This window comes from Pseudophryne corroboree, chromosome 6 (assembly GCF_028390025.1).
Source record: "Pseudophryne corroboree isolate aPseCor3 chromosome 6, aPseCor3.hap2, whole genome shotgun sequence".
Lineage (NCBI taxonomy): Eukaryota > Metazoa > Chordata > Amphibia > Anura > Myobatrachidae > Pseudophryne > Pseudophryne corroboree.
In genome coordinates this window covers 489766627-489838715 of record NC_086449.1, presented here as the reverse complement: position 1 = coordinate 489838715, position 72089 = coordinate 489766627, and positions in this window count along the sequence as shown.

Genomic DNA, 72089 nt, shown 5'->3' with positions numbered 1-72089 from the left:
ATTTCCTTGTATAAGTTGTTACCACATATTTTTCCCTTGAAAAAGTAAAGGGCTAGACACCACTCTACGAATGAACTTTTATTGAAATATCAACAGATAACATATGTCAAAGTCAAAAAATATTGTAACGCATACATCATGTACTAACCACACACACATGCCCGCTGCGCGTGCACTTATTCCGCCGTGCGTGCACATATCCGCAATTTGCGTATGACCGCTCACGCGATCCTGCGCGTGGTATGGGTATTTACGGCGGGGTTTGTGAGCGCATAGAGGGTTATCAGAACATTACATATTTAACCCAAATAGTGCACTTTGTACACATAGCTCCCCTACACCACATCAGCAAGTATCAACAGTTTAAATGATTCCAGGACTAAGGGATTCACCTTTGCATGATAGGAAGGGACAGACAAGGGTTATAAGGTGATGTCTAGTATCCAGCTGTAGGGTATTTTAAGGGTAACATTCCGGTGTTGGTTAAAGAAAGATTGCATGTTCCTGCGTATAGTTATGTGCAGAAGTAGAATATAGATATAAACTGTATTTACTGTATATTATGTATGCGGCGGGAATCCAGAGGATACCACCCACAAGAGCAGTTGAGAAAGACATCGCCCACCTTTTCAAATCAACCTATGACCTCTCCTGTAATGTAAAGATGCATCTCTGTGTCCAATAGACAAAGGGATTACAGTGACCATTGTATTGTATATGAAAGTTGTGTATAAAAAGCCTGTTGCTGCCTGGCTGGTCAGAAGACTCTGAACGCTATCTACCTGATGAGCGGAGGACTGGTCCAGGTTGCGCAAGCGAATATTCTCACGTATGTACATTGACTGTAGCCATTTACTCTGTTGTAGATTTATCTTGTTAGCTCTGTAGTGTATAACTTGTACTGTTATCCCCTTTCAAATAATCCACTGTGGCCTTAGAACCCAGCGGTTTACTACAAATTGGTGTTGTGTCCTCATTTCCCTGGTAGGGTTTAAAGTGTATTTAACTGTATAAGGTTTTAAAGTGTATTGATAAGGGGTGTACGCATAGCAGGTACTTTATACCTTCAGTGCTGCGTAAGGTTTAAGGTGTATCATCATTACAGTGCTTTGCGGCACAAGGTTTAGAGTGTAAGAATAACATTGCATTGCATTACGTATAAGGTTTAAAGTTCATAAGGAGTGTGCGCGCACTGTGCGTACTCTGTACACCCAGCACGGCGTGTATACGCTAAGTACGTATGACGTACGGGACTCTGTACGCAAATAGCGTACAAAGTGCGTAGCGTATATATTAAGTCTAGCAGCCGTAGCGGCTCCATGGTAAAAGTGTGTTTAAAGGTATAGCTTTATGGTTTAAGATAATATCGACATTATCACATACAATATATTGTCACAATATAAACTGATAGATCGTGATGGACTGCTATTACTTGTTACAATGGGAACCCCAGCCCTGAGCCGCAGTCTCCATGTTATCATGCTAGTGAGAGATCCCTTTAAACACTAGAGATGTGCGGTGAGCACTTCTCGTGTTTTGGTTTTGGATCTGGATCCCCGCTCGTGTTTTGGATCTGGATAGGTTTTGCCAAAACCACCCTTTCAGGGTTTGGTTTTGGATCTGGATGATTTTTGGAAAAAAAAACATAAAAATAGCTAAAATCACTGAATTTTGGGGTAATTTTGATCCTATGGTATTATTAACCTCAATAACATTAATTTCCACTCATTTCCAGTCTATTCTGACACCTCACACCTCACAATATTGTTTTTAGACCAAAAGGTTGCACCGAGGTGGCTGTATGACTAAGCTAAGCGACACAAGTGTGCGGCACAAACACCTTGCCCATCTAGGAGTGGCACTGCAGTGTCAGACAGGATGGCAGATTTAAAAAACAGTACCCAAACAGCACATGATGCAAAGAAGAAAAAGAGGTATACTGAGGTTTCTATGTGACTAAGCTAAGCAACACAACCACCTGGCCCATCTAGTAGTGGCATGCAGTGGCTGAATGTCGAATGTGGCCCACAATTTTTCAGTCCACTGACAGCATTTCCTGCACGCTCCTGTCATTTTTCAAAAATTCTGCAATTGGTGGACTTATACGGCAGTATCCCTGGACTAATGCAGCAGTACCCCTGGATTTATACGGCAGTGTCAGACAGGATGGCACTTTAAAAAACCATGCCCCAAACAGCACATGATGCAAAGAGGAAAAAGAGGTGCACCAAGGTTGCTCTATGACTAAGCTAAGCGACACAAGTGTGCTGCACAAACACCTGTCCCATCTAGGAGTGGCACTGCAGTGTCAGACAGGAGGGCAGATATAAAAAAGGCCCCAAACAGCACATCATGCAAAGAAGTTAAAGAGGTGCAATGAGGTAACTGTATGACTAAGCTAAGCGACACAAACAATTGGCCCATCTAGGAGTGGCACTGCAGTGTCAGACATTAGGGCCCCATTTAAAAAAAAATAGTACCCAAACAGCACATCATGCCAAGAAGTAAAAGAGGGCAATGAGGTAGCTGTATGACTAAGCTAAGCGACACAAGTGTGCGGCATAAACACCTGACTTATCTAGGGTTGGCACTGCAGTCCCACTGCACTAATGGCGGATACTGGATGCATGTCTAACACCAGCATAGTTGTTATGGCCTCAGTAATCTGCTTTGCAACAGGGTATATATATATATATATATATATATATATATACGGCAGTATCACTGGACTGGACTTGTATGGCAGGATCACTGGATTTATATGGCAGGATCACTGGAATTATACGGCAGTACCGCTGGACATATACGGTAGTATCAATGGACATATACGGCAGTATCACTGGACATATATGGCAGTATCAATGGACATATATGCCAGTATCACTGAACATATACAGCAAAATCACTGGACTGTACTTATACGCCAGTACCCCTGTAATTATACGGCAGGATCACTGGAATTATACGGCAGGATCACTGGAATTATACGGCAGTACCGCTGGACATATATGGCAGTATCAATGGACATATACGGCAGTATCACTGGACATATACGGCAGTATAACTGGACTGTACTTATACGCCAGTACCACTGGAATTATACAGCAGGATCACTGGAGTTATACGGCAGGATCACTGGAATTATACGCCGGTATCACAGGAATTATACGGCAATATCACTAGAATTAAACGGCAGTATCATGGGAATTATACGCCAGTATCACGGGAATTATACAGCAAAATAACTGGAATTATACGGCAATATCACTGTATCACTGGAATGGAATTATACTCCAGTATCACAGGAATTATACGCCGGTATCACAGGAATTATATACCAGTATCACAGGAATTATACACAAGTATCACAGGAATTATACAGCAATATCACGGGAATTATACGGCAGTATCACGGGAATTATACGCCTGTATCACGGGAATTATACGACAATATCACTGGAATTATATGGCAAAATAACTGGAATTATACGGCAATATCACTGTATCACTGGAATTTTACGGCAATATCACTGGAATTATACGCCAGTATCACAGGAATTATACGCCAGTATCACAGGAATTATATGGCAATATCACTGGAATTTTCTGCCAGTATCACAGGAATTATACGTTAGTATCACAGGAATTATACGGCAGCATCACAGGAATTATACAGCAATATCACTGGAATTATATGCCAGTATCACGGGAATTATATGCCAGTATCATGGGAATTATACGCCAGTATCACAGGAATTATACGGCAATATCAATGGAATTATACGCCAGTATCACAGGAATTATACAGCAATATCACTGGAATTATACGCCAGTATCACTGGAATTATACGCCAGTATCATGGGAATTATACGACAGTAACACTGGATATATGGCAGCAGAGGACACCACCACTGTGACTGGTCACTGGACTGATGCTGCACAAGACACTTCCCCTGGTCTGATGCAGAACAGCACAGCACCACTGAAAGGGACTTATACAGCTACACTGGATATATGGCAGCAGAGGACACCACCACTGTGACTGGTCACTGGACTGATGATGCACCACAAGCTACTATCCCTGGTCTGATTCAAGACAACACAGCAAAAGTGCAAGGCATTTATACAGCAGCACTGGGGACATATAGCAGCAGAAGACACCACCACTGTGACTGGCTGGATTGATGCAGCATAAGACCCTACGCTGGACTGAGCAGCACAAGACAGCACTGGAATCGCCACCCCACTTTCCTATCCACACAGACACTGAGGACGGAGACACGTCCTCTCACTACACTCTCCGAGACTGGAGTGAAAATGGCGGCGACGCATGGGTCCTTATATGGAATCCAAACCCAGTGAGAATACGACTGCAGGATGATGACGTTTTGCCTCGTTCTGGTTTCCGAGTCAGACGGGAAAACCCGAGACTGACTCGGATCTGGACTCGGGTAGGGAGGTTCGGTAGGGTTCCGCTCATCTCTAGTCTTAGTACCTGATTAGAAATGTGCACCGGACATTTTTTGGGTTTTGGGTTTTGGTTTTGGATTCGGTTCCGTGGCCGTGTTTTGGATTCGGACGCGTTTTGGCAAAACCTCCCAGAAATTTTTTTGTCGGATTCGGGTGTTTTTTTTTCAAAAACAGCTTAAATCATAGAATTTGGGGGTAATTTTGATCCCATAGTATTATTAACCTCAATAACCATAATTTCCACTCATTTCCAGTCTATTCTGTACACCTCACACCTCACAATATTATTTTTAGTCCTAAAATTTGCACCGAGGTCGCTGGATGGCTAAGCTAAGCGACCCAAGTGGGCGACACAAACACCTGGCCCATCTAGGAGTGGCACTGCAGTGTCAGACAGGATTGCACTTAAAAAAATACTCCCCAAACAGCACATGATGCAAAGAAAAAAAGAGGTGCACCAAGGTAGCTGGATGGCTAAGCTAAGCAACCCAATTGGCCGGCACAAACACCTGGCCCATCTAGGAGTAGCACTGCAGTGTCAGACAGGATGGCACTTAAAAAACAGTCCCCAAACAGCACATGATGCAAAGAAAAAAAGAGGTGCACCAAGGTCGCTGGATGGCTAAGCTAAGCAACCCAAGTGGCCGAAACAAACACCTGGCCCATCTTGGAGTGGCACTGCAGTGTCAGACAGGATGGCACTTAAAAAAATTAGCCCCAAACATCACATGATGTAGAGCTAAATAAATAAAAAAAGAGGTGCAAGATGGAATTGTCCTTGGGCCCTCCCACCCACCCTTATGTTGTATAAACAGGACATGCACACTTTAACAAACCCATCATTTCAGTGACAGGGTCTGCCACACGACTGTGGCTAAAATTACTGGTTGGTATGGGCCCCCACCAAAAAAGAAGCAATCAATCTCTCCTTGCACAAATTGGCTCTACAGAGGCAAGATGTCCCCCTCCTCCTCATCGTCCGATTCCTCACGCTTTTCACTGTGTACAATCCCCTCCTCACAGATTATTAATTTGTCCCCACTGGAATCCACTATCTCAGGTCCCTGTGTACTTTCTGGAGGCAATTGCTGGTAAATGTCTCCATGGAGGAATTGATTATAATTAATTTTGATGAACATCATCTTCTCCACATTTTCTGGAATTAACCTCGTACGCCGATTGCTGACAAGGTGAGCAGCTGCACTAAAAACTCTTTTGGAGTACACACTGGAGGGGGGGCAATTTAGGTAAAATAAAGCCAGTTTGTGCAAGGGCCTCCAACTTGCCTCTTTTTCCTGACAGTATACGTACGGACTGTCTGACGTGCCTACTTGGATGCGGTCACTCATATAATCCTCCACCATTCTTTCAATGGTGACAGAATCATACGCAGTGACATTAGACGACATGTCAGTAATCGTTGGCAGGTCCTTCAGTCCAGACCACATGTCAGCACTCGCTCCAGACTGCCCTGCATCACCGCCAGTGGGTGGGCTCGGAATTCTTAGCCTTTTCCTCGCAGCCCCAGTTGCGGGAGAATGTGAAGGAGGAGCTGTTGGCGGATCGCGTTCCGCTTGACTTGACAAGTGTCTCACCAGCAGGTCTTTGCACCTCTGCAGACTTGTGTCTGCCAGAAAGAGAGATACAACATAGGCTTTAAACCTAGGGTCGAGCACGGTGGACAAAATGTAGTGCTCTGATTTCAACAGATTGACCACCCGTGAATCCTGGTTAAGCAAATTAAGGGCTCCATCCACAAGTCCCACATGCCTAGCGGAATCGCTCCGTTTTAGCTCCTCCTTCAATCTCTCCAGCTTCTTCTGCAAAAGCCTGATGAGGGGAATGACCGGACTAAGGCTGGCAGTGTCTGAACTGACTTCACGTGTGGCAAGTTCAAAGGGTTGCAGAACCTTGAACAACGTTGAAATCATTCTCCACTGCACTTGAGTCAGGTGCATTCCCCCTCCTTTGCCTATATCGTAGGCAGATATATAGGCTTGAATGGCCTTTTGCTGCTCTTCCATCCTCTGAAGCATATAGAGGGTTGAATTCCACCTCGTTACCACCTCTTGCTTCAGATGATGGCGGGGCAGGTTCAGGAGTGTTTGCTGGTGCTCTAGTCTTCGGCACGCGGTGGCCGAATGCCGAAAGTGGCCCGCAATTCTTCAGGCCACCGACAACATCTCTTGCACGCCCCTGTCGTTTTTAAAAAAATTCTGCACCACCAAATTCAATGTATTTGCAAAACATGGGACGTGCTGGAATTTGCCCACATGTAATGCACGCACAATATTAGTGGCATTGTCCGATGTCACAAATCCCCAGGAGAGTCCAATTGGGGTAAGCTATTCTGCGATGATGTTCCTCAGTTTCCGTAAGAGGTTGTCAGCTGTGTGCCTCTTATGAAAAGCGGTGATACAAAGCGTAGCCTGCCTAGGAATGAGTTGGCATTTGCGAGATGCTGCTACTGGTGCCGCCGCTGCTGTTCTTGCTGCGGGAGGCAATACATCTACCCAGTGGGCTGTCACAGTCATATAGTCCTGAGTCTGCCCTGCTCCACTTGTCCACATGTCCGTGGTTAAGTGGACATTGGGTACAACTGAATTTTTTAGGACACTGGTGACTCTTTTTCTGACCTCTGTGTACATTCTCGGTATCGCCTGCCTAGAGAAATGGAACCTAGATGGTATTTGGTACTGGGGACACAGTACCTCAAGCAATTCTCTAATTCCCTGTGAATTAACGGCGGATACCGGACACACGTTTAACACCACCGCAGCTGCCAAGACCTGAGTTATCCGCTTTGCAGCAGGATGACTGCTGTGATATTTCATCTTCCACGCAAAGGACTGTTGGACAGTCAATTGCTTACTGGAAGTAGCACAAGTGGTCTTCCGACTTCCCCTCTGAGATGACGATTGACTCCAGCAGCAACAACAGCAGCGCCAGCAGCAGTAGGCATTACACTCAAGGATGCATCGGAGGAATCCCAGGCAGGAGAGGACTCATCAGACTTGCCAGTGACATGGCCTGCAGGACTATTAGCTTTCCCGTCTAAGGAGGAAATTGACACTGAGGGAGTTGGTGGTGTGGTTTGCAGGAGCTTGGTTACCAGAGGAACGGATTTAGTTGTCAGTGGACTGCTTCCGCTGTCACCCAAAGTTTTTGAACTTGTCAATTACTTCTGATGAATGCGCTCCAGGTGACGTATAAGGGAGGATGTTCCTAGGTGGTTAACGTCCTTACCCCTACTTATTACAGCTTGACAAAGGCAACACACGGCTTGACACCTGTTGTCCGCATTTCTGTTAAAATAATTCCACACCGAAGAGGTGATTTTTTTTTGTCATTTGATCAGGCATGTTAATGGCCATATTCGTCCCACGGACAACAGGTGTCTCCCCGGGTGCCTGACTTAAACAAACCACCTCACCATCAGAATCCACCTTGTCAATTTCCTCCTCAGCGCCAGCAACACCCATATCCTCATCCTGGTGTACTTCAACAGTGACATCTTCAATTTGACTATCAGGAACTGGACTGCGGGTGCTCCTTCCAGCACTTGCAGGGGGCGTGCAAATGATGGAAGGCGCCGCCTTTTCCAGTCCAGTGTTGGGAAGGTCAGGCATCGCAACTGACACAATTGGACTATCCTTGGGGATTTGTGATTTAGAAGAACGTACATTTCTTTGCTGTGCTTTTGCCAGCTTAAGTCTTTTCATTTTTCTAGCGGGAACATGAGTGCTTCCATCCTCATGTGAAGCTGAACCACTAGCCATGAAATTAGGCCAGGACCTCAGCCGTTTCTTGCCACTGCGTGTCGTAAATGGCATATTGGCAAGTTTACGCTTCTCATCAGACTCTTTTTATTTTGATTTTTGGGTCATTTTACTGAACTTATGTTTTTTGGATTTTACATTCTCTCTACTATGACATTGGGCATCGGCCTTGGCAGACAACGTTGATGGCATTTCATCGTCTCGGCCATGGCTAATGGCAGCAGCTTCAGAACAAGGTGGAAGTGGATCTTGATCTTTCCAAATTTTACCCTCCACATTTTTGTTCTCCATTTTTTAATGTGTGGAATTATATGCCAGTAATATATCAATAGCAATGGCCCACTGTACTGTACTGCTATATCTATATCTATCTATATATATATATATATCTATATATATATATATATATATATATATATATATACTGGTGGTCAGCAAAATTCTGCACTGTCCTCCTACTATATACTGCGCACAACTACAATGCAGCACAGATATAGATAGTATACTTGACGACACAGAGGTAGAGCAATGGACTACTTTACTGTACTGCTATATATATATATATATATATATATATATATATACTGGTGGTCAGCAAAATTCTGCACTGTCCTCCTACTATATGCTGCACACAACTACAATGCAGCACAGATATGGATAGTATACTTAACGTCACAGAGGTAGAGCAATGGACTACTGTAACGTACTGCTATATATATACTGGTGGTCAGCAAAATTCTGCACTGTCCTACTATATACTGCGCACAACTACAATGCAGCACAGATTTGGATAGTATACTTGATGACACAGAGGTAGAGCAATGGACTACTGTACCGTACTGCCATATATATATATATATATATACTGGTGGTCAGCAAAATTCTGCACTGTCCTCCTACTATATACTGCGCACAACTACAATGCAGCACAGATATGGATAGTATACTTGACGACACAGAGGTAGAGCAATGGACTACTGTACCGTACTGCTATATATATATAGGGTGCTATGATACATACCCTCTCAAAAAGCTAAGAACCTTATTTATATACTTTTTATGCTGATCTTATGTCCAATTTTTTACTTTTAAGACTTTTTTCCTCTTGTCTTATTTAAGTTCGTATTACTAATTTTATACTAACTTATGTCTTATATACAGTTTTAGTAACTTTTCTGGCTCCTTGTAATAGGGCTACTATTTTATTTGCTTTTATTGGTGCATATTAGATTTATTAAAAATATTTTCTTTTAAATTTGAGTCTCCTATTAGTATTAGACACCACTTGTTCGCTTAAAACCACCTTATCCTATTTTTCATTTTATATATATATATATATATATATATATATATATACTGGTGGTCAGCAAAATTCTGCACTGTCCTCCTACTATATACTGCACACAACTACAATGCAGCACAGATATGGATAGTATACTTGACGACACAGAGGCAGAGCAATGGACTACTGTACCGTACTGCTATATATATATTTATATACTGGTGGTCAGCAAAATTCTGTACTGTCCTCCTACCATATACTGAGCACAACTACAATGCAGCACAGATATGGAGCGTTTTCAGGCAGAGAATGTAGATATTTGCAGCACACTGAGCACAGATATTTGCAGCACACTTGTCACAGATATTTGCAGCACACTGAACACAGAAACTGGGAGAACGCAGCCACATCCTCTCGCTATCATCTCCAATGCACGAATGAAAATGGCGGCGATGCGCGGCTCTTTATATGCAATACGAATCTCGCGAGAATACAACAGCGGGATGATGACGTGCGGGCACGCTCGGGTTAACCGAGCAAGGCGGAAAGATCCGAGGCTGCCTCGGAACCGTGTAAAATGGGTGAATTTGGGGGGGGGGGTTCGGATCTCGAGGAACCGAACCCGCTCGTCTCTAATAGAAATACAAGTAAAGTTCGCCAAGAAGGAGTCTTGGACAGAACAAACCCTGTAGAGGATGCTATGGAAATCCCAACTGGGTCCATAGTCACCATATATACAACAGGGAAAAGAACTGGCGAGTTCAGGGGGGGAAAAAGTGAGTTGTGACATCTAAACGTCCCCTAATAAAAATTGATCTCAAAATAACACTTGTAAGGTATATCAGGCACTCCGAATATCAGTAACACTTATGTTAGAAAAATTTAGAAACTGTCGAGAAACTGGACGGCGGTCCAAACTATTAACATAAAAAAATAGAAAAAATATGCAGAGATAGCAAGGAGAAGAAGAGAACAATAAGAAGAAAGATACAAATCTATCACCATACAAAATGCAGTGCAATGGTATGAAGTAAACTAGAATTAGATACATTCAAAAGGATTTGCAGTGAGCACAAGGGTGACATCTACAATAGACGTCAGTGTGAGAACTTGTAAACCTTCCATTAATAGGAAGAACCAAGTACACAAACATAATAAGGATACAAAGCAAAGTAGGGTAAGACTGTCTCAGGGGACGTCAGCATTTTCCGTAACCACAGAACTGCGCCTCCTTCTCCTGGAGGTACGAGATATTTGCCATCTCTCCCATCGAGGTTGAGGCAATGCGGTTGAAAGAGGGAGGTCTAAGCAATTTGGCAAGGCAACTGAAGGGAGACCCAAGGCTTCACAAAATGGCGGGACTTCCACAGGCATCTGAACTGTGTGGGTAATACTTAAGGGGTACCCCCACCGGAATTTGAGATTCTTCTTGTGGAGCTCCTCAACAAGGGGGTGAAGTATTCAACGTTGTTGCAAGGTATGCTAAGAGAGGTCCTGAAATATTTGGATAGAGTCCCCATTGAAGTCAATATCCTTGACTCGGTGTGCTTGTTGAATGACTTGTGCTTTGACAGTGAAGAAGTGCAAGCGACAAATAATGTCCCTAGGATGTTCCGAGGGTAAACCCTTTTGACGCCCTGTGAGCATGGGCAAACTTAATCTCCTCGTTAGGGTCTGACGCCAGTATCTCATTAAAAATCTTCGTAAGTGCATCGACAATGCCTTCTTGTGAAACGTCTTCAGGCATGCCCCTGACCCGCAAGTTATTGCGACACCCCTTATTGTCCAGTACATCAAGCCTCATTTTCATATCAATCAGTAGGCGGTTCTGACAGGCAATCATGGCATCAACATCAGACAATTTAGAGTCGACTGTGTCCTTGTGCTCTTCAAGCGAGACCACGTGGTGTCCCACCTGAGTTAAGTCTGCTTGGAGAGAGTCCATCCGAATCTTGACCGCTTCCTGTATTCTCTGTTCAAGAGATTGCAAGTCATGTTGTAAGTCCTGCCTAGTAGGAAGGGTACGGAGGTGGTTCAATATTTCTGTAAGCTCCGGACTCACCAATTGAGACTGTGATTGAATGGAGTGAGAATGGTTCTCCGGGGTACGGGCACCCTCCGAGCCATCAGAAGCCATTATAGGTGACGTACATGTCAAAGGAGTATTTGCAGCAGGTGACAGGGCTCCAAATAGGTTGTGGAAGGCTGCCATAGGTGTAGATTTATACTTGATTGGGGAGGCCGCAGCAGATTTATTAGCACATTGACTCGGCATAGTGCTAATAGAATGAAATTCTCACATATCACAAGGCGAAGAAAAAAGAAAAGGCTAATATATGAGGAAGAGGATGTCACTCGTTATGCTCCCCCCATTAAAACGTGGACGTAGTCATGAATCAGCAGACATCTTAAGGCTTACTGGAAACAAGGTGGAGAACATACTCATACAAGACAGGGGTATCAGATCAATATGAAAGGTATTCCAGAAAATTATAAGATGATTCCTCTGAGGTAGCATAGGATCTGAACACTCCTTGTGTTAACACCATGCAATAGAAGTCATAGGGAGGGCCAATGTGGTTGGGGAGAAACGTATAGTAAGAATCCCCAGGAGTATTCCAAGAACCTGTGAAGTCACCCCAATGGACAATATATGGGATAGCAGGGGAAGTCACTGGGGAGCAATAGAAAAGCAGCAGAAGGGCAGCAGCTGTATACATTCCTCTGCTTACCCCTGCTCTAGTGCTGACAAACAAAACATACTTATAACATTCATAAACAAACATTAAAAACATAGATCTGCAGCAACCCTTAAATGTGGATGTATAATGGCTCAATGCTCCCTGTCAGTCTACACAGAAAAAACATAGTGGATTAGCAGCATCTGACTGACAATCGGTACACTAAACTTTATGTTTTAAGGATTAATTCCTAATACACATCAACAATCCAGTGTAGCCCCGGACATCTGAGGCCCATTATCGTAAGCTATTCCAATTGATTTTTATCATTCAATCCGTCGGGTACCATCGTACCCAGACGGATAATCCATCTTGATTCCAGCACACACAGTGCTTTGATCCGATCACCCCCGCGGGGAGACTCCCGCACATGATCAATCATGAAGTACTTCAGATCAGACAGTGTGTGGCCCGTCATCTTAAAGTGACGGGCCACAGGCTGATCGACGACTCTACCCTCAGTCGACAAATGTATAGCCGACCTGTGTAAGGCCATACGCTCCCGAAACTTACGGGAAGTCTGGCCAACGTAATATAGCCCACATGGGCACGTGATCACGTACACCACAAATGATGAGGTGCACGTGAGCACATGTCGAATGTCATATTTGATTTGAAGATGCGGGTGTTGAAAGGATTTGCAGGCTGTCATAAATCTGCATGTGGTACAGCCATGACAGCTGTAACAGCCTGCAGGTTTAACATATACATTTGGCAATTTAGGGATACCTCTGCCTTAGGGACAGACTGATGATTACAGACATCACAGGCAGAGGTATCCCTAAATTGCCAAACTGTCTGATCTGAAGTACTTCATGATTGATCATGTACGGGAGTCTCCCCGCGGGGGTGATCGGATCAAAGCACTGTGTGTGCTGGAATCAAGATGGATTATCCGTCTGGGTACGATGGTACCCGACGGATTGAATGATAAAATCAATTGGAATAGCTTACGATAATGGGCCTCAGATGTCCGGGGCTACACTGGATTGTTGATGTGTATTAGGAATTAATCCTTAAAACATAAAGTTTAGTGTACCGATTGTCAGTCAGATGCTGCTAATCCACTATGTTTTTTCTGTGTAGACTGACAGGGAGCATTGAGCCATTATACATCCACATTTAAGGGTTGCTGCAGATCTATGTTTTTAATGTTTGTTTATGAATGTTATAAGTATGTTTTGTTTGTCCCCAGCAGTCCCCCACAGATGACGCTGTCTGAGAACACTTGGTCCGGGCTTGCTGTACTGGAACGCAGGCCGGCGGTTGCTTGGCAACCGCGCCCTGCATGAATCCGGAAGTGAGGCTCCGGTGGTGCATCAGCGGCTGCAGCTGGGGACGCGGACGCCGGCGGGAGACAGGACTCGGTAACAGGTATTTAAGTGTTTTGTGTGTGTCTGTCTGTTGTATATTGGTGTATCCTGACGAAAGGGCTGACGCCCTGAAACATGTTGATGTAACACACCGCCAATAAAGGCGACTGCATAAGAGTCCTTGGAGTGCCGTGCTTTTTGTATGGATATATATATTTTATTTATTTATTGATGTTGTGAGGACAAGTGAGCTTGCTATGGTGAGTGCTGAATTCTCTATTATGTATGTATTTGGGAGGTGGCCATGGGCTGCATGCACCCCACCCTATGAGTGGTGAGTGCAGACACTGCACCCCGCTTCTGGGGTGGAGAGTGCTGTGGTTTTCTATATTTGTTTGTATATTTTGGGGTTAATCTTTGGTTAACTCTTATTAACCATGGTCACAGGCCTTTTCATGCACCCCTGTGTAATCTTAATTGTTCTAAACCTGTGTCAGCTGCTCCTTAGTAATTTATCGGCTGTGTCAGGTGACTAGTATGCCTTTAAAAGCCACTAGATATGTGGCAGGCATACATTAAACCTAGTGGGCATATTTGCAGTTATATTATATGTGATACAGTTGCCAGGTTTTAATTCTTTAGGCTTTGTGATAGTGTAGGACCTGCATGAAGGTGGGGTACCTTGAAAATCGGTATGCAGGCTTCCGTGCATTGGCCAATCCACCAACTAAACCCCCATCATTTATTTATTGATGTTGTGAGGACAAGTGAGCTTGCTATGGTGAGTGCTGAATTCTCTATTTTGTATGTATTTGGGAGGTGGCCATGGGCTGCATGCACCCCACCCTATGAGTGGTGAGTGCAGACACTGCACCCCGCTTCTGGGGTGGAGAGTGCTGTGGTTTTCTATATTTGTTTGTATATTTTGGGGTTAATCTTTGGTTAACTCTTATTAACCATGGTCACAGGCCTTTTCATGCACCCCTGTGTAATCTTAATTGTTCTAAACCTGTGTCAGCTGCTCCTTAGTAATTTATCGGCTGTGTCAGGTGACTAGTATGCCTTTAAAAGCCACTAGATATGTGGCAGGCATACATTAAACCTAGTGGGCATATTTGCAGTTATATTATATGTGATACAGTTGCCAGGTTTTAATTCTTTAGGCTTTGTGATAGTGTAGGACCTGCATGAAGGTGGGGTACCTTGAAAATCGGTATGCAGGCTTCCGTGCATTGGCCAATCCACCAACTAAACCCCCATCATTTATTTATTGATGTTGTGAGGACAAGTGAGCTTGCTATGGTGAGTGCTGAATTCTCTATTTTGTATGTATTTGGGAGGTGGCCATGGGCTGCATGCACCCCACCCTATGAGTGGTGAGTGCAGACACTGCACCCCGCTTCTGGGGTGGAGAGTGCTGTGGTTTTCTATATTTGTTTGTATATTTTGGGGTTAATCTTTGGTTAACTCTTATTAACCATGGTCACAGGCCTTTTCATGCACCCCTGTGTAATCTTAATTGTTCTAAACCTGTGTCAGCTGCTCCTTAGTAATTTATCGGCTGTGTCAGGTGACTAGTATGCCTTTAAAAGCCACTAGATATGTGGCAGGCATACATTAAACCTAGTGGGCATATTTGCAGTTATATTATATGTGATACAGTTGCCAGGTTTTAATTCTTTAGGCTTTGTGATAGTGTAGGACCTGCATGAAGGTGGGGTACCTTGAAAATCGGTATGCAGGCTTCCGTGCATTGGCCAATCCACCAACTAAACCCCCATCATTTATTTATTGATGTTGTGAGGACAAGTGAGCTTGCTATGGTGAGTGCTGAATTCTCTATTTTGTATGTATTTGGGAGGTGGCCATGGGCTGCATGCACCCCACCCTATGAGTGGTGAGTGCAGACACTGCACCCCGCTTCTGGGGTGGAGAGTGCTGTGGTTTTCTATATTTGTTTGTATATTTTGGGGTTAATCTTTGGTTAACTCTTATTAACCATGGTCACAGGCCTTTTCATGCACCCCTGTGTAATCTTAATTGTTCTAAACCTGTGTCAGCTGCTCCTTAGTAATTTATCGGCTGTGTCAGGTGACTAGTATGCCTTTAAAAGCCACTAGATATGTGGCAGGCATACATTAAACCTAGTGGGCATATTTGCAGTTATATTATATGTGATACAGTTGCCAGGTTTTAATTCTTTAGGCTTTGTGATAGTGTAGGACCTGCATGAAGGTGGGGTACCTTGAAAATCGGTATGCAGGCTTCCGTGCATTGGCCAATCCACCAACTAAACCCCCATCATTTATTGATTGATGTTGTGAGGACAAGTGAGCTTGCTATGGTGAGTGCTGAATTCTCTATTTTGTATATATATATATATATATATATATATATATATATATGTATTTGCAGGAATGAGAGGCGGCACTTGAAGACTTCGAAAATCAACAAACGTGTATTTACTTTAATACATATTTATTGATTTTCTAAGTCTCCGATGGCCGCCTCTCATTCCTGCAAATTTACATAGGGGTTCTTCCCTGGGGAGGACACCGGAGCGGGACAGTCCCAAAGGGGATCTTTGGAGTGCCGGAGCAGCTGCATATATATATATATATATATATATACACTGCTCAAAAAAATAAAGGGAACACTAAAATAACACATCCTAGATCTGAAAGAATGAAATATTCTTATTAAATACTTTGTTCTTTACATAGTTGAATGTGCTGACAACAAAATCACACAAAAATTATCAATGGAAATCAATTTTATTAACCCATGGAGGTCTGAATTTGGAGTCACCCTCAAAAGTAAAGTGGAAAAACACACTACTGGCTGATCCAACTTTGATGTAATGTCCTTTAAAACAAGTCAAAATAAGGCTCAGTAGTGTGTGTGGCCTCCACGTGCCTGTATGACCTCCCTACAATGCCTGGGCATGCTCCTGATGAGGTGGTGGATGGTCTCCTGAGGGATCTCCTCCCAGACCTGGACTGAAGCATCCGCCAACTCCTGGACAGTCTGTGGTGCAACGTGGCGTTGGTGGATGGAGCGAGACATGATGTTCCAGATGTGCTCTATTGGATTCAAGTCTGGGGAATGGGCGGGCCAGTCCATAGCATCAATGCCTTCATCTTGCAGGAACTGCTGACACACTCCAGCCACATGAGGTCTAGCATTGTCTTGCACTAGGAAGAACCCAGGGCCAACTGCACCAGCATATGGTCTCACAAGGGGTCTGAGGATCTCATCTCAGTACCTAATGGCAGTCAGGCTACCTCTGGCGAGCACATGGAGGGCTGTGCGGCCCCCCAAAGAAATGCCACCCCACACCACTACTGACCCACTGCCAAACCGGTCTTGCTGGAGGATGTTGCAGGCAGCAGAACGTTCTCCTTGGCGTCTCCAGACTCTGTCACATCTGTCACATGTGCTCAGTGAGAACCTGCTTTCATCTGTGAAGAGCACAGGGCGCCAGTGGCGAATTTGCCAATCTTGGTGTTCTCTGGCAAATGCCAAACGTCCTGCACGGTGTTGGGCTGTAAGCACAACCCCCACCTGTGGGCATCGGGCCCTCATACCACCCTCATGGAGTCTGTTTCTGATCGTTTGAGTAGACACATGCACATTTGTCGCTTGCTGGAGGTCATTTTGCAGTGGTCTGGCAGTGTTCCTCTTGTTCCTCCTTGCACAAAGGCGGAGGTAGCGGTCCTGCTGCTGGGTTGTTGCCCTCCTACGGCCTCCTCCACGTCTCCTGATGTACTGGTCTGTCTCCTGGTAGCACCTCCATGCTCTGGACACTACGCTGACAGACACAGCAAACCTTCTTGCCACAGCTCGCATTGATGTGCCATTCTGGATGAGCTGCACTACCTGAGCCACTTGTGTGGGTTGTAGGAAGGTCATACAGGCACATGGAGGCCACACACACTACTGAGCCTCATTTTGACTTGTTTTAAGGACATTACATCAAAGTTGGATCAGCCTGTAGTGTGTTTTTCCACTTTAATTTTGAGGGTGACTCCAAATCCAGACCTCCATGGGTTAATAAATTTGATTTCCATTGATAATTTTTGTGTGATTTTGTTGTCAGCACATTCAACTATGTAAAAAACAAAGTATTTAATAAGAATATTTCATTCATTCAGATCTAGGATGTGTTATTTTAGTGTTCCCTTTATTTTTTTGAGCAGTGTATATATATATATATATATATAGAGAGAGAGAGAGAGATGAGCGGGTTCGGTTCCTCGAGATCCGAACCCCCCCCCGAACTTCACGTGGTTTACACGGGTCCGAGCCAGCCTCGGATCCTCCCGCCTTGCTCGGTTAACACGAACACGCCCGAACATCATCATTCCGCTGTCGTATTCTCGCGAGATTCGTATTGCATATAAAGAGCCGTGCGTCGCCGCCATTTTCACTCGTGCATTGGAGATGATAGTGAGAGGACGTGGCTGCGTTCTCTCAGTTTCTGTGTTCAGTGTGCTGCAAATATCTGTGCTCAGTGTGCTGCAAATATCTGTGCTCAGTGTGCTGCAAATATCTACGTTCTCTGCCTGAAAACGCTCCATATCTGTGCTGCATTGTAGTTGTGCGCAGTATATAGTAGGAGGACAGTGCAGAATTTTGCTGACCACCAGTATATATATATATAGAGGTACAGTACAGTAGTCCATTGCTCTACCTCTGTGTCATCAAGTATACTATCCATATCTGTGCGGCATTGTAGTTGTGCGCAGTATATAGTAGGAGGACAGTGCAGAATTTTGCTGACCACCAGTATATATATATATATAGCAGTACGGTATAGTAGCCCATTACTCTACCTCTGTGTCGTCAAGTATACTATCCATATCTGTGCTGCATTGTAGTTGTGCACAGTATATAGTAGGAGGACAGTGCAGAATTTTGCTGACAACCAGTATATATATATATATATATATATATATATATAGCAGTACGGTACAGTAGTCCATTGCTCTACCTCTGTGTCGTCAAGTATACTACCCATATCTGTGCTGCATTGTAGTTGTGCGCAGTATATAGTAGGAGGACAGTGCAGAATTTTGCTGACCACCAGTATATATATATATATATATATATATATATATATAGCAGTACGGTACAGTAGGCCATTGCTATTGATATATTACTGGCATATAATTCCACACATTAAAAGATGGAGAACAAAAATGTGGAGGGTAAAATAGGGAAAGATCAAGATCCACTTCCACCTCGTGCTGAAGCTGCTGCCACTAGTCATGGCCGGGTCGATGAAATGCCATCAATGTCGTCTGCCAAGGCCGATGCCCAATGTCATAGTAGAGAGCATGTAAAATCCAAAAAACAAAAGTTCAGTAAAATTACCCAAAAATCTAAATTAAAAGCGTCTGAGGAGAAGCGTAAACTTGCCAATATGCCATTTACGACACGGAGTGGCAAGGAACGGCTGAGGCCCTGGCCTATGTTCATGGCTAGTGGTTCAGCTTCACATGAGGATGGAAGCACTTATCCTCCCGCTAGAAAAATGAAAGGACTTAAGCTGGCAAAAGCACAGCAAAGAACTGTGCGTTCTTCTAAATCACAAATCCCCAAGGAGAGTCCAATTGTGTCGGTTGCGATGCCTGACCTTCCAAACACTGGACGGGGAGAGGTGGCGCCTTCCACCATTTGCACGCCCCCTGCAAGTGCTGGAAGGAGCACTCGCAGTCCAGTTCCTGATAGTCAAATTGAAGATGTCACTGTTAAAGTACACCAGGATGAGGATATGGGTGTTGCTGGTGCTGAGGAGGAAATTGACAAGGTGGATTCTGATGGTGAGGTGGTTTGTTTAAGTCAGGCACCCGGGGAGACACCTGTTGTCCGTGGGACGAATATGGCCATTGACATTCCTGGTCAAATTACAAAAAAAAAATCACCTCTTCGTTGTGGAATTATTTTAACAGAAATGCGGACAACAGGTGTCAAGCCGTGTGTTGCCTTTGTCAAGCTGTAATAAGTAGGGGTAAGGACGTTAACCACCTAGGAACATCTTCCCTTATACGTCACCTGGAGCGCATTCATCAGAAGTCATTGACAAGTTCAAAAACTTTGGGTGACAGTGGAAGCAGTCCACTGACAACTAAATCCCTTCCTCTTGTAACCAAGTTTCTGCAAACCACACCACCAACTCCCTCAGTGTCAATTTCCTCCTTATACAGGAAAGCTAATAGTCCTGCAGGCCATGTCACTGGCAAGTCTGACGAGTCCTCTCCTCCCTGGGATTCCTCCGATGCATCCTTGAGTGTAACGCCTACTGCTGCTGGCGCTGCCGTTGTTGCTGCTGGGAGTCGATCGCCATCCCAGAGGGGAAGTCGGAAAACCAATTGTACTACTTCCAGTAAGCAATTGACTGTCCAACAGTCCTTTGCGTGGAAGATGAAATATCACAGCAGTCATCTTGCTGCAAAGCGGATAACTTAGGTCTTGGCAGCTGTGGTGGTGTTAAATGTGTGTCCGGTATCCACCGTTAATTTACATGGAATTAGAGAATTGCTTGAGGTACTGTGTCCCCGGTACCAAATACCATCTAGGTACCATTTCTCTAGGCAGGCGATACCGAGAATGTACACAGACGTCAGAAGAAGAGTCACCAGTGTCCTAAAAAATGCAGTTGTACCCAATGTCCATTTAACCACGGACACGTGGACAAGTGGAGCAGGGCAGACTCAGGACTATATGACTGTGACAGCCCACTGGGTAGATGTATTGCCTCCCTCCCGCAGCAAGAACAGCAGCGGCGGCACCAGTAGCAGCATCTCGCAAATGCCAACTCGTTCCTAGGCAGGCTACGCTTTGTATCACCGCTTTCCATAAGAGGCAAACAGCTGACAACCTCTTACGGAAACTGAGGAAGATCATTGCAGAATGGCTTACCCCAATTGGACTCTCCTGGGGATTTGTGACACCGGACAACGCAACCAATATTGTGCGTGCATTACATGTGGGCAAATTCCAGCACGTCCCATGTTTTGCACATACATTGAATTTGGTGGTGCAGAATTTTTTTTAAAATGACAGGGGCGTGCAAGAGATGCTGTCAGTGGCCCGAAGAATTGCGGGCCACTTTCGGCATTCAGCCATCGCGTGCCGAAGACTGGAGCACCAGCAAACACTCCTGAACCTGCCCCGCCATCAGCTGAAGCAAGAGGTGGTAACGAGGTGGAATTCAACCCTCTATATGCTTCAGAGGATGGAGGAGCAGCAAAAGGCCATTCAAGCCTATACATCTAACTACGATATAGGCAAAGGAGGGGGAATGCACCTGACTCAAGCGCAGTGGAGAATGATTTCAACGTTGTTCAAGGTTCTGCAACCCTTTGAACTTGCCACACGTGAAGTCAGTTTAGACACTGCCAGCCTGAGTCAGGTCATTCCCCTCATCAAGCTTTTGCAGAAGAAGCTGGAGAGATTGAAGGAGGAGCTAAAACAGAGCGATTCCGCTAGGCATGTGGGACTTGTGGATGGAGCCCTTAATTCGCTTAACCAGGATTCACGGGTGGTCAATCTATTGAAATCAGAGCACTACATTTTGGCCACCGTGCTCGATCCTAGGTTTAAAGCCTACATTGTATCTCTCTTTCCGGCAGACACAAGCCTGCAGATGTTCAAAGACCTGATGGTGAGACACTTGTCAAGTCAAGCGGAACGTGACCCGCCAACAGCTCCTCCTTCACATTCTCCCGCAACTGGGGCTGCGAGGAAAAGGCTAAGAATTCCGAGCCCACCCGCTGGCGGTGATGCAGGGCAGTCTGGAGCGAGTGCTGACATCTGGTCCGGACTGAAGGACCTGCCAACGATTACTGACATGTCGTCTAATGTCACTGCATATGATTCTGTCACCATTGAAAGAATGGTGGAGGATTATATGAGTGACCGCATCCAAGTAGGCACGTCAGACAGTCTGTACGTATACTGGCAGGAAAAAGAGGCAATTTGGAGGCCCTTGCACAAACTGGCTTTATTTTACCTAAGTTGCCCCCCCTCCAATGTGTACTCTGAAAGAGTGTTTAGTGCAGCCGGTCACCTTGTCAGCGATCGGCGTACGAGGTTACTTTCACAAAATGTGGAGAAGATGATGTTCATCAAAATGAATTATAATCAATTCCTCCGTGGAGACATTCACCAGCAATTGCCTCCAGAAAGTTCACAGGGACCTGAGATGGTGGATTCCAGTGGGGACGAATTAATACTCTTTGAGGAGGGGGATGTACACAGTGAAAAGGGTGATGAATCAGAGGATGAGGAGGAGGTGGACATCTTGCCTCTGTAGAGCCAGTTTGTGCAAGGAGAGATTGATTGCTTCTTTTTTGGTGGGGGCCCATACCAACCAGTCATTTCAGCCACAGTCGTGTGGCAGACCCTGTCGCTGAAATTATGGCTTTGTTAAAGTGTGCATGTCCTGTTTTTACAACATAAGGGTGGGTGGGAGGGCCCAAGGACAATTCCATCTTGCACCTCTTTTTTTTATTTATCTTTGCATCATGTGATGTTTTGGGGACTATTTTTTTAAGTGCCATCCTGTCTGACACTGCAGTGCCACTCCTAGATGGGCCAGGTGTTTGTGCCGGCCACTTGGGTCGCTTATCTTAGTCATCCAGCAACCTTGGTGCAAATTTTAGGACTAAAAATAATATTATGAGGTGTGAGGTGTTCAGAATAGACTGGAAATGAATGGAAATTGTGGTTATTGAGGTTAATAATATTATGGGATCAAAATTACCCCCAAATTCTATGATTTAAGCTGTTTTTGAGGTTTTTTGTAAATAAAACACCAAATTCAAAACACACCAGAATCCGCCAAAAAAATTTCAGGGAGGTTTTTTCAAAATGCGTCCGAATCCAAAACACGGCCGCGGAACCGAATCCAAAACCAAAACACAAAACCCGAAAAATTTCCGGTGCACATCTCTAATCTATCTATCTATCTATCTATCTATCTATCTATCTATCTATCTATATATATATATATATATATATATATATATACATAATGTTAGGCGGCACTGAGAGTCTTGTTCATTTGTAAAAAAAAAAATTAGTGTTTAATTATCAATGTTTTATGTACTGTCTCCCCGTCATCAGGATACACTGCAAACATTGATTAAACACTGATTTTTGCACTGGAGAAAGTAACAGGAGTTGTAGCAGAGGGCTGAATTTGTGAAAAATAATAAAAATAAATATATATATATATATATGTGTGTCTGTGTGTGTGTGTGTGTGTGTGTGTGTGTGTGTGTGTGTGTATAAAAGAATACACAGACACAGACTATACACACATACATAACCACACCACACGGACACATATATATACTGTACCCGAGCTGCAGAGAAGACAATTCCAGCAGCATTGTTGAATGTGCGGACACATGAGAGACCCGCAGCAGCTTCTACTGTCCGCCGGACACTATTTAGGCCAGCACAGAGCTTTGCCGGCAAGAGCTCTGTTCAGGCGGAGCTGCGATTGCGATCGCGGCTTTGTTTAAGATGGAGACCCGACTGTCTCCATCTTTGAAAAATAGAATTTGGTCCATGGGTGGGGGAACCCCCCCGAAACACCCCTGCGTGCGCTACTGAAGGCCAGGGAGCGGTCCTCACCCACAGCCCTCAGCAGGCTGCTGCTCACCTCGCATCCGGCTCTTCCTCCACTGATTGCTGTACACGAAGCCTGGAGTGAGCCCGGGCAGCCGGCGCTGATTGGCTGCTGTCACCGGCCAGGCCCAGAGAAAACATGGCAGAGGCTGCGGCGGCAGGTCTCCCAGGCAGCAGTAGCCCCCAAGTCCTGCAGACTCTCCTGCTGCTCAGCCAGCCAGGCGGCCGCTACTTGCGGCCACGCCACAGTGGAAGTAAGTACAGTTGTCCCGGTGCCGGTTTCCAAATGTGCAGGGCAGGTTCCCTAACCAGCGGCTCCCTCTTCTACCTGGTACAGGGGACCGGGCTGCTAGATGGGTAGAAGATGGGCGGGCAAGGACGGTGTAACTACTTCTAATTAAAAATATCCTAGATGAAAGACAGGGTTTTACATCCTTGGTGCCCGCTCACCCCCACCCCGAATCCGCTACTGCCCAATCACAAAGAGGCACTTCTAACAGTGCCGATTATAGGGATTTTTTTAATGGCTTTTTTATGCCCGATGCTTGGCCCCGCCCCCCTCTTCTGGCCCTTTCACACAGACAGCAGGAGGCACCCCAGAGCGGTGCCTCCAAAACGCTTTTAAAACTGTTTTTTTTACAGTGTAGAGATGATTAAAATAATATTAAGTGTAATGCAGATACTTATGACACAGAATATGTGTCATAAGTATCTTCTTTATATTATTTTAATCGTTATGACAGGGGAGGCACTGCCTCCCCTGACTGCACGTCCCTGACTGGTAGGTTAATTGTCTCCCAACAAAATTAACCCTAGCGTGAATGTGTCTGTGTGTACATGTGATAGGGAATATAGATTGTAAGCTCCACTGGGGCAGGGACTGATGTGAATTGGCAAAAAAATTATCTGTAAAGCGCTGCGGAATATGTGTGCGCTATATAAATAAATTGTAATAATAATAATAATAATAATTGTTGTTTGTTTCTATAATTAACCAAAAATCATTGTGCATGGTACCATAATGGAAAGAGGAAACATTATAGGATGCCCTTAATCATTTGGAGATGCTTGTCATTACAAAGCAGATAAGAATGTTAAATGAAAAAAACAGTTCTGCTTTTCCAATGTCTTTCAAAGAAACTAAAACTAACTTATCATATACTGTAAAAAAAAGTATGGTAAAACATAATTGTCCAGTGACATGCAGAAACAGGGTGACTATTTTTTACAACAGGAACCAGATAAAGAACACTTGAGATTTTCAAAATATTTTCTGATCCCAGCTACGTATTATCAATGAAGAGACTTATGAACATTACAAAAGAAGCTGAAAATAAGCCTTTTCTTCAAACAATGTACACACTTACAAAAAGGAGAAATCGTTCTGTAATGTTTCACTTAAATCCCCATACAACCCATTTCTGATTTTATGGGTTTTACAGTGGAAAAAAATCAATCTTCCCGGGATGATCAATTGCTTAGGAGCAAGAACTATTGTTGATAAAACAGCTTCACCTTGTAAAGTCAGTATGTAGTGGTAACCCGTCATCTGACAGGCTCCAGAGAGAATATTCTGAAAATAAAGCTAATAACAAATAGACAGGAAAACATGTACCTGATAGATGGCAACTGATTTCTTATTAATATTTTAATGAAGACCACATTGCATGCAATATAAAAGAATTACCTCTGTCCCTTAAACTGATAAATGGTACTGTATCTGAATACATCATCCCCTTAAACTGATAAATGGTACTGTATCTGAACACCTCTGCCCCTCAAATGATAAATGATACTGTATATGAATACCTCTGCCTTTTAAAATGGTAAATGGTACTGTATCTGAAATTGTAACAAAAATAATGAAAGAAATAAAAATATCATATACCTGACCATTTACATGGATTTTATATGCCAATGACATTATTAATATATTCAAATACCAAAATGGTTTTGATACTGTACCGTGCATTATCTGATGACCTTCTTAGAGCCAAAGTATGCCTTCAGGGGCCGAAGGCACTTAAGACAGGAGAGCTCAAGGGAAGGTGTATAAGAGATTGTGCATAGACCTCCTATTATGACCCATTCTAGGAGGGACAAAATTCTCTCTACCTGGAATTCCTTCCTTATATATGATTGGCATCACCTCTGTTGAACTATTTAATGGATAAGAAAGCTATTTCAAGACTTGTGATTGCAATCATAAATTAAGAGGGAAGTCCAGGTAGCATTTTGTCCCTCTTAGAAAGGGTCATGATGGGAGGTATAGATTGTGTATATTAAATTTAAGTCAATGGTGTATACTAGATGTAAACTAATACTTTAATCATGCCTGGGCATTGTTTATAGCTCCACCTAATTGAGAGACAACTATTTTATACAGTTTTATTGTAGTGGAACAAAGGAAACTTAGACAACCTAAAAATATACAAAGAAAAATAAAATCTATAAGTTATCTTGTCACATGCAAGAAAAGCAGTAGCCTCTGTACTACTTACACACTGGGACAGGACTCAGGAGGATGCAGTGTGTGTGTGTGTGTGTGTGTGTGTGTGTGTGTGTGTGTGTGTGTCTCTCTCTCTCTCTCTCTAGACCTAAATGCTCTCATTAGATAACAGGTTACACAGGACTTAGACACCCAGGCAGAGAGGAGGATTAGCAGGGTTCCTTGGGTCACTTATAGCTCTCCCTTCCCCCTCCTATCTCTGTGGTCAGGAAGCTTTATCAGAAGCTCATGAAACCTGATACTCAAGTGTCTCCATCTGTATGGCATACTGACCTGCTCGCATTCTGACTGCTTGGTTCTGCTGCTGCACAAGAAGGAGAGCTAGTGATGTCAGTGTGCTCTGGCCAGAGGCCCCCAGATATGCCCATGTGTCCCCCTTAGTCTGGCTATGGACCATTCTGCAGAGTGGGGGTGGTCACTAAGCGGCCTGCCAACTGCTGTTGAACTACAAATCTCAGCATGTGCTGCAATAGTCTTTGCATGACCAAATAGCAAAACTGTGGCAAGGCATGCTGGAATATGTAGTTCTAAAGCAGCAGCAGCAGCAGCTGGGGGCCGCTTATTGCCCACGCTGCTGCAGAGTATGTTCTACAAATTGTATATTTGGGTTCCTTATACAGGAAGACTAAAATTGCTTTTAACATTTTCTTGGACAAATTACCTTTTAACATCTTGATACTACTTTATATTGAATGATACTAGACATAATAATGAACTTGTCTTTACTGAACACACTGCTGTAGAAGAAATGGGTGGGATTCAATAGATGTACAGTGTAAAGATAGACAGTCAATAGGTCGACCCAAAATGGTCAACATGGTCAAAAGGTCGACATGGAAAAGATAGACAGTAGTAAAAGTTGACAGGTACAAAAGGTCGATAGTGTCAAAAGGCCGACATGAAAATGGTCAACACGAAAAAGGTCTACACATTTTTGTGTGTGTCATTTTTTATGCTTCACCATATCTAAGGCAAATTAGTGGAAATGTGTACCCTCGCGGGCTCACTTTGCTCGTAACGCCTTGGTAACTTATTTTGCACAGTGAAATTATGATTAACTTTTCATACAAATTTCACGTAGGAAAATTTTATAATGACGCCACATTAAAAGGAAGCAAGCCTCATACTATAGCTAATTGCCATAAACATTAGACTTCTCATGTGCACTCAGAAACTTTTGCTTGATCAACCTTTTTTAACACCTATTAGAAGCTATTATTGTGCATTGAATTCACCAAACATTGGGCCTAATTCAGACCTGATCGCAGCAGCAAATTTGTTAGCTAATAGGCAAAACCATGTGCACTGCAGGGGGGCAGATATAACATGTGCAGGGAGAGTTAGATTTGGGTGGGTTATATTGTTTCTGTGCAGGGTAAATACTGGCTGCTTTATTTTTACACTGCAATTTAGATTACAGTTTGAACACACGCCACCCAAATCTAACTCTCTCTGCACACAGATCTCCACTATGCATCACCCAGGAGAGGGTAAGAGCTGCAGAGGTATTGATGAGAGAGGGAAGATTAGTCTCTAGATGATATAGAGATTTACTGTTAACCACTTGCCAGGTGTGGTAGCATTATATATTGCCCCACCAGGCTGGACTTTTCCTGACATGATTGCCTCTGATGCGACCAGTCAGAAATGCCCAGTGGGCAGCTTCTGGAACAAAATAGATGGTTTTCTAACAATGTTTTAAAACTATCATCTATTGGTACAGCCTGTCTGTATGTTTTAAAACTATCCTCTATTGGTACATTCTAAGCAGCTGGGCAGCCCTCTGCTCACCTCCCTGCATAGATTAGATGCCGTGCATTGTGCATGTGTGTATGGCATCTATTCAGTGCTCACCTGTTGCTCTTCAGCAGAGCAGTAGTGATCACAGACTCTCCCAACCTTCCTCCCGCCTGTGGGATACTGTGGCCTTCAGGCGGGACAGCAGTCCGAATAGTGGTACTGTCCCACTGAAATCGAGGCAGTTGGGAGACATGGGTAAAGTGTGGTTTCACACAAGTGAGTAAAAATGTACTTGCAGTGTGCTGGGAATATCCAATGCGTAGAGACCTCAGGGCCCTCCTCATGATTAACTGAGGAAATAGATGAGGCCGTTGCGCATTGGATACTCCCAGCACACCTCATTATCACTACAACGAACAGCATTTAGCACTGTTCCCCGGACCGCTGCCAGTAAGTGTGAAATGCGGCGCACAGAGAAAGAACCATCAAACGAAGCCCTGCAGTGGTGGGAGTCTGTGGTAGAAGGCTCGCTGAGCCCATACCATTCACACTTCCTCCTCAGACAAAGGAAGGAGGGAGACAGCGACCAGCACCCTGGGAAGTGCCCTCATCAGGACGAACCACCGAGCGTGGGTCTCCACCGCCAGCCAACCAGCCCACAGCTTCTCCAATCCAACTACGCTGCATCTGGCATCATTAAACAAGGTACCCAATGGTATTGTGCAACTGTTAACAATAACTGAATAACTTACATAAGACCTATCAACCAGGACGTATATATGAGTTACCTTTTTGCTCATTTCATTCATATTTTTCACATTTTTTTCATTTTGCATTCTTTGATTCTTTTTGCTTCTTTTGATTTTTTTCATCTTGTTCACTTTCTTCTTTTTTCTATTTTTCTCAGTATTTTCATATGTTTAATTTTGCGTATTATTTTCCATTTTCTCCTTTCTCTTCAAGTTTGCCAACATTCTCCCATCATGCTTTATTTCTTCTTGCTATTCCTTAAACCTTCAGTCTTTACTATACTCTGTGCTCCTTTTACCATTAACTCTTATTAATCCTTTAATCCACACTCTTCCCATCTCCCTACAGTACTTCTCTCCCCGCCACTTCCAATTTCCGCTACCCACCTTCCCAACTCGTATTGAAACTGTATGTTAGACATTAATACAATTTCAAAGTCACCACTGAATGTATTGAACTCTCAATGATATATTATTACATCTGCCACAACTATAAATTGAAAGTTTGAATTTAATCTGTTTGAAGTAAAGAGTGGCATTTTTTAACTGTTTCTGTGTTCGATTCATGACAACACTGTCAGAGCACAGATAATCCCCATCAATTTTTATACCATATAATTAGAGGAACAGATTCTCCTCTACTTTATCTGCAGCTATACATTGTGCTCTTATACACATGTGAGCGCACACCATTTCTTCCCCTATAAGGCATTATATTGCCGCCTGGTTAGTAGCCTGCTGGGCTGCTCCGCTTTAAACTTAGACCCTGATACTCCTTTATGGGGACAGTCAAATTGAGGGAGTTGTGAAACCTGCAGATGAATTTGGCCTGGGGACACTGGGGAGTGAGAGTTACATTTTGAGCGTACCTGGGCTCCTTGGTTAGATTCCCCATATAACTCTGATGTATTTCTGCACAAATTCACATGCACCACTGGTCCCCTAGTATGGCCCTTTGAAACGAATGCTGATGTTGTTCTTTAAGTAGGCCCACTGTGGATTTCATTTTCTTTTGGTGTTCTCACTTTTTTTGACTTGTATTATCAATTTCCATTCTAGTTATTGCTCATATTTTCTATGTTCTTTACTTTTTTCTTATATGTTTTACTACAGGTACTTGTTTTTTATGTAACTAAAGATCAATAAAAATACCTTATTAAAAAAAACCAAAACAAATTAAATATGACATGTTGTTGATATTTCTCTTTCCCAGTTAAGCCACTGGCATTTCTATAATGGGTACAGTGTGTGCGGTGCACACGGGCCCCTGAGTCCAGAGGGGTCCCCCACCGCACACACTGCACCCATTTGTAAAATACTTACCCCTCCGAAGTCCAGCGCCGGCATCCGCAGCGCCGCTAGAACACAGTGAAAATGGCCCAGCGGCCATTTTCACAGCGTTCTGCGCATGCGCAGTAGAGAGATCTCAGGGAAAATGGCCACCACGCCATTTTCCCGGAGATCTGCGCATGCGCCGTAGAGTCTGAGCCCTCTAGTGCTCAGACTCTACGGTGCTCCGGGCAGAGAGGAGGGGGCCCAACGGAGGAGGCTGAACACGGGCTTCCTCCCCTCTTAAAACGCCCCTGAATTAAGGGTTAATGGCTGTATGTACTAGAGCTATTTGTCTATTTACAAATTGACTTAAAGCACTGTTATAGTATTTGTCTACAAAGCACAATTCACATAGCAGATGCTATTAATTTAAAATATGTTAGTCAGCTGGAGCTGATTAACCATTATAATCTGCACATTTGATTAAACTGGAAATGAAATTACAAAACTAAATCAGTATTTTACATAGTGTTATGCTATTTTATGTTATACTTGATACTTATTTAGTTTCGCCTGATGTATTCATGGTACAGTATGCAGGAACAGTGGTTTTCTAGATCCTTAAGAGACTTAGCAAGGCCATATGATTATAAAAGCATATTGTGAATATCTTATATTAACTGCATGTTAATAAAATTCAATGGGTCTCAGAAGCACAATAGGTGTACAATTACAGTTAAAAGACAGAAGTTATTAAGGAGTCTTTATGAAAGGGACAAAGGGAGAAGACATCTAAATTTAACAAAAAAGGTTATCGCTGGGGATGGCCCTTGCCAGTTGCCCCCAATGATAGCTCCCCCATGTTAAGCATGGGAGAACTTTTTTACTTTTGTACCTGTACCACCACAATACTGTGTTCACTATAGTCATTTTAGGATTATTATAATAGAGGGTGACAGAGGAGAAAAATGCTTTATTAAATTAAATACAATTTTTTTTTTAAAAGTAAGCATTTTTACCATTTCAAGTTACTTACCTTTTTTTATTCCTTGGCAATATTTTTATGTATTTTATACTTCTGAAGAATCTGATTTTGAATGTCAGGAAGCCCCTGTCGACGTTCTGGCTGTCAGGAATCTAGGGGTTATGCAGGTTGGATTGTAGATACTGCCAAAAATCTAAATCTGCAATTCTTTCTATTGCATGCTGGGGGCGATCGCATCGCTGTGTCCAGAATGAATGATGACCTCCTGCAGCTAGGCTGCGTAATTTCTTCATCGGAGTGGCTATGTGAGATGTCACACAGCTGCCTCGAAAATGGTCCGGCCATGCCTGCGTTGGCCAGACCACTCCACCGTAATGCCTCCACCCCATCCCGATGGCTGCTGCTGTCTTTCAAAGATGCGATCACACTGTGATTGTGTACTCATGCGCTGTGTGGTCGAAGCGCATGCCCAGTGTACTGAAAATCACTCAATTGCAATTTGTGATACACTGCGATCCATATGGGATATCGATACCAACCTATGTACAATACAGGATCGTCCTTTTACTACAGTATGTCTATGTGTGATTATCAATGTCCCAACTTCAACTTGTTTTGCAGCTCTCCACTACTGCATGTGCTGACTTTGGCTTATTCTAGATGGGTATGTGACTCAGGGTCGACAGTGTCTAGGTCGACACCCATTAGGTTGGCACCTATTAGTCGACAGTGGCTAGGTCGTCACTAGAAATAGGTCGACGTGGCCATTAGGTCGACATGAACAAGGTCGACATGAAAAAAGGTCGACATGAGTTTTTCATGATTTTTTTGGTGTTGTTTTCTTCGTAAAGTGACCAGGAACCCCAATTAGTGCACCGTGTCCCCACGCATGGCTCGATTCCCTTGCCATGCTTCGGGCCAGGTGCCTCGCTCGACTACAGATGCGCTTGAATTTGGTGGTGCAGAATTATTTAAAAAACGACAGGGGCGTGCAAGAGATGCTGTCGGTGGCCAGAAGAATTGCGGGACACTTTCGGCGTACAGGCACCACGTACAGAAGACTGGAGCAACACCAAAAACGCCTGAACCTGCCCTGCCATCATCTGAAGCAAGAAGTGGTAACGAGGTGGAATTCAACCCTCTATATGCTTCAGAGGTTGGAGGAGCAGCAAAAGGCCATTCAAGCCTATACAACTGACCACGATATAGGAGGTGGAATGCACCTGTCTCAAGCGCAGTGGAGAATGATTTCAACGTTGTGCAAGGTTCTGCAACCTTTTGAACTTGCCACACGTGAAGTCAGTTCAGACACTGCCAGCCTGAGTCAGGTCATTCCCCTCATCAGGCTTTTGCAGAAGAAGCTGGAGACATTGAAGGAGGAGCTAACACAGAGCGATTCCGCTAGGCATGTGGGACTTGTGGATGGAGCCCTTAATTCGCTTAACAAGGATTCACGGGTGGTCAATCTGTTGAAATCAGAGCACTACATTTTGGCCACCGTGCTCGATCCTAGATTTAAAACCTACGTTGTATCTCTCTTTCCGGCAGACACAAGTCTGCAGGGGTTCAAAGAACTGCTGGTGAGAAAATTGTCAAGTCAAGCGGAACGCGACCTGTCAACATCTCCTCCTTCACATTCTCCCGCAACTGGGGGTGCGAGGAAAAGGCTCAGAATTCCGAGCCCACCCGCTGGCGGTGATGCAGGGCAGTCTGGAGCGACTGCTGATGCTGACATCTGGTCCAGACTGAAGGACCTGTCAACGATTACGGACATGTCGTCTACTGTCACTGCATATGATTCTCTCACCATTGAAAGAATGGTGGAGGATTATATGAGTGACCGCATCCAAGTAGGCATGTCAGACAGTCCGTACGTATACTGGCAGGAAAAAGAGGCAATTTGGAGGCCCTTGCACAAACTGGCTTTATTCTACCTAAGTTGCCCTCCCACAAGTGTGTACTCCGAAAGAGTGTTTAGTGCCGCCGCTCACCTTGTCAGCAATCGGCGTACGAGGTTACTTCCAGAAAATGTGGAGAAGATGATGTTCATTAAAATGAATTATAATCAATTCCTCCGTGGAGACATTCACCAGCAGCAATTGCCTCCACAAAGTACACAGGGAGCTGTGATGGTGGATTCCAGTGGGGACGAATTGATAATCTGTGAGGAGGGGGATGTACACGGTGATGAATCGGAGGATGATGATGAGGTGGACATCTTGCCTCTGTAGAGCCAGTTTGTTTAATTGATTCTTTTTCGGTGGGGGTCCAAACCAACCCGTCATTTCAGTCACAGTCGTGTGGCAGACCCTGTCACTGAAATGATGGGTTGGTTAAAGTGTGCATGTCCTGTTTATACAACATAAGGGTGGGTGGGAGGGCCCAAGGACAATTCCATATTGCACCTCTTTTTTCTTTCATTTTTCTTTGCGTCATGTGCTGTTTGGGGAGTGTTTTTTGGAAGGGCCATCCTGCGTGACACTGCAGTGCCACTCCTAGATGGGCCAGGTGTTTGTGCCGGCCACTAGGGTCGCTTATCTCAGTCACACAGCTTCCTCATTGCGCCTCTTTTTTTTCTTCTTTGCGTCATGTGCTGTTTGGGGAGTATTTTTTGGAAGAGCCATCCTGCGTGACACTGCAGTGCCACTCCTAGATGGGCCAGGTGTTTGTGTCGGCCACTAGGGTCACTTATCTTAGTCACACAGCTACCTCATTGCGCCTCTTTTTTTTCTTCTTTGCGTCATGTGCTGTTTGGGGAGTATTTTTTGGAAGGGCCATCCGGCCTAACACTGCAGTGCCACTCCTAGATGGGCCAGGTGTTTGTGTCGGCCACTAGGGTCGCTTAGTTTACTCACACAGCTACCTCATTGCACCTCTTTTTTTCTTTGCGTCATGTGCTGTTTGGGGGGTGTTTTTTGGAAGGGCCATCCTGCGTGACACTGCAGTGCCACTCCTAGATGGGCCAGGTGTTTGTGTCGGCCACTTGGGTCGCTGAGCTTAGTCATCCAGCGACCTCGGTGCAAATTTTAGGACTAAAAATAATATTGTGAGGTGTGAGGTGTTCAGAATAGACTGAAAATGAGTGGAAATTATGGTTATTGAGGTTAATAATACTTTGGGATCAAAATGACCCCCAAATTCTATGATTTAAGCTGTTTTTTAGGGTTTTTTGAAAAAAACACCCGAATCCAAAACACACCCGAATCCGACAAAAAAAATTCGGTGAGGTTTTGCCAAAACACGTTCGAACCCAAAACACGGCCACGGAACCGAACCCAAAACCAAAACACAAAACCCGAAAAATTTCCGGTGCACATCTCTAAAACACGGATGATTATATAGTATGTGGTTTTAGACATAACAGACATAACCCTCATATACGGTGGGAATCATCAAGCATTGCCCAATGAGAGCTGTCCAGCCGTCCTGTGTGGTGTGTGGACTTCCAGATTTAGGATCCAGGAGTCCATCTCTGCATGTATCATGCTGGGAGGGATCCATCTCAGGGAGAAATGTAATTATAAGCATACTGTATAGGCTTCTATTATGGCATTACCCACTGGGACCAAACTCCGGAATGTATACAGTAGCATTTCAGAGCTTGGTGCATATGCAGCATTTTTGGAGGTTGATTCAGAGTTGCACGCTGGTATAGCATCTTTTGCCATAGCCGCGTCACACCACACCTCACAATATTATTTTTAGTCCTAAAATTTGCACCGAGGTCGCTGGATGACTAAGCTAAGCGACCCAAGTGGCCGGCACAAACACCTGGCCCATCTAGGCGTGGCACTGCAGTGTCAGACAGGATGGCACTTAAATAAATTGTCCCCAAACAGCACACGATGCAAAGAAAAAAAGAGGTGCACCAAGGTCGCTGGATGGCTAAGCTAAGCGACCCAAGTGGCCGACACAAACACCTGGCCCATCTAGGAGTGGCACTGCAGTGTCAGACAGGATGGCAGATTTAAAAAATAGTCCCCAAACAGCACATGATGCAAAGAAAAAAAGAGGTGCAATGAGGTAGCTGGATGACTAAGCTAAGCGACCCAAGTGGCCGACACAAACACCTGGCCCATCTAGGAGTGGCACTGCAGTGTCAGACAGGATGGCAGATTTAAAAAATAGTCCCCAAACAGCACATGATGCAAAAAAAAAGAGGTGTGCCAAGGTCGCTGGATGGCTAAGCTAAGCGACCCAAGTGGCCGACACAAACAACTGGCCCATCTAGGAGTGGCACTGCAGTTTTCTAGCAAGAGGATGAGTGCTTCCATCCTCATGTGAATCTGAACCACTAGCCATGAACATAGGCCAGGGCCTCAGCCGTTTCTTACCACTCCGTGTCGTAAATGGCATATTGGCAAGTTTACGCTTCTCCTCAGCCGCTTTTAATTTAGATTTTTGGGTAATTTTACTGAACTTTTGTTTTTTGGATTTTACATGCTCTCTACTATGACATTGGGCATCGGCCTTGGCAGACAACGTTGATCGCATTTCATCGTCTCGGCCATAACTAGTGGCAGCAGCTTCAGCATGAGGTGGAAGTGGATCTTGATCTTTCCCTATTTTACCCTCCACATTTTTGTTCTCCATTTTTTAATGTGTGGAATTATATGCCACTAATATATCAATAGCAATGGCCTACTGTACTGTACTGCTATATATTATATACTGGTGGTCAGCAAAATTATGCACTGTCCTCCTACTACTGCGCACAACAACTAAAATGCACCACAGGTATGGATGGATAGTATACTTGACGACACAGAGGTAGGTAGAGCAGTGGACTACTGTACCGTACTGCTATATATTATATACTGGTGGTCAGCAAAATTATGCACTGTCCTCCTACTACTGCGCACAACAACTAAAATGCACCACAGGTAGGGATGGATAGTATACTTGACGACACAGAGGTAGGTAGAGCAGTGGACTACTGTACCGTACTGCTAGATATTATATACTGGTGGTCAGTAAAATTATGCACTGTCCTCCTACTACTGCGCACAACAACTATAATGCACCACAGGTAGGGATGGATAGTATACTTGACGACACAGAGGTAGGTAGAGCAGTGGACTACTGTACCATACTGCTATATATTATATACTGGTGGTCAGCAAAATTATGCACTGTCCTCCTACTATATATACTGCGCAAAACTTAAATGCACCACAGGTATGGATGGATAGTATACTTGACGACACAGAGGTAGGTAGAGCAGTGGACTACTGTACCGTACTGCTATATATTATATACTGGTGGTCAGCAAAATTATGCACTGTCCTCCTACTACTGCGCACAACAACTAAAATGCACCACAGGTATGGATGGATAGTATACTTGACGACACAGAGGTAGGTAGAGCAGTGGACTACTGTACCATACTGATATAATACTGGTGGTCACTGGTCAGCAAAATTCTGCACTGTCCTCCTACTATATACTACAATGCAGCACAGATATGGAGCATTTTTCAGGCAGAGAACGTATAATACTGGTGGTCACTGGTCAGCAAAACTCTGCACTGTCCTCCTACTATATAATACTGGTGGTCCCCAGTCCCCACAATAAAGCACACTGAGCACAGATATTTGCAGCACACTGAGCACAGATATGGAGCGTTTTTCAGGCAGAGAACGTAGATATTTTCAGCACACTGAGCACAGATATTTGCAAGCACACTGAGCACAGATATTTGCAGCACACTGAGCACAGATATTTGCAGCACACTGAACACAACTGAGAGAACGCTGCACGTCCTCTCCCTATCATCTCCAATGCACGAGTGAAAATGGCGGCGACGCGCGGCTCGCCGGCTCCTTATATAGAAAACGAATCTCGCGAGAATACGACAGCAGGATGATGACGTTCGGGCGCGCTCGGGTTAACCGAGCAAGGCGGGAAGATTCGAATCTGCCTCGGAACCGTGTAAAATGCGTGAAGTTCGGGGGGGTTCGGATTCCGAGGAACCGAACCCGCTCATCACTACTCTAAATATACAAGGACTGAGGCACCCACTTTGTGTAGCTTTAGACACACCATTCCTGATTGGTATGTCTTCAGATGCATAGGCGTCAATTCCGTGGGTGCTCTTGGGCCCGCGTACCCACGGAAAACAAGGAGTACCCACGGATCCGCTGCCTCAGTAAAGCTAGTCGCCGCAGTAGATTGAGATGCGCCGGGGGCTGCGGAAGTGCTTCCATACCATAACAGAGTAAAATAACAACCAAAAATGTCCACCGCCAAGGAGGAGACAGACGATAAAGGTCACATTTGACTTCTAGCGCCTGTCTCCTCGACAACGGGCATTTTAAGAGGGTGTTTTTTTACACTGCTATGGTACGGAAGCGCCTCCGTAATCCCCAGCATGTCTCAATCTACTGCGGGGGCTAGCAGTAACCTTACTGATGCCCGCACCCACCCTCCCTAACTTTACAGGGAGGAAACCCCTGGCAACGCACATGAAACGCCTGGCAACACGCATGAAATGCCTGGCAACACGCAGGAGACTCCTGGCAATGCACATGAAACCCCTGTCAATGCGCAGGAGATCCCTGCGAGGATGGAATCCAGAGCATGAAACCTCTGACAATGTGCATGAAACCCTTGGCAACCAGTATGAGACCCCTGACAACAGGCATGTAATTTAAAAGTGATTTGAAGCTTTACTGTGTGGCATAATTTGTAAGTGGCATTATTGTGTGTGGGGCATAAAATGGTGTCAGGGTCATAACTGTGTGTGGCATAATATGTAATTGACGTTAGTGTGTGACATAACGCATAATAAGTGTTATGGTGTGTAGCATAACGTGCAATAGACATTACGGTGTGGCATAATGTGTAATAGACATTACGGTGTGTGCATACTTGCCTACCCGACCCTCTCCATGAGGGAGAAAATGCTCTGTTCCTGGACTTTCCTGGTAATATATGATTGCCATCACCTGTGGTGAGCTAGTTAATTGATAAGAAAGGCATTTCATCATAGGTGATGGCAATCATATATTACCAGGAAAGTCCAGGAAAAGAGCATTTTCTCCCTCATGGAGAGGGTCAGGTAGGCAAGTATGGGTGTGTGGCATATTGCGTAATGGGCATTACGTTGTGTGACATTGTGTAATGGGCATTACGGTGTGTAGCATAATGTGTAATGGGCATTACGGTGTGTTGCATAATATGTAATGGGCATTACGGTGTGTTGCATAATATGTAATGGGCATTACGGTGTGTGGCATAATGGGTAATGGGCATTAGTCACTGCCGTGGCCGTCCATTCTTTCCCACTGCCGCCTCCCGCCGAGCAACCACCAGCAAAAACAAAAATCGGCACCTATGTTCAGATGCAGTTACCAGACACACCCTTGAAACTTGCTAGATTCTCTATCAGAGTATGGCCTCCACTATAAGCAATTAAACGTCTGAGTTCACAACCAATTATGCGACACATCCACGACACTCCCATAACATGCCTATAAGACTGTGAATCTCTAAGTGTTTGTTTAGCCACTTCCCAGTCACCACCCAGAAATGCCCAATACATTTTCAATACATTTCTCGGACCATGGGGGTCATTCCGAGTTGATTGGTCGCTGCCGATTTTCGCAGCGCAGCGATCAGATGAAAAAATTGCATTTCTGCGCATGCGTATGCCCCGCAATGCACAAGCGCGACATACGGGTACAAAGCTCTTTGTGGTTGTGCTCAGGTTCTAGCGAAGTTTTCCTTCGCACTGGCGGCCGCAAGAAGATTGACAGGAAGGGGGCATTACTGGGTGTCAACTGACCGTTTTCAGGGAGTGTTTGTAAAAATGCAGGCGTGTCTGAAAAAACGCAGGCGTGGCTGGGCGTTCGCTGGGCGGGTGTATGACGTCAAATCCGGACACAAATAGGCTGAAGTGATCGCAAGCGCTTAGTAGGTTCAGAGCTACTCAGAAACTGCACAAACTGTTTTTGCAGAGCTCGGCTGCACATGTGTTCGCACTTCTGCTAAGCTAAAATACACTCCCCAGTGGGTGGCGGCATAGCGTTTGCACGGCTGCTAAAACTAGCCAGCGAGCGATCAACTCGGAATGACCCCCCCATGTGTCCCAATCGCTACTGTACCTCTGTGCATACACACCGTGGGACACATGTTCTGTGTTCTGTGCGATTCTTTAGCTACTGTGAAATATGCGCAGTTGAAAAACATCGACCATTTGTATGAATATCAACATTGCGTTTGACTGAATCAGGCCCACATTCTCCACATGATTTAAGTGACCTGTGGAAACAGATTATTTGTATGTGTTTTTATCAATACTTTTAAAAGAATGATCTTGCTGCTTTTATTTATTTTTTCAGCTTTAGTTTCATTTTGCAAAATCGAAAATCGGCTGATTATCAGACGACTGCGCTTGCATTGAAAAAACACATTGTGCATGCGTGACCCGTAATTCTTCTGCAATTGCATCTTGCCAGGATACAAGCATGGGTGGTGCAATGGTTAGCAATACTGCATCACAGCACTGAGGTCATGGGTTCAATTCCCACTATGGCCCTAACTGTGTGGAGTTTGTATATTCTCACTGTGCTTGCGTGGGTTTCATCCGAGTACTCCGGTTTCCACCCACAATCCAAAAATATACTGGTAGGTCATTTGGCTCCCCATAACAAAAAATAAAACCTAGCGTGAATGTGTGTGCGTGTATATGTGGTAGGGAATATAATTCAGTCGATCAGGTCTGAGCTGCGCCTGCACCGTCTCAGCCCTGCGATTGCCTCTGCCTGACTGACAGGCAGAAGCGGTTGCTGGGCGGGAGGGGTCGGGCTGGTGGCATTTGGCCGCCGTTTTAGGGGCGTGGTCCGGGCAATGCTGGCATTCCCAGACTGTGTGTGGGGTGGGCTGCTGCGGCTGCATGCATCACACGCAGCCGCTGCAACCCAGACAGGGATGAGTAGCTCCCTTCCAGCGCACAGGAGCTGCGCTGGTAGGGAGCTACTCTTCAAGTACAAAAGCATTGCCGCTGTGTAATGCTTTTGTACTTGTGCGGCGGGGTTGGGCCTGACATGCCGGGCGGACTAGCCCTGTGCTGGGCGTACCCCACATGTCAGGGAAGCTGAACGTAGATGTGCTAAATTTAGCACATCTACGATTAGGTCTGAATTAGGCCAATAGACTGTAAGCTTCACTGGGGCAGAATGTGAATGGCCGAATATTCTCTGAAAAGTGCTGTGGAATATGTGTGCACTATATAAACTTATAATAAAATAAAGAAATAAATACAACAAATAGCAAAAAAAGGAGTAACGGGAAGTTACCGAGGAGTGGCCGAATTAGCATTTCAAAAGTTGACATTCACGTGGATGTACGCGGCTCTAATGTGAGTGTGAATACATTAGCAACTGCTATTTCAGGCGCAGATGTCTGTGAGGAGAGCAGACAATTACAGTCCATTTTTTCAGGGACGTGCAGTCAGGTGAGGCAGTGCCTCCCCTGTCATTAGTGGTTAAAATAAAACAAAAAAAGATACTTATGACACATATTCTGTGTCATATAAGTATCTTTTTTGTATTATTTTAACCAGTTTGTATTATACTAGCCATTTTTACTTTAAAATTAGGTTTGGGATGCACTGATAGCGGTGCCTCCCGTTGACAATAGGAAGTTGCGGGAGCGGGGGGCAGGCGGGGGCTGGGCCAAGCCAGGGGCAGTAAAAGCCCATTGAAAATAACATGTAAAGCGGCACTAGAATAAGTGCCTCGGTGACAGGGATGCGCTTTCACTGCACATGAAAGCACGCCCCGGTCAATCAGGTAGATGTGATTGGACAGCGGATCTGTCACTGGATACAGCTGCCCAGTGATGGATCCGCTGTCATCACTGGTTGGGCAGCGAGATGTGCGGTGGGGATGCGGCAGAGGTGCGGGTGCTGGCGGCGGCAGGACCCGGCAGGGATAACTGGCATGATGGCCGACCTGGATCCAAAAGGATCCAGTCCCTGCCTGTAATTTTGTAGAGTTCAGCAGCGAAGCGGAGCGGTTCCAATTTCAAAAATGGTGAGGTGGCTGCCCCCAGGTGAAGACAGAAGACTCCAGATGTCCTGGGGAGGCGGCTACCATGAAAAAGAGCTGCCCAAAGGCCGCCGCCCCCAGGTGAAGACACTTTTTAAACTTTTTAAAATAAAATGTGTCTTGTATTTATTTTAATATTTTTTTTACAGGAGGACTACAGGTGCCAGCGGGCCCTAAATGTCCGGACATTCAGGCACTTGTGGTTCTCCAAGTGCCGGCATGCTGGGGCAGGCTTTCGGGGACCTGTAGGCCACCTGTAAAGAACAAAATTAGTATGTCATGAAACCCGCACCCACCACCACAGTGCTGGTTGTTGCTCAGGAGGGGGAACTCAATAAATTTTTTTCTGGGCTCCCCACTTTCCAAGGAATTCCAGCCCTGGGCTGACTGGTTTGGGAGGAGTTTAATGTGATCACAGGGGTACCCCACACTGAGTGTCTCCCCTGCTATGGCATTACCCTCCCCCGCACCCCTCCTACCCCCCGGCTGGTTCAGTGTGGTGCTGGTTTTTGTTAAGTATTGGGAACCCCAATTGTTGTTGTTTTTTTTTTCATAGGGGGGACGGAGGTGTGAATTATCCAGTGACTACACAGCCACTGACCTCAGGCTCTTGGCCTGCTCAGGCTGCGCTTGCCACGCTTTGGGCCCAGTAGCAAGCTTCGCTCATCACACTAATTTATTCCCACTCTGGGGGTGGTGTGGACTACCCCCCTAGTGGGGATTCCAGGACCCAGTCGGTATTCTGACCGCCGGAATTCCCTTGGCTGTTGGGATTCCTGCATCAGTAACCTGACTGCTGGGATCCCGACAGCCAGGAAACTAACTGCTTCCCAATTAAGTAGATAGTCAGTGGGTTTGAAAATAGAGGAAAATACACATATATATGAGTTGCTATTGCATATGCATCTGCATTTGCAATTTACTCATATCGCAGAAGTGCTACATTTGGCCATCCAGAGCCCTCTAGTCTGCAGTTTCAATGGCTATTGCATTTGCTTCTTTTGGACGTTTGCTTTTGTTGGTACACAATTTTGCGATCAATCACTATTTTTGATGACAGTTTTGCATTAGCGATCCAAACTGAATTAGGCCCATTTTGCTAGTATGAGTTATTTATTAGCTCTATCCATTAGCATCTATTTGTATATCTTTCAATTAAAAAATATTTTTTATGATCAGTGTTTTAAATAAAAGCTCTTAACATTTCAAACTGCTATTATCAACTTGCAAATCTAGTTCCAATCTGCATGCTAATGTTCTGACAATTTTGGATTATAGACTCCATGGTATTACAGAAGTGTGCAGGAGATAATCTTCCATTAAGGATTTCTATGCTATACATCGAAGAACATGGTCCTCATTTGGCTTGTCACTTTTCCCTCTCCAGCTTGGCTTATCACTTCTTATCTCACCAGCCTGACTTGTCCTTTCTCCTCTCTCCAGCCTGGCTTGTCCGTTCTTCCTCTCTCCAGCCTGGCTTGTCACTTCTCCCCTCCCTAACCTGGCTTGCCACTTCTCCCCTCTCCAGCCTAGCTTGTCCCTTCTCCTCTCTCCAGCCTGGCTTGTCACTTCTCCCCTCCCCAACCTGACTTGCCACTTCTCCCCTCTCCAGCCTGGCTTGTTACTTCTCCCCTCCCCAGCCTGGCTTGTCACTTCTCCCCTCTCCAGCCTGGCTTGTCACTTCTCCCCTCCCCAACCTGACTTGCCACTTCTCCCCTCTCCAGCCTGGCTTGTTACTTCTCCCCTCCCCAGCCTGGCTTGTCACTTCTCCCCTCTCCAGCCTGGCTTGTTACTTCTCCCCTCCCCAGCCTGGCTTGTCACTTCTCCCCTCTCCAGCCTGGCTTGTCACTTCTCCCCTCCCCAACCTGACTTGCCACTTCTCCCCTCTCCAGCCTGGCTTGTCACTTCTCTCTCCAGCCTGGCTTGTCACTTCTCCCCTCTCCAGCCTGGCTTGTCACTTCTCCCCTCTCCAGCCTGGCTTGTCACTTCTCCCCTCCCCAACCTGACTTGCCACTTCTCCCCTCTCCAGCCTGGCTTGTTACTTCTCCCCTCTCCAGCCTGGCTTGTCACTTCTCCCCTCTCCAGCCTGGCTTGTCACTTCTCCCCTCTCCAGCCTGGCTTGTCACTTCTCCCCTCTCCAGCCTGGCTTGTCACTTCTCTCTCCAGCCTGGCTTGTCACTTCTCCCCTCCCCAACCTGGCTTGCAACTTCTCCCCTCTCCAGCTTGGCTTTTTACTTCTCCCCTACCCAGCCTGGTTTGTCACGTCTCCCCTTTCCATCCTGGCTTGTCATTTTTCCCCTCTCCAGCCTGGCTTGTCACTTCTCTCCTCTCCAGCCTGGCTTTACATTTCTCCCCTCTCCATCCTGGCTTGCCACTTCTCCCCTCTCCAATAATTTTTAACTATGCCTGAAAGAATAATCTTCACAAACAAAAACTCCTCGGCTTCTCCTTAGGTCTCTTTTTAAAGCTCCCCATTAATCTCCATTCACAGTTTCATTACTGTTTTCCCTGCTCAGTCTGTATATGGCACCCTGAAAAGTGGTGTCTGTGTCCCTTTAAAAGCATACATACTGTGCCTGCAGCAGTGAGGGAGAAGTGCTGGTACAGCTGGGGTTAAGGACGGACCCTAATCCGATCACATGGTCGAGATACTGATTGAGGATTGAACAAGGCAGTCTGGGAGCAGAAGAGCCTTGTGGAAAGAAGGAGAAGTCTGATAGAAGTGATTGGAGGTGCTGGACATGCTGATTGAGGAGCGGAGCGGGAGCTGAGTAATGGATACAAACCGCATGGTCACACTGAGTGGTGAGAGTAGCGCTGCAGAGCTGAAGTAGCAGAGTGCTACTGGGAAGAAGAGAGACGGGTGAGCAAGTTTGAGATGCTGCAGCCAGAGACCAGACACCCCCAGGCCATCTTGTGCAGTGAGGAACCACTGAAACAGGTCCAGTTAGTGAACATCTCTACTACAGAAGTTCCGAGTGAGTACACAGAAACTGGTATTATCTAGAGATGTGCACCGGAAATTTTTCGGGTTTTGTGTTTTGGTTTTGGATTCGGTTCCGTGGCCGTGTTTTGGATTCGGACGCATTTTGGCAAAACCGCCCTGAAATTTTTTTGTCGGATTCGGGTGTGTTTTGGATTCGGGTGTTTTTTTTAAAAAAAACCTCAAAAACAGCTTAAATCATAGAATTTGGGGGTAATTTTGATCCTATAGTATTATTAACCTCAATAACCACAATTTCCACTCATTTCCAGTCTATTCTGAACACCTCACACCTCACAATATTATTTTTAGTCCTAAAATTTGCACCGAGGTCGCTGGATGACTAAGCAAAGCGACCCAAGAGGGCGGCACAAACACCTGGCCCATCTAGGAGTGGCACTGCAGTGTCAGACAGGATGGCACTTCAAAAAATAGTCCCCAAACAGCACATGATGCAAAGAAAAGAGAAAAAGAGGTGCACTGTGGTCGCTGGATGGCTAAGCTAAGCGACACAAACACCTCAATATCACAGAGATTATTCGTTCTAATCAATGGTATTATTGGTCCAAATCACTGGAAGAAAATGACAAAATCACTGGAATTATTCGTTCTAATCAATGGTATTATTGGTCCTAATCACTGGAAGAAAATGACAAAATCACTGGAATTATTTGTTGTAATCAATGGTATTATTGGTCCAAATCACTGGAAGAAAATGACAAAATCACTGGAATTATTTGTTCTAATCAATGGTATTATTGGTCCAAATCACTGGAAGAAAATGACAAAATCACTGGAATTATTTGTTCTAATCAATAGTATTATTGGTCCAAATCACTGGTAGAAAATGGAATGGATGGACACTTGCAGTGACACAGAGCTGCAAGATACAGCAATGGCCTACTGTACAATTATATACTGTTAGTCACCAAAATGCTGCACTGTTATACTATATATACTGCTCACAAAAATGCTGCACAGATATGGAATGGATACTTCCAGTGACTCAGAGCTGCAAGATACAGCAATGGCCTACTGTACAACTATATACTGTTAGTCACCAAAATGCTGCACTTTAATACTAGAAGCTATAGAAAAGTATATATATTATTGTATACATCAGTACAGAGCGGTGTATCTGTGACCATGTGTCCTGACAAGCAGTATAGAAGCTATAGAAAAGTATATATAATATTACTGTATGTCAGTACAGAGCAGTGTAACTGTGACCCATGTGTCCTGACAAGCAGTATAGAAGCTATAGAAAATAAGAAAAGTATATATATTATTGTATATATCAGTACAGAGTGGTGTAACTGTGACCATGTGTCCTGACAAGCAGTATAGAAGCTATAGAAAAGAATATATATTATTGTATATATCAGTAAAGAGCTGACAATGCCGTTTTATATGCAGGAATGAAAAGCTATACCTTCTATACACTCTAAACACACTTTAAACCTTTAGCAGCTGCGGACGCTATACTTGGTACACATGCTACGTACTTTTTACGCTATTAGCGTACACAGTCCCGTACGATGTACCCGCAGCACATACACACCCAATGAATACGCTTTAAACCTTATACAGCAATGCAATGCGTTACTAATACACTTTTAAACCTTAGCTGGGAAAGGAAGACACAACACCGATTTGTAGTTAAATCACTGGGTTCCGACAACACAGCGTAATATTGCTGAAAGGGGGTTACAATATATACAATACAATATAAGACAATATAATAGAATAATGGCTACAGTCAATGGTACATACGTGAGTATATTCGCATGCGCTTCCCGGTCCGGACCTCCGTAATCTAATAGATAACGTTGTGAGTCTTGTGTCAGACCAGGCCTGCAGCAGCTCTCTTTATACACTTCTTCCAAAAAGCAATACAATAGATACTGTAATCGCTTTGTCCATTGGACACAGGAATGCACATTTACAGTACAGGAGAGGTCATAGGTCTGTTTGAATAGGTGGGCGATGTCTATTTTCACTGCTCTTGTGGGTGGTCTCCTCTGGATTCCCGCCGCATACATAATGTACAGTAAATACAGTTTATATCTATATTCTGCTCCTGCACATAACTATCCGCAGGAACATGTGATCTTCCTCAAACCAACACCGGAATGTTTCCCTTAAAATACCCTACAGCTGGATACCAAATACCACCTTATAACCTTGTTCTGTCCCCTTCTATCCTGTAAAGGTGAATCCCTTTGTTCTGTTACCATTTAAACTGATGTTAATTTCTGATGTGGTGCAAGGAGACTATGTGTACATTGTGCACTATTTGGATATGTAATGTATTTTGATAGCCTTCCATGCGTTCACAAACTCTACCGTAAATACCCATACCACACGCTAATGCGCAGGACCGCAGGAGTGACCATATGCAAATTGCGAATATGCGCACGCACAGCAGAGCAAGTACGCGCATGGAGGCCATCTGTGTGTAGTTTGTACATGATGTGTGTACTGCAATATTTTTCGACTTTGACAGTCCACCCTTTGGCAGTTACCAATAACTGCCACTATCTAATCAATAAAAACAGAAAAATATCTACACAATGTCTACAGAAGCTTGGAGTTGTCAGAGTAGAGTTGTAGGTGGGAAATGTATGACCTAGTGGGATAGTAAAAGTATGTATGTATGAATCCATGTCTGAGGGGCATGTATCATCGTGCCGTATATGTTCTACATAAGCTTCGAGGTATTGCGAAGTATACATTAAATCCTTCTCATCCCGTATTAAGGGTCTGTAAATGGGCCAACAAACACTACCGAGCTCTTTTCGGCTTCTTGTTCCAACAAATGGGGTGCACATTTAGTTGATGATACATGGAGGGGGAAACATAAGTGAGTGCTAGTATATGTGGATATCACCTGTCGACTATGTGTGCTATTAACTGACGGTTGCAGAGATGAAGATAAGACATAAAAATAAAATACATTCACATATACATTTTGGGTAGGGCTGATGTCTTTTTCTGGATGGATGTATCTGGGCAGAGGGGGAGACAAAAGAAAAACAGGTGAACGAAACAGGCCATGAAATTCATTTGCAATCCTTATCATATCACTGTCTCTATGGAAGGGTCATGAATTAAATCTGCTGCTATAACAGTACCCTTGCTACTGAGACTCATCAACTTTGTGCCGTGCTTGCGCCGCGTCAGAATTCGAACACACCTAAATATCAAACCAATAATTATGACGACTCCCAGGATACAAAGGAGAAACTTCCCTACACTCATAATAACATTTTGAGCCCACTCTCCTAAACCTGAGAACCAATTTCGTGGGTTCAACCATGAGACCCAGCTGGTCAGTTCATTACTCACAGTCGCCAAGGTAAAGCTGTGTTTTTCCTGAACTACCACTTCAACTGCAAGATATCGTCCATCTTTTGATCGATGATCTCCGTTGGGTCGTCAGTACTGTTTGTAATAACCGTACAGCACTTCACACCATTTTGAGTTGCCAGCGTAACACAGTACCCACCTGTCACGGCTGTGATATAATTAAAGACCATCCTGTGCTGAATCAGTTCCTTCTTGTAAGCTTGTAACTCCCTTCCCGTATACCTGAAGGTGTCGTCATACATCTCAGTGATATTATCTATAAAGTTTGCTAGCGCATGGATATACCTATAATTTATAATTCATCTGGCAGTACAGGTGATGTCTAATGCGAGAAGGAATTGAATCCCGGTGGATTCGTGGATCAAATCAGAGGCTGCGTGCTCTGTCCTGTCTATGAGGTGTCTCTTGACGATGTGTTCATAGTGAGTATGAGTATAAGGAGCCTGAGCACTGCGGTGAACATCTCTCGTCTTATCATGGGTTATGGTCATGACCTCTGGCAGTACTCTCCCAATATAACACAATCCCTCTGAGCTCGGGGCAAGCCACTTGTACGCCTTCCTCCCACATATGAAATAGGCATCATCTGGGAGAACATAGGGGACAGAATATGACATCACCATATTACAAACTTTCCAAGTGAAAAACCCAATCCCTAGTTCTCCCATCTGCTCAGTACAAGTATCGGGCTGGATGATATGAGCACAATACCCTGGCGATACTTTTCCAACCCACATGGTCTTGCTTCCTCGAGTATACCTATACCGAAAATACCTCCCACTGTTGGCTATTTGGCGTACAAGTTCAGAGTCTATGGGTATCCTATCAGCTCTGTGTGAAAAAGGTCATTGTCTGGTTATTCCACGTCACTTCCCAATTTACCGGTTTTCGGTATTGGAAATATTAAAACACAATAAGGATCTATCTACATGATACTGGTGGAGCTTCAAACTAGGGGGCCTAGAAATATTGAATTTCTTGTCCACCGGTCTCCCACCCCGCAATTCGAGTACCTCATCTATTGCTAAAGGGTACGGTACTTATCCTGACTTGCTCTGACCTTGAGGTACCTGTGAGCACACCCAGCATTCTGTCTGGTTTAAGACCTTACCCACTAGTGAGTGGTAATCACTCAACGGATGACGGTCCATGTCGATATTAATGTTGGACTGACATCTCTGGATGCACCCATCCTCAACTATATTCTCATAATTCCTACAAATACAATATTCATCAGACAATAACCCCTCACAGTGCCTCCGAGCTCCCTGACTAACAGAGCGCTTACTGATGCCAGCCTTTACTAAAGTGATGTGCTGATCCTGAGATCCTACAAATTCATACTTGCCATCAGAACCCATTCCAGATCCCTGCTCGACCTCTCTGGAACCCTCACAAAAACAAACTGTTCTTATCAAAACCAGAGTTACTAATAGAACCCGAAACGCAGTCTCTTGTGATCGATCCATTTTGTTTAGGGAAAGGAGGAAAATAAGAAGGGGAAAAGACAGGAAAATGCAGGGGGAGGTGAAAAAAAAATGATACTACAACCGTTCTAGATCGGTGCTCGGATGCCCTTCAACAGTCCTGCCTCTCAACCTTCCTGGAACAGACACTCCAGTGATACGAGGTTCTCTACACTCTGCTCTTTGTCACGAGTTCTCTCCGGGTCAGCGGCCTTTCTGTAGGGAACATAAATCTTGCATTTCAATGTGTTTAACTGTTGTGTATTATCAGTTGTGTGAAGTAAACCATCTGTGGAAAGTGAAAAGAGAAAGGAAATAATAAAAAGAAATTTTTTCAGATTTGCGTTCACCATCAGGCTGTCACGCCATCATGCATATCGGTGTCTATGCACAGTCTCTCTTCACCAGTATTCTCATTCTCCACCCTTTGTGCATGACCAGGCACACTGCGTTAATACTGGTGTCCCTATGCTGGTGAGATATACTGGATTTGGGCAGAACTCTGAAAGATTGAGATGGCCTGTGGCGTCTGAACTGTAACCCTGTCGGTGGACGTAAGAGATGAAGAGGAAGCTATGAAGACAAATCACATAGAGTTTAGTAACTGTTATGCACACCAGTGCCAGCAGGAATGTACTGGTGTCTGAACGGTGAGGGATGCAAAACAAATGAACTCACAGACAGACTGGGGAATATGACATTATATACACAGAAGGTGATAGGGTAACAAAATAAACACAAAATTAACAGAGAAGCCCAAAGGCTAAGAAACTGGGTGTCTCCCTAGTATTAGGAATTCTCAGATGGAAAGAAGCGAGATGTAGTGATTTAATATGTAGAGAACCCGAAATGCTGTTGCTAAGGGCAACAGCAAAACCCTAAAGGGTTACCAATGGGTGTGGCAGTAAACTCCTTGGTCAGAGATGGAATAATAGACACAAGGAGAGTCTCCACAATCCTAGTCCTCACTTGCAGTGCACTGGTTCAGCTTACTGCCACTAAACTGACACCTGAACACCTTGCACAGTGAGAAAGGATTTTGGCAGGCAAGTCTGAAAATACAGCCACAAACTTGCTAGGTTCACAGAGTAGCAAAAGAACCCCAGCAGGTTAAACGACTGACTCCGGTCTTACTGCTAGGTCTGGATTGGCAGAGTGTAATACCAAATCCCAAGGCCTATTTGCAGTAAGCAACAAACAAATACAAAGTTTACACAGTACTAGCTAGCTTTCAGGAACTGATTAACCAACAAAGATTCAGCAGCATCTGCCTAACCTGAGAAGAGGGTTTATATAGCAGGTGCTGTCCACGCCCCACTCAGACCTCACAGACTGTGAGCACAAAAACCAGCACTGGATCCCCTGCCGTGCACAGAGCCTGTAACCACTGCACAGCAAAAGACCCGAACCGGAGTATCAGCTACGCTCAGGTTACTCCGCTAGCACTTGTCTCCCGGTTGCCATGATGACGTGGCAGCACAGAGCAGGAGACCCTAACAGTACCCCCCCTCTGACGAGGGGTCAAAGAACCCCTACCACCGGGTTTATCGGGGAACTGCGAGAAGAAAGAGCGTAACAGTCTGGGGGCATGAAGATCACAACTGCGCACCCACGACCGCTCCTCCGGGCCATACCCCTTCCAGTGCACCAAAAATGACAGCCGACCCCGAACCATCTTGGAGTCAAGAATCCTTTCAACAACAAACTCCCTCTGGCCACGTATCAGAAGAGGGGAAGGTCTTCCACTGGAAGAAGGATTACTAATCGCCCGTTTTAAAAGGGAACAATTAAATGTTTTATTGATACCCAAAGAACGGGGTAGATCTAACTGAAATGCCACCGGATTGATAACCCTAGTGATCTTATAAGGACCGATGAACCGGGGGCCTAACTTATGAGATGGCTGTCTCAACTTCAAATTCTTGGTAGACAACCAGATGAAGTCTCCTAATTTGAAGCTGCAGGGTCTTTTCCGCTTATCAAAAACCCTTTTGGTCACTAATGACACAGACACAAGGGCTTTCTTCACTTTCCTCCAAATACCTCTAAGGACCGAAACCACAGAGGAACCACCAGGCGTGGAGTCCAGGGGGTCAAAAGAATTGGCCTTAGGATTATGCCCATACACACAAAGGAAGGGAGAGATCCCTGTAGCAGAGTGAGCCGCGTTGTTATAGGCAAACTCCGCCATGGACAGAGGAGCCACCCAGTCAGTCTGACACTTGGAGACATAACATCTGAGGAACTGCTCCAAGGACTGGTTCACCCTTTCAGTCTGCCCATTAGACTGCGGATGGTAGCCTGACGACAAGCTGACAGAAATCTGGAGATCGGAACAAAATGCCCTCCAGAATTTGGCCACAAACTGGGATCCGCGGTCAGAGACCACATCAAGTGGCAACCCGTGGAGGCGCACAACATGCAGCATAAATAATTCAGACAGGCGTCTGGCCGATGGCAGCCCAACCAATGGAACGAAGTGCGCCATCTTCGAAAACCTGTCAACGACAACCCAGATGGCTGTCATCCCGAGGATTTGGGCAAGTCCACCACAAAATCCATTGAAATGTGGGTCCATGGCTTAGATGGAATAGAGAGTGGATGTAATGGGCCAACAGGAACCCCTCTAGGAGTCTTATTTCGGGCACAGATGTCACATGCCCGAACCCACTGATCCACATCCCTAGCCACCGAGGGCCACCGCACCGCCCTAGATAGCAACTCCCGAGTTCTGGCAATACCCGGGTGACCTGCCGACTTCTTGGCATGGAATTCCAGGAACACTCGCTGTCTTAACCTAGGAGGCACAAACAAAAGACCTACCGGAAGGTCTGGAGGAGCCTGCTCCTGTGCTCTAAGGACTAATGACAAGAGGTCCTGGGTAATGCCCACTTTAATACATGATGGGGACACAATGGGCAATGGCTCCTCGGTGGTCTCCTGGATTGGAGCAAAACTCCGCGAGAGCGCATCAGCCTTGATGTTTTTTGACCCAGGGCGATATGTTATCAAAAAATTAAAGCGAGCAAAAAACAAAGCCCATCGTGCCTGCCTGGCATTGAGGCGCTTCGCTGACTTTAAATATGCCAAATTCTTATGGTCGGTGAGAATTGAGACCACAAACTTAGCCCCCTCAAGCCAGTGTCTCCACTCCTCGAGTGCATCCTTAATAGCCAACAATTCCCGGTTACCCATGTCATAATTCATCTCGGCAGGCGAAAATTTACGGGAAAAGTAAGCACAGGGATGAAGGCGATTATCAGACACCCCCATCTGAGAGAGCACTGCCCCAATACCCATCTCAGAGGCATCCACCTCCACCACAAAAGGACGCTCTGGATCTGGGTGTCGCAGCACCTTGGCCGAGACAAATGCCCTTTTGAGACGGGCAAAAGCCGCTTTGGCCTCACAAGACCAGTGAGCAACATCCGCCCCTTTCTTAGTGAGTGCCACCAAGGGCGCCACTATAGACGAAAATCCAGCGATAAATCGTCTATAAAAATTCGCAAAGCCCAGAAAACGCTGAAGCGCCTTCAAACTAGTGGGCTGCACCCAATCCAGGACTGCCTGTACCTTGGAACCCTCCATTTGGAAACCTTCTGGGGAGATAATATATCCTAGAAATGCGATTTGCTGAACTTCAAATTCGCACTTCTCCAGCTTCGCCCCAAGCCGGTGGTCTCTGAGTTTCTGGAGGACTAAGCGTACATGCTTCCGATGTTCCTCCAGGGAATGGGAGAAGATTAGGATGTCATCTAAGTATACAACTAAGAATCTATCCAAATATTCCCTGAGCACATCGTTCATGAAGTCCTGGAAGACTGCCGGGGCATTACAGAGCCCAAAAGGCATCACCAAATATTCATAATGCCCTGAGTGGGTATTAAAGGCAGTCTTCCATTCATCCACCTCTCTTATTCGGATTAGATTGTACGCACCGCGTAGGTCAATCTTAGAAAAAATGGTGGCAGTACGAAGCTGGTCAAACAAGACCGAAATGAGAGGCAGTGGGTATGAGTTTTTAATCGTGATATGTTTCAATTCCCTGAAGTTGATGCAGGGTCGCAACGAACCGTCCTTTTTACCCACGAAGAAGAACCCCAACCCAACTGGAGACTGTGAAGGTCTGATAAATCCCTTAGCCAAGTTCTCCTGAATGTACTCTGCCATAGCCTGAGTCTCAGGACGTGACAGGGAGTACAACCTGCTCTTGGGAAGCTTAGCATTCGGCAACAAATCAATGGCACAGTCATAGGGGCGATGGGGAGGTAGTACCTCTGCAACTCTTTTGGAGAACACGTCCGCAAAATCTGCATAACATCCTGGCAATCCTGGCAAACTTAGCTGCGAAAGCCTGACTGGAAGGCTCAAGCAACTCCTGAAACAATCAGTACCCCAACTAAGAATCTCCCCAGAGACCCAGTCAAATTGAGGATTGTGGGCCCTTAACCAGGGTAACCCCAACATCAATGGGGCAAAAGTACAGACAGTCACATAAAAGGACAATTTTTCAGAGTGTGTGGCTCCAATAAACAAAGAAATCTGGCTAGTGCAAGAGGTAATTTTACCCTTGGATAATGGTTCCCCGTTTAACCCACAAATCTCAATTTCCGATGCCAAGGGTACTAAGGGAACAGAGTGTTTCAGGGTGAATTGGCGTTCCATAAAAACCCCGTCGGCCCCACTGTCCACAAAGGCCTCAGTCTTGACAGTTTGACCGAGGATCTTCAAGGTCACCGGAATGATAAAAGTCTTCTTGGGAAATTCCGACTTCTGACCTGACAGGATATTTCCCATCACCCTCAGGCCCTGAAGTTTTCTGGCTTTTCTGGGCATGATACTACCACATGACCTTTATTCCCATACTACAAAAATAACACCTGCTGTCTCCTCCGCGTCTTCTCACGCGAGGAGAGGCGGGTAGCCCCAATCTGCATAGGCTCCTCGGAAAATTCCTCAGAGTCTGAGGTTCCCTTGGGAAAGAAGGAAACCTCGGTCTCCCTTTCAAGCCTGCGCTCTCTCAGCCGTCTATCCACCCGAATGGATAACTGCATGAGCTGATCCAAGCTATCAGGCAAGGGATATTGTACCAGTTGGTCTTTTAACTGGTTAGAAAGACCTCTTCGGTACTGGTGTCTCAGGGCTGGGTCATTCCACTGGGTATCATGGGCCAACCTCCGAAACTCCGTACAATAAACCTCAACTGGCCTTCGCCCTTGCTTAAGGATCGAAATCTGAGCCTCGGCTGAGGCCGTCTTATCAGGGTCATCATACAACATGCCCAGTGCCGTAAAAAAAGCATCAACACTTTTAAGCGACGGACAGTCAGGCTGCAACCCATATGCCCAGACCTGTGGGTCTCCTTGTAGCAAGGAAATCACTATGCCCACCCGCTGAATCTCCGACCCAGAAGACTGAGGCCTAAGTTGGAAATATAGCTTGCAGCTCTCCTTGAAACAAAAGAACTGCGAGCGATCACCAGAAAAACGATCCGGGAGATTTACTTTCGGCTCCTTAACCCCTGAAGGTACTGCTGCTACGGGAGCTCCGCCAGCGGCCTGCGAGGTGTGCATTTTAATGGACAAATCATTAAATTGTCATGTTAGGACCCGCACCTGATCGACCACCTGCTGCAAAGTATTTTGAGGGGTATGCTCCATATTCCCACAAAATTTCAACAGGAGTATTAGGCTGCTGAATATGTTATGCACACCAGTGCCAGCAGGAATGTACTGGTGTCTGAACGGTGAGGGATGCAAAACAAATGAACTCACAGACAGACTGTGGAATATGACATTACATACACAGAAGGTGATAGGGTAACAAAATAAACACAAAGTGAACAGAGAAGCCCAAAGGCTAAGAAACTGGGTGTCTCCCTAGTGTAACCCCTTGTTAGTGCTTCCACCCAAACTTTTGGTAGGTATTATCCTACGTTATAGGATCAGTTTGGGAAACCTTATGTGTAATGTTTTGTGTTTGTTTGTTTCTTTTTCCAGGTACCGAAAAATACCTTCTTTATCCGGATCAAGGGATCTCATCTATTTTTTTAAGGTAAGTTATCTCCACACCGATCACATTCAACTTTAAATAACCATCTTTACTGAACTTTCACATATATAAATAATACATGTAATAATAGTAACACATGTAAGATCACAATAGGAATAGGTCTAAATACAGTAAATACAATATTCTCAAAGGTTATCAATATGAACATTGGGTTCACATAAGGAAGTACATTGGCGTACCACAATAGATTGGGCTAATAATCCAATGTAATTCCTTATATTGTTGTTATACACATAAGACTACCCTTCCTTCAAACAAAGTGATATTACATATTATCTACACTTGACACTTTACTTATAATATTATATGACATTACCATATAGTAGAAACCTCAAGCAATTAAAGTATGCCCTTCCATTAAAGTTTCTATATATATATATGCATATATATGTATATTGCTTTTACTCCTCCAAGAAATGAACTTGTATAATAGAAAAAAAAAAAAAAAAAAAAAAAATATATATATATATATATTCAGCGTTATTGAGTAGACACTTAACTATCTGACTTCCTCCTGAACTGAATTTGTAATCCTGTTAGTAGAGTTGAAACAACTTGTATTGGTTGGTAAAAGGTTATATGTTACTTGTATCCATATTGCTTCCCAGCTAAGTAATGTTACTGTTTTTGTATCCACTAAGCATAAACAATCTCTGTCTATTCAGATGCTGACTGAGCATAGGAAAGAGGTTTCCTCTAGATGTCACTATACTGTAATGTTCCTTCCTCAGTATAAGCTTTAAGTTGTGTTCATTGCAGCAATGTTGATAACAATAGTAAAGTCTATATGATACTCCTCTTCTAATCTTTTTGCAAAATATAGTTTTAGTCTGATGGTGACTAATGAACTTGAAGTAGTCCTGTGTAATATACCATCTACATTGTATTGTAGATATTAACTGCCACAGCTGTAGTGAATAATATTCCTAGTGGATAAATTCTAATAATAGTCTTTTCTGACGGTTAATATATCAGGCGCTGTTATGAAATGTGGCTATATAGCATTGTCACTATCTGTCTCCACATATTATTAAGGAGGAATGTGTGGTGCAGTTTTAACAGACCTTAGCCGTTTTCACTATTGACTCCTGTCAATAGCTGGGAGATTTGAAGTGGGGCCACTCCCCTTTCCCAATATCATTGGGGGCAGTCGAGACTGCAGTTCCTCCTTTAGGGCTCACCTAGCGGCAACACTGAGACCGGGCTTTGCATGCTTCTCAGGCGAGGATGTCACCTGACACCGGGGTTATCCTGGTTCTTGCCGGGGATTAGAGGCGCGGTCGCTGCTGGGGCTGTTCAATACCTCTCCAGCGCTCCCCCTGGCCTGTCACTCTATATGCCGCTCCTTCGTCCGGATGTCCCCGCCTCTCGCTCCATTCTCCGGCGCTCCCCCGGCTTGTCACTCTGGTTGCCGCACCTCTGTTCCCGATGTCTCCGCCTTCCGATCTCCGCCTTCCCTGGTGACAGCTTCCGCCGGTGCGCTACCACCATCAGTCACGGCTCTCGCTCCCAACACACGCCCGCTGACTATACCGCTCAGTTCAGCGGCACAGAGGAGGAGACACCGCTCCCGTGGCTGCGCACCCGATCCAGTCCCTCAGTGCTGCTGCTGCTCCTCTATTTATCCTCCTCACAGCTGGGTCGCGCGGATCTCATCTTCCCGCCGAGGTCTCGAGGGCCACCTGTCTCAACATGTGCCCAGTGTTATGTCAGTCTCTACACCCTCCAATCAGGTACTTCATAATTTTCAATCCAGTGCCTGAGATGAAGGTTACCTCACCAACATTTTCTTATTGATGAAATACATTACACATGGCCCCTATATCACCAGGGTTATTTCCTTTCAGTCCAGGGCATATATATACATCTATACTGAAGTTAATTGCTTCTATATAAATAAAGAGATATATCTATATACATATTTATGAACCATAACAAGCAGTTCTTTATATACTCTGTACTTTTATATACATTCATTTATTTCACATTTGGGTATTTATGAGAATATATTACATTTCTTCCCCTGGAAATCAGATTAACCTTCAATATTCTACCACCCAATCTGATCACCACTTTTGAATTAATACTTTTTATGTTCTGATTAGGTAGTCTACCTTATGTTAGATACTTTCATTACCAGCATTAGCAAACCCAAAGTACGGCCATGAATAAATGATACTAGGATGAATGGCTCTTTCCACAATATTAGGACATCCTAACTGATTGTAGGTTAACATTTTAGGGGGCCTACGTACCCTCTGAGGTAGAGGAGTTATTACATAGTCCCTTGGTGGATTTTGAGTATATTCAACACAAGGTCCATGGTCTATTTCAAAATCATCCTCTTGCCCGCCCATCTCCCCTTCACTTGTTGGCAAAGTAGAGTTCTTAACTGTCAGGTGAGTAGTCGGATGTTGAGGGGAGGGAGTGAGTTCTTCAGTCCGAGTTTCATAGAAGTACCCGATGTCGGAAGTCAAGGCATCAGTCTCTAAATTATCAGAGGGTAGTTCCATAGAGGATTTAGGTGTTTGATTATCTGAACTAGCAACACGTTGAAGATGAGTCCCTGAATTTTCATTGGGAAGCAACACCAAATCATGTTTGATGGGCAATAGGTGCTGTCGATGATAGGTGAGCACAGGTCCATTTGTATGTTCGAGAACAATTTGATACACTGGTATTCCAGGCAATTTATTTACCACTCGATAAGGTGTCTCCTTCCATCGATTAGCAATTTTCTGCCGTCTAGGTACACCCAACCTTCTAAGAAGAACCCGGTCACCGGGGGAAAGCACGTGTTCTGTTACTCTCTTATCATAGGCCAATTTATTCTTATTATTCTGTCGTTGAGCTGCCTTGTTAGCCAAGTCATAGGCTTCATTAAGTTCTTTTCGCAAATTATTCACATACTTAGAGTGAGATGGAGCGTTAATAGAAGTAGGGGAGGTGCCAAGGCTAATATCTATAGGTAATCGGGCTTCTCTTCCGAACATCAACAAATATGGGGAGTACCCAGTGGCCTCATTCCTCGTACAATTGTAAGCGTGTACTAGTTGACAGATGTACTTCTTCCAATGGACTTTCTGTTTATGATCTAATGTTCCAAGCATATTCAAAAGGGTTCGGTTAAACCGCTTTGGTTGAGGATCTCCTTGTGGATGATATGGTGTCGTATGAGATTTTCTTATTCCACAGCATCTACACAATTCTCTAATGAGTCGACTTTTAAAGTCAGGACCTTGATCCGAGTGAATACGTGAAGGTAATCCGTAATGTACATAAAATCTTTCCCAAAGGGTTTAGCCACCGTTAGTGATTTCTGATCGGGGGTCACAAAAGCCTGGGCATACCTGGTAAAATGGTCGGTAATGACAAGGATGTTACTATCTTGCCCATTAGGACCTTCAAATGATAGGAAATCTATACATATAAGTTCCATAGGCCCAGAGCTTTGTAAATGACCTAAAGGTGCGGCATGCTGTGGTAAAGTTTTCCTTAGGATGCAGTTTGTGCAATTATGACAGTACTTTTCAATGTCTTGATTCATATAGGACCAATATACCCGTTCAGATATTAAATGTTGGGTCTTATCATAGCCTAGATGACCATGATTGTCATGAAGGGCTTTTAAAATCATAGGGACAAAAATGGCCGGCAGTACTAATTGGATTTTAAATTTACCAGTAGTAGTCCCTGTTCTTCGGTATAGGATCCCTTGCTTAAAAAATAACCTGGTTCGTTGTCTAAACAGTACCTTAGTTCTTCGAGACATATTTGGATGACTTATCCTAGTGGTTTGATTCTTGAGATATCGTATGACAACTCCTAAATCTGGGTCACTGTATTGAGCTTGTTTTATTTGATCTTGGGGTAACACAGACAGTTCACCCATTTCGGTTCTGGATATCCAACAGTACATTAGGGGAAGAGCAGCTCCCGATGCTCCTAATGCACTAATAGCTTCAGTATTAGAGTTCTGTAAAATAGAAATCTGATGACAAAGACCTTGAAGAGCTGGGGCAGGTTACTCTATCCATTCATCATTTGAGCTATCAGTGGGAAGATGCGGTAATCGAGATAAAGCATCAGCATCTATATTTTGAAATCCAGGCTTGTATTTTAGACTAAAATTATAATTTGACAATGCTGCTAGCCATCGATGTCCAGTTGCGTCTAACTTGGCAGTAGAGTTGATGTATATTAATGGATTATTATCCGTATGCACAGTAAACTTTACTCCATATAAATAGTCGTGGAATTTTTCCACCACCGCCCACTTTAGGGCTAAGAATTCCAATTTATGGACTGCATAATTCTTCTCACTGCTGGATAATCCTCTACTAACATAAGCCACGGGCCGTAACTGTTGATTTTGTTGTTGGTACAACACTCCCCCAAGTCCTTCGATGGAAGCATCGATGTGTAGTTCATATGGTAAGTTAGGATTGGCATATGCTAAAATAGGAGAATGGGTCAGTAGATACTTAAGTCGCTGAAAAGCATCTTCACACTGGTCCGTCCATCGATCCCCAAACTCTTCTTGAGGCTTAAAATACTTTCCATTGGAATGGCGACCTCGACCAGCAGGTGGATATCCCTTAGTCAATTCCGTCAATGGGCGTGAGACTTTTGAATATTGTGGTACAAACCAGCGGTAGTATCCACTGAACCCCAAAAATGAGCGTAGATCTTTTAGATTTGATGGTCTAGGCCACTCTTGTACTGCCGCTATCTTATCCGGATCAGTTGATATTCCTTCTCTGCTGACAATATGTCCCAAATATCGGACAGCTGTTTGACACAAACGGCATTTGTCGATAGACAGTTTCAGACCTCTCTTCTGTAATCGATCTAACACTTTTAGTAATCGGGTATTATGCTCCTCCAATGTCCGGCCAAATACAATGACATCATCAAGGTAAACAAGAACTTCACGGTAGCACATGTCTCCAATAATCTTCTCCATAGTCCTCTGAAATGTTGCAAGAGCCCCCTTTATACCTTGGGGCATTTTAAGGAATTCGAAGAAGCCAATGGGACACAGAAACGCTGTTTTAGCACGATCATCCGGATGCATAGGAATTTGGTAATAACCACAGCGCATGTCAAGAACCGAGAACCATCTACTCCCTTGAAGACAGTCCAACGCTTCCTCCACTTTAGGTACTGTATACTGATCCTCAATTGTGCGATTATTTAGAGTACGATAGTCAATACACAATCGAATGTCACCGTTTTTTTTTCGGGCTACCACAATTGGAGAAGCATAAGGACTTTCTGATTCAGCAATCACCTGATTTTCCAAAAGATGTTTCAAATGTTGTCTCACGTCCTCAAAATCAGCTGGTGCTAACCTCCTAGATCTCTCTCGGAAAGGGGTATCATCCCGTTATCTAATTCGATGTTCTACCTCAGTGGCAGTACCTAAGTCCCATTCTCCAAAGGAAAAAAACGATTTCCTTAATAGCAATTCATCAATCAATTTATCACGGTCCTTAGCAGACATGTCACTTCCTTGGAAACATTCTTCAATCTTGCTGGCAGCATTGACTGAACTCGTTATAGTATATATATCATGTTCAAATATCTCACTAGTGCCTGACACACCATTTTCATTCGTTGAAATAAGTTGTTTCATAGTGTCTTGCTGTATACACCACCTAGCTAGATTTTTAAAGAGATGGGAATTTGTTCCTACTATAATGGATACCACTCCCTGGTTTGAAGGAGAGTCTGGACACACTAATGCCAAAAAAGGAAGAGGAGTTTGGTACTCGGTACTATCATCCATAAATTCAATGTTAGTGGTCACATACCCGAGATAAGGGTATTTTTGGTCGCTCAGACCGCATATTACCAGTCCATCAAACGGCATTATTGGTACATCAGAAAGATATTGTCTGTACCAACTTTCAAATATAATTGACACCTGTGATCCACTGTCCAATAATACTTGACACCCTTTCCCGTTTATTACAGCCGGTACCATTGGCGCTTGTCCAATTATTCCACTGGGAACGAGGTTAAACCACTGAGTACTCCCCATTGCGCAGACATTTATAATCGGGGAGTCGATGCGGGGTTCATCGACGTCCCCTGCCCGTTTTCCGTCCTAGATGTTGACCGCAACTCAGTACTGTTCTCAAGTACACTGGTACTTTCGTTCTGTATACATTCAAAAGAACGATGTCCTAATTGCCCACATCTGTAACAAGTGAAGTTTCTCATATGATCTTGTCTTCGACTGAAGCCTCTCCCTCTGCCCAACGGTGGTATTCTGGCATTTGAAGATGCTGTACTCTGTAATGAAATTAGCTGATCTAATTTCCTATTTTGTTCTTCTAAAGCTTTTAGTAAATGCTCATTAACAGAAGGAACGTCAGTGGTAGGAACAATAACTTTGACTCTTTTGAGATTTTTTTCTCGGTTTTCAATTTGCACTTCTTCCAATTTAACTTCTCTTATCAATTCTCCCAAAGTAGGAGGAGGATCCCTGGGCATATTACACCGTAATCGTTGAGCTACAGGGTTGGTAGTCATAGCTCCTCTCAATATATACTTTAGTCGCATGGTATCAATTTCTGGGGGATTAATCCCTCCTTTATCTAATAATTTGTAAAGAATTTTATCTAAGCGATATATATAACTGGTGAGGGTTTCCATAGGTTCTTGGTAAGTCTGATTTAACCGTGACAGCAGATCTCCCACATCTTCTAATGTACCAAAACAGTAGTCCAGAGCCTCAAAATAATTTTTTAAAGTAGCATTGGAATTACTTCTCCTAGTAGCATGAATGATTCCCATCGCTGGTCCCCTTAAGCTTTCCACAATTCTCTGTTTTTTTATATGCTCCGGACACCTCCACTCCTCAGAATGTTGTACTGCTGCCTCCCTCCATACCTCATAGCTCTCTTCTCCTGTTGGAATTGGAATTACCCCTGAAAATATCCTCAGTCTTCTATATCCTCCTTCATAATGCCATCTTTCGAAGTGGCTAACCACTTTATCCATTACATTCTCCACTTGGGGATTGATTTTTTCTTCACCCATTGATGTTTCTTCGGATGTATTACTAGTTTTATGGTAACACCCTGCACTATTACTCTCAACTTTACTATCTTCTTTCATTATAGCTTGTTCTCCTCCATCAGCATACTTATCCACTGGCCACCTTACTTGCAATCTCCTACCCGGAATCCTTTCTATTAAAATATTAGCTGGGATTAGTGACTCATCTAATTGATTATCATTGCTTATTAAAATAGCACATAACTCCTCATTAACATCTTTCCACTTATCTATAATATGTGATTGTTTCACTCCATACATCTTTTTTATTTCACTGATAATATCTTCCTCCGTAACATCAACCAAATTTCCCATAATACTCACACTTTTCTATACATCCACCCCCCTACTTCTACACCAGCTATAAATATCTTCTCCACTGATCTCCATTTTTATCTATTTGTTCGTATCTCAGCTCAGTGCCTCCAATGTGTAACCCCTTGTTAGTGCCTCCACCCAAACTTTTGGTAGGTATTATCCTACGTTATAGGATCAGTTTGGGAAACCTTATGTGTAATGTTTTGTGTTTGTTTGTTTCTTTTTCCAGGTACTGAAAAATACCTTCTTTATCCGGATCCAGGGATCTCATCTATTTTTTTAAGGTAAGTTATCTCCACACCGATCACATTCAACTTTAAATAACCATCTTTACTGAACCTTCACATATATAAATAATACATGTAATAATAGTAACACATGTAAGATCACAATAGGAATAGGTCTAAATACAGTAAATACAATATTCTCAAAGGTTATCAATATGAACATTGGGTTCACATAAGGAAGTACATTGGCGTACCACAATAGATTGGGCTAATAATCCAATGTAATTCCTTATATTGTTGTTATACACATAAGACTACCCTTCCTTCAAACAAAGTGATATTACATATCATCTACACTTGACACTTTACTTATAATATTACATGACATTACCATATAGTAGAAACCTCAAGCAATTAAAGTATGCCCTTCCATTAAAGTCTCTATATATATATATATGCATATATATGTATATTGCTTTTACTCCTCCAAGAAATGAACTTGTATAATAGAAAAAAAATATATATATATATATATATATTCAGCATTATTGAGTAGACACTTGACTATCTGACTTCCTCCTGAACTGAAGTTGTAATCCTGTTAGTAGAGTTGAAACAACTTGTATTGGTTGGTAAAAGGTTATATGTTACTTGTATCCATATTGCTTCCCAGCTAAGTAATGTTACTGTTTTTGTATCCACTAAGCATAAACAATCTCTGTCTATTCAGATGCTGACTGAGCATAGGAAAGAGGTTTCCTCTAGATGTCATTATACTGTAGTGTTCCTTCCTCAGTATAAGCTTTAAGTTGTGTTCATTGCAGCAATGTTGATAACAATAGTAAAGTCTATATGATACTCCTCTTCTAATCTTTTTGCAAAATATAGTTTTAGTCTGATGGTGACTAATGAACTTGAAGTAGTCCTGTGTAATATACCATCTACATTGTATTGTAGATAGTAACTGCCACAGCTGTAGTGAATAATATTCCTAGTGAATAAATTCTAATAATAGTCTTTCCTGATGGTTAATATATCAGGCGCTGTTATGAAATGTGGCTATATAGCATTGTCACTATCTGTCTCCACATATTATTAAGGAGGAATGTGTGGTGCAGTTTTAACAGACCTTAGCCGTTTTCACTATTGACTCCTGTCAATAGCTGGGAGACTTGAAGTGGGGCCACTCCCCTTTCCCAATATCATTGGGGGCAGTCGAGACTGCAGTTCCTCCTTTAGGGCTCACCTAGCGGCAACACTGAGACCGGGCTTTGCATGCTTCTCAGGCGAGGATGTCACCTGACACCGGGGTTATCCTGGTTCTTGCCGGGGATTAGAGGCGCGGTCGCTGCTGGGGCTGTTCAATACCTCTCCAGCGCTCCCCCTGGCCTGTCACTCTATATGCCGCTCCTTCGTCCGGATGTCCCCGCCTCTCGCTCCATTCTCCGGCGCTCCCCCGGCTTGTCACTCTGGATGCCGCACCTCTGTTCCCGATGTCTCCGCCTTCCGATCTCCGCCTTCCCTGGTGACAGCTTCCGCCGGTGCGCTACCACCATCAGTCATGGCTCTCGCTCCCAACACACGCCCGCTGACTATACCGCTCAGTTCAGCGGCACAGAGGAGGAGACACCGCTCCCGTGGCTGCGCACCCGATCCAGTCCCTCAGTGCTGCTGCTGCTCCACTATTTATCCTCCTCACAGCTGGGTCGCGCGGATCTCATCTTCCCGCCGAGGTCTCGAGGGCCACCTGTCTCAACATGTGCCCAGTGTTATGTCAGTCTCTTCACCCTCCAATCAGGTACTTCATCATTTTCAATCCAGTGCCTGAGATGAAGGTTACCTCACCAACATTTTCTTATTGATGAAATACATTACACATGGCCCCTATATCACCAGGGTTATTTCCTTTCAGTCCAGGGCATATATATACATCTATACTGAAGTTAATTGCTTCTATATAAATAAAGAGATATATCTATATACATATTTATGAACCATAACAAGCAGTTCTTTATATACTCTGTACTTTTATATACATTCATTTATTTCACATTTGGGTATTTATGAGAATATATTACACTAGTATTTGGAATGCTCAGATGGAAAGAAGCGAGATGTAGTGATTTAATATGTAGAGAACCCGAAATGCTGTTGCTAAGGGCAACAGCAAAACCCTAAAGGGTTACCAATGGGTGTGGCAGTAAACTCCTTGGTCAGAGATGGAATAATAGACACAAGGAGAGTCTCCACAATCCTAGTCCTCACTTGCAGTGCACTGGTTCAGCTTACTGCCACTAAACTGACACCTGAACACCTTGCACAGTGAGAAAGGATTTTGGCAGGCAAGTCTGAAAATACAGCCGCAAACTTGCTAGGTTCACAGAGTAGCAAAAGAACCCCAGCAGGTTAAACGACTGACTCCGGTCTTACTGCTAGGTCTGGATTGGCAGAGTGTAATACCAAATCCCAAGGCCTATTTGCAGTAAGCAACAAACAAATACAAAGTTTACACAGTACTAGCTAGCTTTCAGGAACTGATTAACCAACAAAGATTCAGCAGCATCTGCCTAACCTGAGAAGAGGGTTTATATAGCAGGTGCTGTCCACGCCCCACTCAGACCTCACAGACTGTGAGCACAAAAACCAGCACCGGATCCCCTGCCGTGCACAGAGCCTGTAACCACTGCACAGCAAAAGACCTGAACCGGAGTATCAGCTACGCTCAGGTTACTCCGCTAGCACTTGTCTCCAGGTTGCCATGACGACGTGGCAGCACAGAGCAGGAGACCCTAACAGTAACAGATAAGTTGGTAGAGGCAAAGAAGATTTTACAAAGTTTGACATCTGGATTGGGCACTAAGGGGAATGATTCTCTACTCGGTCTGCTCCCCCCAAAAAAATATCTATGTGTGTTATATCTCTACTGGGACTATCCCAGCCATCAATCCAGTGTCCTGTCCATTCTAAATTCATAGGGAACCCGGTATCTTTGAGATAATTTCCTCTACCTGTGATGGACATGTATCTAGACCAGTGAAATGCAACCTTAGTCTTCATGGGTATCCAACATAATTTGTACTTCCTGGGTGGGAGCACGCTATATGTATACCATCTCTAACAAAACTTCAGCTAAATTAATTAGAGGTCACTTCTGCTAGAGAAAGAAGCAGAAGTTTAGAGACCTCCTCCTAACCCCAGTAAGTTCTGTCAAAAGGGTAAAGTTGCATTTATTCCATTCTTCCCATTAACCGAATCTGTGTTTTCTATATGGCTCATGACTCCTTACTATATGTCCCTTGATCCCGTCTATGTGTATAATAACGTGGCTTGTTTTCTCTGTCTAGGGGTCTATATTGGCTATGTGCTCTACTACTCTTGCAATCTCTAGCAAAATGTCCTTTATTTTTTTTACAAATGTAACAATTTCTCGGTCTTTTCTTACCACCAGGGTTTTTGGGGTTTAGGCTGATGAGACTCTGGTGTAAGAGCCTGTATACTTTCAATCCCCAGCCTCTCCTCCTGCAGTTCTCTACGCCTAGCAATATTCTTATGGTGTTCAATCGCGCACTCTCTACAAGCTATCCAATCAGGCAAAAAATGTTTGTACCCTGTCCCTTACTGTCTGATTGAGTCCGTCCATTAATACAGAAACAGCTACCTCCCTGTAATTTGCATCGTTCCCTGTATCTGATACCCCCATGTATCTATCTATTATTTGCAGGTCCTGATGGAAGTATTCAGATGTCATTTCATTTTCCCTCTGTTTTATGGAGAATTTTTTTCTCCACTTAACAGTTGTGGGGAAATACAACTCTAGTTGCATATTAATTTGCTCTAAGTTCTCCTGATTGTGTTTTGTCAGTCATAAGACTATCCGACTGTAATCTACAATCAGTGATACATTTTTGGGTGTCAATATTAGGAGGTAGGCACGCTTTCAGAAATATCCGCCAGTGTTTGTTTGTCGGTTTATACGCATTACCCAGATCTCTGAAAAATTTCAGACATCTGGTTAAATGCTTCCGAGGGTCGGGGAATTCTGAAATGAGTGATCGCAGTATCTCTGGGCCACAGGCAATACATTGCATTATTCCTGGTGAGGATTATTCCCTGACTATCGGTTCCCCCATTGGGGGTTACTATTTCCAAGACAGGGTGTAATCCTACCATTCCGTTCCTAATCTGTTTACTGTGAGGTGTTGTTGTCTCTGTGCAATGAACTGTCTCACACTTACCGGTAGCTGTGACCTCACCAGTTCTTTCATTGGGGAATATTGTTACTGTTCTACATGGTTGGACAGGCCCCACCTGAGTTTCCTGCAGCGAGGTGACTGCTTGGAGGAGAGCTGCGATTTGGCTGGATATATTTGTTATTAAAAAAAAAGATATAGATTCAATATATATATTACAAAGTACAGTATACCTATAGTTACAACTCATACAGTAAGCAGTTAAAACATACAGTTACATACAATTACAGTTACAGGCCAGCGATACAATTAACATTCCCTCCAATGCATCTTATGTCTCTCTCTCTCTCTCTGTAAATAAATACAGGAACTGATCTGCCAGCAAGTCCAGAGCCGGCCTTAGGCATAGGCTAACTAGGCTATTGCCTAGGGCATTTGGTATGCTTAGGGGCACCAGCAGCTTCTGCTAATTAAAATGATACGCGGCATGCCTATATTCTGTGTGTAACTGCGGCTGTATCTGCATACAAAATGCTACGTTGCAGTGTAGTCCTGGAAATCACTGTAATGTAGCATTTCATATGCAGATATAGCCGCAGTCACACACAGAATATAGGCATGCTTCATATCATTTTAATCAGCAGAAGCTGCATGTGCATCCTAGCCACAAAGTAATGCAAATAAGATGCATTTTTTCCTAAACAAAAGCCGCCCGACATTAGCAGAGCTGCCAGCTGACTCATGCCAGGCATCTCCTGCATAACTAGCGGCGGTGCTAGGGGGCACCAGCCAAAATCTTGCCTAGGGCATCATATTGGTTAGGGCCGGCTCTGAGCAAGTCCATCATCCTCTTGTGACCTATAACCTTGAAAATACTTCAAAAAAACAGGATACATCTTGCAAAAAAAAAAAAAAAATTAGGGTTAATACATTGTTTTTACATACTACTATATTTTACGGATATACCATTGACTGTAGCCATCTTCTCCCCCGCAATATACGGTAGTGGTGGTGCGGTCGCCATTGTTTTCCCGTTAGGTTTGGAACCTGCTGCACAAGCTAATTCCCTTTGCATATCCCCCTCTTGCTGCCATAATTTTAAACAATCATTATGTCTAATCCTTTGTTTTCTGGATTTAATCAGACATATCTTTAACCTTAAGTTCTGCAATACCTCTGGTTCAAAGCTGCTCACCTTAGGGAATAGTTCCCTATCTTTGTCAGTCATATGTACCCATTCAGACAAAAAGTCTTCATTGTGTGATCCATATTTACCACACATAACAAACCTCGCTGACCCCTTAGGCCGCGGCACCTCAACCTGAACCCTGGTTAAACGTCCACCGCTTGTGCAATTGGATCCCATTGCGGACTTTTTCCTTATTACGCAATCCCCAATGCACAATACGAATAGACAGTGAAAGTTCTTAAAGCGCTTTCACCCACTCCTTCTCCGCCGGGTACCACGACTCACTCCAATAATGACCACCGCGTACCCAGTGAGGTCCCTATCTGATTTCTATTCACTGGAAGTGTTTAGGAGTGACTTACCTATTCCAGTGAATATACACTGCTGGAGATTTTCCTGAGAGAGACCAGCGAAAACTCCCTATACTCTTATACACAAATCAAACTTGCGTATGCTCTATACAGTGCTAATGGTACCACGATTTTACGCAAAGCACTTAAAGGGGTATCCAGTTGCGCTATATATATCACATCCACAAATGCGCGGTTCAATCGCATAGCATATAGGTACTTGTTACTTATCTGCCGTACAAACTGGGACCCTCAGTCTGGAGCGTAATACAAAAACCTTTTTAACTTCAATACTTCGCAATACAATGCACTATCACGCTCCTTTACAAATCACCTCACGATTTGCATTTTAAACCTTATACTAACGTGAGTCAGCCGCCTCACGCCACCAAGTCTCCACTCACTTGATGTACCAAACGACGGGATCCCGGATTACGGGGTTCGAATTCACTCACTCCTACGTTCGCTCACTCAGGTATACTTGATTTTTCTGTACAGAAAATTATCATTCATTCAGATAAGCAGTTTTACTCCCAGAGGCAATACAGTAAATAAGAGTTTTATACTAAACTTTGGAAACTGGGCAATTTTGTGCTATTGTAGCGTGGCTACTGTCCCACCTTTAAACTAAACGAACTATCGTGTGGTTTTATTCTGCGCACACAACGCTACGCAAGCTTGCGTAATTACGCAACCATGCGTACCTCTATGCCACGTGTGTGGCCTTGCGCCACGTGCACGTTTTTGTGTACGCTGTCCTCACATTCCGTACCACGTGTACCAATGTGCGTACGCAATAAAACAACTCACACAATTTCTATAAATGTGAGCAATATTAACTATAATCGCTCACTTAACACGCCGCACAGTTTCTTTCTGTATAAACCTTTATGCAGAACTGCGTTTGTGTCTTTACGCTTACTTCCTTAAAATACTGTTATTTCAAATTTACCTATATATTTACCTATATAGCAACAAATGTATCCTATTTCACACAGATCTATAATGATTCTAGCAATAATCAATAATTTAAATGATATGATTCAGATTGGATAGCTATCTTGTAGAACATACACTGATATAAATATACACATAATTATAATAATTATATATATGTACCATTCACTGGTCTCCTGAGACTCCTTTACCCATTCAGTGCTTCTAATTTGCATATGAAAGCTATGTGCTTTTGCCTGCTGTAAAAGTGTTTTTTCGTTGGTAAGAAAAAGCAGTTACACAGGTTAATTTGCATTTCAATGGCTATTTTATAGCAATCAGATTCTAACTAAATCCTAGAGGTAAAAGAAAAAAACAACTTTGTTTATATCTGTGTGTAATTCTTACATCAAGTATTCATCTTACTATTAACTTTCACTAGGCCCAGCTGAAACTATTTGTAATTGACTATGGCATGGGTTAAATAAATGCATTGGTAACTCATAAATGGTGATTGATGTGACCAAGGAGAGATGATTATTCTGGGCAGTGAAAATCAGCCATTTAGAAAAATGACCTTCCCAAAATGGCCGCTGCTCCTCCCCCTTCCACATCCATGAGGGTTACACAAAATGGTGGACAGGCCATGTGGTTAGTCCAAAATGGAGGACAGACCATGCGGCTTCCTTTGTCACACAGAAATCACACATCATACAAGCCCCTGAAGTTATTTTAGGCATGAGTTAAACATAAAAACTATATCAATGCTATGCAGCAACTTTTAAATGTACTTTTAACCCTACTTAACAGATAAGCAATCCAATCTGAATCAAACACAACATGACTTATGTGAACCTTGTTTTGCAACAATGTGAGAGAGTATGCAAAGTATGGGTGCCGTGTATGCTTTGGGCGCCCAAAAAAATTTCACAGATTTTAAATAGCTTTTCTTTCTGTTTATCTTACGAGTTCTACCAGCATCCCTACAAACCATACAGAGCAGACGTCATCTAATCAGCAAATAAGTAGGGTTTCTCAGTGCATCCACCGACCAAGAAAAGGTTACATAGGATACCTGTCCACCCTTTTGCTGATAGGTTAAGTCTGCTGTGACCTGTTAGGCTGTGGATATGTGGAAAACCGGACGATGCCCCCAATTGACAATGCCGTTTTATATGCAGGAATGAAAAGCTATACCTTCTATACACTCTAAACACACTTTAAACCTTTAGCAGCTGCTGCCGCTATACTTGGTACACACGCTACGTACTTTTTACGCTATTAGCGTACAGAGTCCCGTACGATGTACGGACTCTGTGTACAAATGCCGCGCTGACGGTACAATGCACCCGCAGCGCGTACACACCCAATGAATACGCTTTAAACCTTATACAGCAATGCAATGCGTTACTAATACACTTTTAAACCTTAGCTGGGAAAGGAAGACACAACACCGATTTGTAGTTAAATCACTGGGTTCCGACACCACAGCGTAATATTGCTGAAAGGGGGTTACAATATATACAATACAATATAAGACAATATAACAGAATAATGGCTACAGTCAATGGTAGATACGTGAGTATATTCGCGTGCGCTTCCCAGTCCGGTCCTCCGTAATCTAATAGTTAATGTTGTGAGTCTTGTGTCAGACCAGGCCTGAAGCAGCTCTCTTTATACACTTCTTCCAAAAAGCAATACAATAGATACTGTAATCTCTTTGTCCATTGGACACAGGAATGCACATTTACAGTACAGGAGAGGTCATAGGTCTGTTTGAATAGGTGGGCGATGTCTATTTTCACTGCTCCTGTTGGTGGTCTCCTCTGGATTCCCGCCACATACATAATGTACAGTAAATACAGTTTATATTTATATTCTGCTCCTGCACATAACTATCCCCAGGAACATGTGATCTTCCTCAAACCAACACCGGAATGTTTCCCTTAAAATACCCTACAGCTGGATACCAAACACCACCTTGTAACCTTGTTCTGTCCCCTCCTATCCTGTAAAGGTGAATCCCTTTGTTCTGTTACCATTTAAACTGATGTTAATTTCTGATGCGGTGCAAGGAGACTATGTGTACATTGTGCACTATTTGGATATGTAATGTATTTTGATAGCCTTCCATGCGTTCACAAACTCTACCGTAAATACCCATACCTTGCGCTAATGCGCAGGACTGCGGGAGCAACCATACGCAAATTGCGAATATGCACACGCACAGCAGAGCAAGTACGCGCATGGAGGCCATCTGTGTGTAGTTTGTACATGATGTGTGTACTGCAATATTTTTTGACTTTGACTGAGCGGTGTAACTGTGACCCATGTGTCCTGACAAGCAGTATAGAAGCTATAGAAAAGTATGTATAATATTACTGTATATCAGTATAGAGCAGTGTAACTGTGACCCATGTGTCCTGACAAGCAGTATAGAAGCTATAGAAAAGTATATATAATATTACTGTATATCAGTACAGAGCAGTGTAACTGTGACCCATGTGTCCTGACAAGCAGTATAGAAGCTATAGAAAAGTATATATATTATTGTATATATCAGTACAGAGCAGTGTAACTGTGACACATGTGTCCTGACAAGCAGTATAAAAGCTATAGAAAATAAGAAAAGTATATATATTATTGTATATATCAGTACAGAGCGGTGTAACTGTGACCATGTGTCCTGACAAGCAGTATAGAAGCTATAGAAAAGTATATATATTATTGTATATATCAGTACAGAGCGGTGTAACTGTGACCCATGTGTGTCCTGACAAGCAGGGTAGAAGCTATAGAAAAGTATATACTGGTGGTCCCCAGTCCCCACAATGCAGCACACTGATCAGATATTTGCAGCACACTGAGCACAGATATGGAGCGTTTTCAGGCAGAGAACGTAGATATTTTCAGCACATTGAGCACAGATTATTTGCAGCACACTGAGCACAGATATTTGCAGCACACTGAGCACAGATTACGGAGCTTTTCAGGGAGAGAACGCAGCCACGTCCTCTCCGTTCAATCTCCAAAGCACGAGTGAAAATGGCGGCGACGCGCGGCTCATTATATAGAATACGAATCTCGTGAGAATCTCGCGGGCGCGTTCTGGTTAACCGAGCAAGGCGGGAAGATCTGAGGCTGCCTCAGACAGTGTAAAATAGGTGAAGTTCGGGGGGGCTCGGATCCCGAGGAACCGAACCCGCTCATCTCTAGTATTATCATGAACCATGGGCATACTAAGTACTAAACCAAAGTACTGTATTCAATTTGTCACACTGTTGTGTAATTGGAGTAGGCAGAGTAATACAGTCTTACAGCGCAACATCTTACAAATAAGCCCCTGTCTGAGTATAGTTAAGACAACAACTTCATGCTTTAGAACT